At 45.2% G+C, this 71,197-nt stretch overlaps 2 protein-coding genes and 1 long non-coding RNA gene across 3 annotated transcripts; 2 read left to right on the plus strand and 1 right to left on the minus strand.

The window, feature by feature from the left end:
- Positions 1-17,148: 17,148 nt before the first annotated feature.
- Pcbp1 (poly(rC) binding protein 1) lies at positions 17,149-18,752 on the minus strand. Its single transcript, XM_027428603.2, has one exon. It carries the CDS (start codon positions 18,571-18,573, stop codon positions 17,503-17,505), a length of 1,071 nt encoding a protein of 356 aa, XP_027284404.1. The 5' UTR covers positions 18,574-18,752; the 3' UTR covers positions 17,149-17,502.
- Positions 18,572-36,888, plus strand: LOC103159269. The gene is made up of 5 exons (XM_035449039.1): positions 18,572-18,590; positions 18,655-19,246; positions 20,600-20,661; positions 24,811-24,925; positions 36,722-36,888. The coding sequence occupies exons 1-4, from the start codon at positions 18,572-18,574 to the stop codon at positions 24,897-24,899; spliced, it is 762 nt and encodes a 253-aa protein (XP_035304930.1). The 3' UTR covers positions 24,900-24,925; positions 36,722-36,888.
- A 2,058-nt stretch (positions 36,889-38,946) lies between these two features.
- Positions 38,947-50,780, plus strand: LOC118237752. Its single transcript, XR_004770993.1, has 4 exons — positions 38,947-40,141; positions 40,519-40,642; positions 49,590-49,664; positions 50,631-50,780. It is a non-coding gene; the product is annotated as an uncharacterized LOC118237752 (long non-coding RNA).
- Positions 50,781-71,197: the final 20,417 nt, after the last annotated feature.

The raw sequence follows: 71,197 nt of genomic DNA on the forward strand, positions 1-71,197 counted from the left end.
ACGGGCCAGGAGTACAAGGTACAGTGGCAAAAACAAGAAAGACTGTCTTGACAAGGCAGAGAACTGACTCCCAAAAGTCATGCATACCAACACTCACACACCACACACAGATTTCAAAGTGGATTTTCCTGTAAGGTGACAGGACTCTCTACATGGACACTTTCTTCATTTCAGATTCATGTCCCACATTCTTGCTGAGTTTTTTGTTTGTTTGCTTGCTTTTGAGACCAGGTCTTTCTATGTAGCCCTGGCTCATTTCCACATTCTTAACCACACTGGAGGTTTTTCTTTGGAAAGCAAACAAACAAACCAATCATAGGGCAGCATAGCATACTACTTTCCATTTGATGAGTGGAAGGGAAAGCAGAAATGACATGTCTCAGCAGTTTGTATTGAGACTTCAGCAAATGGCCTATGTCACTGAGAATATTTGATTTATTTATATATGTGTGTGCACTTTTGAGTGCCACACTGTGAGTGTGGAGGTCAGATGACAGCCTGTAGAAGTTGGTTGTCTTCTAGCACGTGGGTTCCAGGAATCCACCTTGGGTCACCAGGCTTGTGGCAAACATCTTTATTTGCCAAGCCATCTTGCTGGCTCCTGTTCCATTGTTTTTATTTTTTATATTGCTAATTTTGTCTTATGGAGGAACTGCAAACCCATGCCTTGTATTCAACCCCAGAACCACTATAGTAAAAGCAAAGCTCCACATTAACCTTTCATTGTATCATTGTCTGTCTCTCTCTTTTTCTTTTCCTTTTATTATTCATATGAATGTGTCCCAGGCTGACTTGGAATTTATTACGTAGCTGAGAATACAGATGTATATCCCCACACCTGCAAGATTTTCTTTGTAAGGATTTTTATCATTATTGTCTTTAAGATTTATTTCTGGAGAGAGAGAGAGAGAGTGTGTGTGTGTGTGTGTGTGTACAAACACAGATGTGCGCCAACTGGACTGAAAAGCAAAGTAGCCCTGAGTGTGGAGCTGATTTTTAACAAGGGACAATATGACTCATGCTACTGAGCTGGGAGGGCCCTGGGATGGCAACACCCACCCTCAAAGAAGGTGGGGCCCAGTGAGAGCTGGAGATGTGAAGATTTGCTGCAAGCTTCCCACCCTGCCCCAGGGCCAGCCTCCTTTTGGATCAAATACTTTCAGAAAATTAAAACAGAAAATGTAATTTTTTTCTTTACTGGAACAATTTTTAAAATGCCTGTATGTATGATATACATATAACTCCAGCCCTGTGGAGTTCAAGTCCAATCCTGAACTAAAACAGTACAGGCTAAGTGTGTGAGTATAAAAATATTATAGTGCAGTGTGTGTGTGTGTGTGTGTGTGTGTGTGTGTGTGTGTGTGCGCGCGTGCGCTAGGATACCTTTGGAGGCCAGAAGAGGGCATTGGATCCCCTGGAGCTGGAGTTACAGGCATTGTTGTGAGTCTCCTGGTTTGGCTGTTAAAAACTGAAGCCCGGTCGTCTGGTAAACACGCAAACACCCTTAACTACTGAGCCATTTCTCTAGCCTAACATATGACCTTTTAAAAAATTCAGTCATGCTGGGCGTTGGTGGCACACGCCTTAATCCCAGCACTCGGGAGGAAGAGGCAGGTGGATCTCTGTGAGTTCAAGGCCAGCCTGGTCTCCAGAGCCTGTGCCAGGACAGACTCCAAAGCTACACAGAGAAACCCTGCCTCGAAAAAAAAAAAAAATTCAGTCATAAAAAATTCATTGCACAGGGCCAGGCGGTGGTGGTGCAAGCCTTTACTCCCAGCACTCAGGAGGCAGAGGCAGGTGTATCTCTGTGAGTTCGAGACCAGCCTGGCCTACAAGAGCTAGTTCCAGGACAGCCTCCAAAGCCTGTTCAAGCTTTGGCATGTATGCTGCCAAGGACAGCACACAATTGCAATTTTCTATACATGGCTGGGTGTGTCTACAGGTGTTTTTTTTTTTTTTTTTTTTTTTTAAATAGCCTCAGGCTGGGATGAGATTGGAGCTGAGCAAAACTCAGGTGTGGCTGTGAGGAAGGGCCAGAAGAAACAGAACTAGCCAGAAGAGCACTGCACTTAAAAGAAAAGGAGAGAGAGAGAGAGAGAGAAGGAGAGAGAGAGAGAGAGAGAGAGAGAGAGAGAGAGAGAGGAGGGAGGGAGGAAGGAAGGAAGGAAGGAAGGAAGGAAGGAAGGAAGGAAGGAAGGAAGGAAAAAATAAATAAATAAATGCCGGGTGGTGGTGGCGCATGCCAGAACTCAGGAGGCAGAGACAGGTGGATCTCTGTGAGTTTGAGACCAGCCTGGTCTACAGAGTGAGTTGCATGACAGCCTTCAAAGCTACAGAGAAACCTGTCTCAAAAAAGAAAAAAAAATACATATATATGTATACACACGTATCAATAGTGTTATGGTCGTATATACCATATATTGGTTTTTAGAGACAGGGTTTCTCTGTGTAACAGCTCTGCCTGTCCTGGCACTCTATCTGTAGACCAGGCTGACCTCAAATTCCCAGAGATCTACCTGCCTCTGCCTCCTGAGTGATAGGATTAAAGGCATGTGTCACTATGCATATATATATATATATATATATATATATATATATATATATATATAGTTTTGGCATGTGGCCCAGGCTGGTCTTGAATTCCTCCTGCCCCGCTTCCAGAGACCTGGAGTTACAGGCACACACCACCACACCCAGTCAGAGGGGCACGTTTCCTGGGAACTCACATCTGAGGATGGTTACTCTAAACACTTGGACTAACCACCAACAGCTGACATAGTAGCTACTTGCCCATGTGACTACTGAAGACTTGAAATGTTATTTGCATTAAGATATAAATTACAGGGGCTGGAGAAATGACTCAGTGGTTAAGAGCACTGACCACTTCCAGAGGACCCAGATTCAATTTCCCACTTTCACATGGCAGCTCACAACTGTCTAATTCCAGTTCCAGGGGACCCAACCGTCATACATGCAGGTGTTTTACCAATGCATATAAAATTTAAAAAATAATTTTCTTTCAAAGGATATAAAAATACAGCTGAGGATGTCCCTCAGTTGGCGGTTTGCTTATGGGATGTCCCCTAGTTGGTAAGGTGTTTGGTTAGTATGCATGTAGGCTTGGGTTCCATCTCTAGCATTATATAATCTTGGTGTGCTGTTGGAGGTCAGTCTGGAATATCTGAGACCCAGCACCAAATATAAATTAATAAGTAAATAAAAGTAAAATATACACTGGGGTTTTTTTGTTTTTGTTGTTGTTGTTTTTTCTCTGTGTAGCTTTGGAGCCTATCCTGGCACTCGCTCTGGAGACCAGGCTGGCCTCAAACTCACAGAGATTCACCTGCCTCTGCCTCCCGAGTGCTGGGATTAAAGGCGTGTGCCACCAACGCCTGGCCATACACTGGGTTTTAAACACTAAGCACGGGAGGCAAAACCAGTGGAAAGCAGCTCACTAGTCTATACTGACAATATATTGAAGTAGTATAGTTATCAAGTTAAACGAGCTGTATTGTATAAATTGATTTCACCTATTTATTTGTTGTGTTCCAGGGCTTAAACCAAGACCCCGTTGTATAAAGATTCAGGCATTATGCTGGCCTGCCCCTGTCACCTGGCAGAGTGCATTTAGGCAGTACCTTGGTCAGCCCAGGGTTTCATGACTACTAGTCTGCATGCAGGTGCAAAGGACCCCTTTAAAAGCCCACTTAAGCTCTTTTTCCCGGTCTCTTTCCTGCTGTTCCTTTGGGGCAGACAGGACTTTTCCTGTCTCCCTCTTCTCTTCTGTCCCTTTTTAAAGTCTCTTTACCTCTTTTCTCTTCCCTTCCACCCCCCTCCCTTTCTAATAAAACTTCTCACTTAAGTTCTGTCTCCCTGGAACGTTTGTCCCCCACTCAGCCACCCTTGCCTGCCATCGGATCCACCAAGGTTCCCTCTTGTTTTATCGTAACACCTTGCACTGGGGGCAAGTGCTCAACATTGATCCCCTTCCTTTTAAAAATTTGGCTACCAGGAGATTTTAGGCCTTTATTCCCAGCACTTAGGAGGCAGAGGCAGGTGGGTCTCTGTGAGTTCGAGGCCAGCCTGGTCTCCAGACCGAGTGCCAGGAGAGCCAGGGCTGTTACAGAGAGAAAACCTTTCTTGAAAAACCAAACAAAAGAACTTGAAGCCTGTGAGATGATGAGATGTCTCACCTGGTAAAGGAACATGTCACCAAAACTAAACACCTAAATTCAATCCCTGGGACCCACATGGTAGACGGAGACAACTGACTCTTACAAATAGTCCTCTGAAGGCCAGGTGTGGTGGTGCATGCCTCTAATCCCAGAACTTGTGAAGCAGAGGCAGGAGAATAGTGAGTTCCAGGACAACCAGAGCTACACTGATACATTGAGAGACTCTCTCTCACTCTCTCTCTCTCTCTCTCTCTCTCTCTTTCTCTGTTTTTTTTTGAGATAGGGTTTCTCTGTGGCTTTGGAGGCTGTCCTGGAACTAGCTCTTATAGACCAGGCTGGTCTTGAGCTCACAGAATGCTGGGACTAAAGGTGTGCACCACCAACGCCCAGCAAGACCCTATCTCTTTAAAAAAAAAGGAAAAAGAAAAAACAATCGAGTTTTCCTCTGACCTCCATGTGCACATCATGCCAGGCACACACCCACACACCCATTCCATAAGCAAAAATGTAATTACTTTCTTTGCTCAAGGAAGCCTGAAGACACAACAGCCATTTATAACCCTAATGGCTGCAGTTTTTACAAGGTTTGCCACTGGTCAGGCTCTGTATGTTGATTTAGTAATTTGTCATAGGCTGGTCAGAGAGCTAGCCTGTCAATTCTAGAATCCCCATTCTTCACTGTGAAGCCAAGATGCCTTCTTGGTAGCAAAGACCTGAGTGTGGATCTGGGACGGTGACATACGACCTGACTCAGGTACGGCTAACTGACAGTATCAGGGTCCCGCACATAACAACTCAAGTTCAAAACCCAGTTCCAGGCAGGCCTGGGATATGGCTCGGTTGATAAGGTGTTTTCCTGCCATGTTCAAGGCTCTGATCCAAGCCCAGCACAGCATAGACTAGGCATGGAGGAACCCAGGTCTGTGATACCAGCACTGGGAAGGCAGAGGAGATCAGAAGTTCAAGGTGATGGTACATAGAGAGTTCCTGCTCAGCCTAGGCTGTAGGAGACCCTGTCTAAATAAATAAAACAATCAACAAACAGGAAATTACAGGGTGGGGAGACAGCACAACAGGTAACCGTGCTTGCCACAAAGCCTGAGGATATGAGTTCAATTCCTGTGATTCACAGGGTGGAAGGAGGGAACCGAATCCTCCAGAAGTCAACCTCTGACCTCCACATGCATGCTGTGTGCACATGAAGCCCCTCCTCCTGCATATACACACAAAACACAAGAATAAATGTAAAATAAATAGAGAAATAAATAAACGTGAGAAACAAAGATGCCCTCTGTTGACTTCCATCATTTCCCAGGGCAGAGGGTAAGTTGCTCATCAGTCTAGGGGACAGCTCCTGGGGCAGGGACAGGCTCCACCCCTCCATTCATAGGATCTGTTTCCTGCTAAGGAAATTAAAACCCAAAGAGCACCACAGGCCAGGACTGCAAGGGGAATGTTGTCATATCGTAGGCTTTGTCCTGATGTCCTGATTGCAGGAGTCACTGACAGCAACACTTGCTTCAGTAGATATTGTGTGATGCTTTTCTGAAAGTTTTTTTTTTGGGGGGAGGGGTGGTTTTGGGTTTTTTGAGACAGGATTTCTCTGTGTAGCCTTGGCTGTGCTAGAACTCACTCTGTAGACCAGTCTGGCCTTGAACTCACAGAGCTCCGCCAGCCTCTGCCTCCCGAGTGCTGGGATTAAAGGCATGTGCCACCAACGCCCAGCCCAGCTGTTTCTTTTGAGACAGTCTCTTGCTGTGTAGCCCACAGTAGCCTGGAACTGTTTCCTGCCTCAGCCTTTCGAGCGCTGGGATTACAGCTGGTGCCACGGCCTTGCTCAAGATGTTTTGTAAGCATCTCCACCACTGTAGTGCCTTCAAAAGGATCAAAGGCATAAATCTGAGGTCAAGAAGGTTTATGTTGTGTTCTAAGAGTTCTAACTCTACAAGAGTCTTGACTGTGTTCACCAGTGTGCTCGCACATGTACACAGGGGTGTGGGGGCCAGAAGCGTCTTCTCTCCCATTTGACACCTTATTAACCTTTTATTGACATTTTTATTTTGAGTGTGGGAGGCACACATGCAACAGGGCATGTTTGGAGGTCGGAGAACAACTTGCAGGGGTTGGTCCTCTCAGATCTCAGATTGAGTAGGGAGGGTAGCAGGTGCCCTTCCCTTGAAGAGCCATTGCACAGACACATTATTTTTTGAAATGGGGCCTCTTCACTGCAACTTACAGTTGACTAGACTGGCTGGCCAGTGAGCCCTAGGGATGAATCTGTCTTCTAGTTCCTGTGCACTGGGGTCATAAACAATTATTTCCACACCCAACCCCAGGTGGGTTTTGGGGATCCCAATTCAGGTCTTCATGCCTGCATGAGAAGGAATTTATCGACTGAACCATTGTCCCAGCCTCACACTCTAAAACTCTTAAAAGAAATCAAACTTTCATGATCTTGAATAAGCAATACTTTTGAAGATGTGGCAAGCAACAGCAAGGTACATCAGAGTTAGACCTTTTCAGTTGGGCATAGCTAGGCACACTTGTAAATCCAGCACTCGGGAGGTGGAGGGGCAAGGATCAGGAGATCAAGGTTAGCCCCTGCTGCCTTGTGAGTCTGAGGATAGTTTGAACAATACCCCAACCACATTCAGCAGCGTGAAGCTGGAGGATTGTTGAGTCTGAGGCAAGCCTGGGTTCTGGTAAAGGATAAATGCATGTAGTAAGGTCCACACTACGTGTATGTTGCATACATAACCTGACTACGTTGGGATCTAAATCCATGTACCACAAAAAGGCCAGAGGCCCTGATTCCTTCCACAGCATGGATAAGCCTCGCGATGATACACTACATGATAGGGGTCAGACGACAACAGCCAAGCATACTGTCTACAATACTGCAGGTGAGAAGTGTCCAGTCAGCAAATACCTAGATACAGGAAGTAGTCAAGTGTTTGCCAGAGAGGGCAGGCTCAGAGGGAGGGGAAGGGGAGGGAGGATTGGAACGTGTAAGAATTTTTCCATGGGGGAGACGTGAGCAAGTCTACCTTGACAAAGGTCCTATAACAACCCAGTGTTTGATTCCACCAAAGTTCACCCTAGGGAACCAATGAGTTTATTGGGCTTACTTCGAGAGCAAGGGTGAAAGGTTACAGACAGGCACAGGAGTGACCGTGAAGCAGCCACACTGGAAGGTCTTCATCCAGCATGGATGGTGGTGTGCTTCCCCACCACTGAAGATGAAACTCCCCTTCTCTGACTTTCCAAGCCTGTATACGCCAACACCTTCTCAGGCCCAGGGGAACCTGCCTACAATCAGGACAGAATGGAACACAAATGTCTGGGAGGAGTGGTTGTCCTCAGGTGAGGGTCCGGAGACCCTTGCCACTCCCTCCTCAAGTGAGCAAACATCAACCATCAACAGGCTCAGCTGGGATGATCTTTTGCAAGCAGACACAGCTGGTCTTATGAAGACGGTGGTTACTCTGTTTGGAGGACAGTGCTATGTAATGAGAGTAAAACAGGAGAGGAAAGGGAGGGTAGAGTGGAGGGGAATGGAGGAGGGGTGGGGGATGGGTTTCGAGGAGGGTGAGAATGTCTGGTATAAGCAAAGCAGATGACTTTCAGATTTGAACACTATAAACCCTCTAAACAGTACACTGTAAAGTGAGTAAAATACAAGTCAGCTCCGAGGGATCCTATCTTTCTCCTGGCCTGGGGCATTTCCCCAACCCCCCCACAGAAGCACATACACTCATACAGATACACATAGGCTAAAATAAATAAATAAATACACAGATGCACACATGCTAAAATAAAGATACAGATACACATAAGCTAAAACCAATCAATAAACATACAAATACATGCTAAGATAAATAAATAGGCCGGGCGTTGGTGGCGCATGCCTTTAATCCCAGCACTCGGGAGGCAGAGGCAGGCGGATCTCTGTGAGTTCAAGGCCAGCCTGGTTTCCAGAGCGAGTGCCAGGAAAGGCTCCAAAGCTACACAGAGAAACCTGTCTCGAAAATAAAATAAAATAAATAAAATCCTGGGGCTAAAGAGATGGCTTAGCCATTAAGAACTCTTTTTTTTTTTTTTTTTTCTCCAGACAGGGTTTCTCTGTGTAGCTTTGGAGCCTGTCCTGGAATTAACTTTGTAGACTAGGCTGGCCTGGAACTCACCGCCTTCCGAGTGCTAGGATTAAAGGCATGAAACACCACCACTGCCTGGCAACACTTACTGTTCTTGCAGAAAATTCAAGTTCAGTTCTCAGCACTCACTTCAGGCAACTCACAATTGCCTGTAACTCCAAAAGATCCAATGCCCTCTTCTGATCTCTACAGGCACCTGCATTCACATGTACACACACACACACACACACACACACACACACACACACAGCATAAATAGACACACTGGCACATGCCTTTAATGCCAGCAGTCAGTAGACAGAAGCAGAATTCAAGTTTGAGGCCAACCTGGTGTACATAGTGAGTTCCAGGGCTACATAGTGAGACCCTGCCTTGATAAAAAAAAAAATTAAATAAATTAATAAAATGCTGAATGTGGATTGTGGTAGTGATACAACTCCATGGTGAGGGTTCAATTCCTAACATCCCCCCCCCCCGAAATAAGGGGCAAATAAATAAAATGGATTTTATGGTGTATCAGTCTCAATGTGATAAAAAGAAAAAAATAGCTGCATACTTGTGTGTAAAGTAAGTAGTTGGGGTATTAGCAGGAGCAGGGGGGCTTTTCATGTGTACCCAACATTCATGTAGAGTGCTGGCCTAGCATGTATGAGACCCTGTGTTCCCTCTCCATCACCTCTCCACCCAAAAGTAGGTATAGTGACACACCACACCTTTAGTCTCAGCACTCAGGAGGCAGAAGCAGGTGAAACTCTGTGAATTTGAGAACAGCCTGGTCTACATGGTGGGTTCCAGGACAGCCAGGGTTACATAGTAAGACCTTGTCTAAAAAATTTTTTGAAAGCATTTTTTTTAAAAAAAGAGCTGGGCATTGGTAGTGCATGCCTTTAATCCCAGCCCTTGGGAGGCAGAGAGGCAGCTTGGTCTCTAGAGCGAGTGCCAGGATAGGCTCCAGAGCTACACAGAGAAACCCTGTCTCGAAAAAACAATATATATATATATATATATATATATATATATATATATATATATATATAATTTTAGAGCTTTTAAAAATCTATTTTATTTATCTATTTTTTAAATTTATGTGTGTGAGGGTATGGGTGCCCGTGTCCTCTGTCTGATGTCTCTCTCTAGCCCTTTCTGCCTTATTCTTTGAGACAAGGTCTCTCCCTGAACATTGCCCTTACTGATTAACCAGACTCCCTGGCCAGGAAGCCTTGGAATTCCTTCTGTCTCTATCCCCCTACCCAGCTAAGGTTACAGGTACACAATACAGCTTTTAAGTGGGTTCTAAACTCTGGTCCTCATGCTTGTGTGGCCATCTCCACATTTCTAATGTTTGACAAGGGCTCCTTCCGTCCAGGCTGGCTTGGGACTCTTGATGGTCATGTGCTTCATCCTCTTATATGTTGGAATGTGGGCTGGAATTACAGGCATGAGACACCGTGCCCAGCATGCCTTTTTTTTTTTTTTTTTTTTTTTCTAAATTGAAAGTTGGGCAATAAAAGTTACTAAGTATAGTCAGACATGGTGTTTCATGCTTGTAACTCCATCACTTGGGAGGCTGAGACAGAAGAATTAGCCATGGCCAGCCTGGGCTGCATAGTAAGACCCTGTTTTTGTTTGTTTGTTTTGAGACAGGTTTTCTTTAGCTTTGGAACCTGTCCTAGAACTCCATCTATAGACCAGGCTGGCCTCAAAGTCACAGAGATCTGCCCACCTCTGCCTCCTGAGTGCTGGGATCAAAGGTGTGCGCCACCATGGCCTAGCAAGACCCTGTTTTTTTAAGTTACTAAAAACAAAAGAAGACCTTGTGCCTAAAGGTAGTTTTTCCAGCCTCATGAGACAGTCCATTAGAGTGACTGAAAGCATAGGTTGGCATTGTCTCTCTGGATCTAGATATCCAACAGCTGTGGCCTGGTGGTCCCTTCAGGACTGGAGGAAGGAGCTCAGTTTTCTCACCAGTAAAATGGCATCAAAATTTTAATTGGGTTGGGATGTACACACCCATAATCTCAGTACTTGGGAAGAAGTGGATATAAGGTTCAAGAGGTCCCCAGGGAGGCAGAGACCTCTCAGAGACCTGTGGGGACAGGGGACAGAAGAAAGGAGAGGAGGGGCCTTGGATGGATATCTCTTTAGGGACCAACTTCTCCAGATAACCTGCTCTATCAAGCAGGTCCCCTCTTCTTTGTTCCATCTACTGTCCTCTGAAGTAAACAGGCATGACCAACAATGTTAGAACAAATCTCCCCTGAATCATCTTTCTTCTTCCTCTTCAACCAAGCACCCAGGAAGAGTTGCCCAAATGCCAAGCTGATTGGGCATGGTGGTGCCCACCTATAATCCCAGTGCCTTTAATCCCAGCACTGGAGAGGCAGAGGCAGAGGCAGAGGCAGAGGCAGAGGCAGAGGCAGAGGCAGAGGCAGAGGCAGAGGCAGAGGGATCTCTGTGAGTTTGAGGCCAGCCTGAAACTCATGTAACTTGTGTAGGCCAACTACACTATGTAGGCCAATAATAGTGAGTTTCAGGACAACAGCTGGAGCTACATAATAGAGGGACCCTGTCTCAAAGGAAAAAAAAGAAGAAGAAAAGAAACTGGAGGCATGAGAGTCAGGAGTTCAAGGACATTCGCAGCTCCATAATGATTTGGAGTCTACCTAGGATACACAAGATTCTGTCTCAAAAAAACAAACACAAACAGAAAAAAAAAACCCAAATACCAAGCTGAAACTGGTGAAGGACAGGTCTCTCTCTCTCTCTCTCTCTCTCTCTCTCTCTCTCTCTCTCTCTCCCACTCTTCTCCCTGGTGTTGACAGAAGGCTTATATGTCAGAAGTCAGCCCAGTGTCAGGAGGCAGAGCAGAAATTGGGGGCCACAAAGGCAGCATTATATTCCAAGGCACAGCACTTTATTCCAAGGCAGCCTGAGAATGGTGGATATTATCTCATCCTGTCTTTAAACTTGGAAGACTGAGCCCTAGGAAGCCGGAGCAACTTGTCCAAAGTCACTGTAAGCAGATGCCAGTGCCAGGAATGGAGTTGGGATTCCTCAGCAGAGCCAGGAGCCTCAGCTGAGTGCAGAGTCTTTAGCACAGTTAGCCCACAGTCCTTGCAGATGCAGAAGCTCAGAGGCAGGGGCTCTAGAAGCCCAGGCAGGTGTGGATGAAACACCCAGCCAGGGGTGCCCACATCCCTGTGCAAGGATACCCAGAAGCGTAACAGGGGGACTGAAGGGACGGCTGAAGGGACCCACAGTGACAGCCAGTTTGATAGTAAGCTGGAAAGGAGCAAGGAGGGTGGGGGACCTTCTTTTCTTCTTAGCCCAGGCTGGACTCTGTGGGTTTTCTCTTGTGTGGGTAGTGATGGGATTTACTTTAAGTAAGAGAAAGATATAACCAGATTTCAATTATTGGAAATATGGGCTAGGGTTGTAACTCAGTTGGTAGAGGGCTTGTCTAATACATAGGAAGCTCTAGGTTCCATTCTCCCTGCCCACATAAAACCAGATGTGGTGGTGAATGCCTGCAACCCCAGCACTGGGAGGTAGAAGCTGGAGAAGATTTAGGTCATCCTACATATCAAGTTTGAGACGAGCTTGGGTTACACGAGACCCTGTCCCCCAAACAAACGAATGACTTTTAGGAAGTCCATTTAGTGACCAGGCAAAGTGAGCAGAAGACTCAGTGTGGAAAACTTCTCCTGTGATAGCCCATTCCTGCCTGCCATCTTGTCATCTTGCTCATGGGAGATGCCAGCACAAAGGAGACACTAGACAGTATGTGGGGTGGCACTCCAGAGAGCGGAGAGTGTAGGGGTGAGGTGGCTTCAACTCAGAGGCCTTAGCTATCAGTACATAGTGCTGGCAGGTGTGGGGAGAGGTGGGGGGAGGGAAGGTCACAGAAGGTCAGTGGAAGGTGGTGACTCACTGTCCAAACTGGGCATGGCAAAGGCTATCCATGGGGCCGCAGCAGTAAGGGGTGAATGTGAAGGGGGACAAGTGAAGAGAGGAGACTATGCTCTGGAGGGAGATGGACCTTGTGGTACATGGTACAGCTCCTATGGACAGGACACAACAGTCATCTGCCACCCTGGAGTGGCTGTGGCCGAACAGTTGATGGCTGTAACAAGAAACACTGCAGGCTGGAGAGATGGCTCAGTGGGGAAGAGCACATACTGTTCCTGCAGAGGACCTGAGTTTGGTTCCCAGCATCCACATCAGGAAACTCACAACTGCTTCTAACTCAAGCTCAGGTGATCTGATGCACACACACACACACACACACACACACACACACACACACATTAATTGAGGTTTAAAAAAATTTAAATAGTTAAAAATAAAACTAAAAACATGTGGGTGACACACACCTTTAATCCTAACACTAGGGAGGCAGAGGCAGGTGGATCTCTGAGTTCAAGTTTAGCCTGGTCTACAGAGTAAGTTCCAGGACAGGCTCCAAAGCTACACAGAGAAACCCTGTCTCAAAAAACCAACCAACCAACCAACCAACCAACCAACCAACCAATCAAACAAAACCCCTCAAAACAAAACTCTCTCTCTCTCTGTCTCTCTCACTGTCTCTGTCTCTGTCTGTCTGTCTCTGTCTCTGTCTCTCTCTCTCTCTCTCTGTGTGTGTGTGTGTGTGTGTGTGTGTGTGTGTGTCTTTCTCGATGAGGTTTCTCTGTGTAGGCCTGGCTGTCCTGGAACTACTGTACACCAGGCTGGCCTCAGTTTCAGAGTGCCTCTGCTTTCCAAGTGCTGGGACCTCACATCACCATGCCTGGCTTTATTTTCTGTCTTAAAAAATTATTTATTTATTTATTTACTTTATGTGCATTAGTGTTTTGTCTACATATATATTTGTGTGAGGGTGCCAGACTCCCTGGAACTGAAATTACAGGCAGTTGTGAGCCAACATGTGTGTGCTGGGAGTTGAACCCAGTCCTCTGACAGAGCAGCCACTTGTTTTCTGTCTCAGTAAACTATTCCTGGCTGGGCGTTGGTGGCGCATGCCTTTAATCCCAGCACTCGGGAGGCAGAGGCAGGCAGATCTCTGTGAGTTTGAGGCCAGCCTGGTCTCCAGAGCGAGTGCCAGGATAGGCTCCAAAGCTACACAGGGAAACCCTGTCTGGAAAAAACAAACAAACAAACAAACGGACAACAACAACAACAACAACAAAAACTATTCCTGGTTTCTTTCTCAAGGAGTGACTCTCAAGATTCCCAGAAGGCATGGGTCTGGTCCTCTTGCCTCTATCTCCAGAGTGGGGGGATTACAGGTATGCTCTGTTACTGCTGGTGATGGAACCTAGGCTTTCACAGTGCCAGGCAAACACTCCACCAGCAGAGCTACATCATGTCTTCATTTTCATTGTGAGAGTGTATTTATAGGAGTATGGGCAGTTTACCAGTGACTACACCACTCAATAAAATGTCCTCTCAGCCGGGCGTTGGTGGCACATGCCTTTAATCCCAGGAATAGTAAACTATTCCTGGCTGGGCGTTGGTGGCGCATGCCTTTAATCCCAGCACTCGGGAGGCAGAGACAGGCAGATCTCTGTGAGTTTGAGGCCAGCCTGGTCTCCAGAGCGAGTGCCAGGATAGGCTCCAAAGCTACACAGAAAAACCCTGTCTTGAAAAACCAAAAAAATAAAATAAAATAAAATCCTCAGGTTGGGGTGGCCCCCCCCACCTTTTCTGAGAGAGGATCTCTTACAGCCCAAGTTGGCTTTGAACCCCGTTTGTGGCTGAGGATGACCTTGAACTGCTCCTGCTTCTGTATCCATTCGAGTGCTAGAGTTAAAAGCAAGAGCCATGTTTTGTTTTTTTGAGACAGGGTTTCTCTGTTTAGCTTTGGAGCCTATCCTGGCACCCACTCTGTGTACCAGACTGGCCCTGAACTCAAAAGATCTGCCTGCCTCTGCCTCCCTAGTGCTGGGATTAAAGGCACCACCGACTCCTGGTGGAAGTTTCTTTTTTATTATTATTTATTTTATGTGCATTGGTCTGAGGATGTCAGATCCCCTGGAACTTGAAGTTACAGACAGTTGTGAGCTGCCAAGTGAGTGCTGGGAATTGAACAAGTCCTCTGTAAGAGCAACCAGTGCTCTTAACCGCTGACCCACCTGTCCAGTTTCTTTTCTTTAGAGACAGGCTCTTCCTATGTAGCCCTAGCTGGTCTGGGAATTCAATTTGTAGATCTGGCTGACTTTGAACTCAGAGAGATCTGCCTGCTTCGGCTTCCTGAGTGCTCAGATGTGAGGACTGGCCACATGCTTGGCAGTTTTGTTTCATTTTTGTTTTTTCGAGACAGGATTTCTCTGTGTAACAGCCCTAGCTGTCGGAAGTGCTGGGATTAAAGCTAAACCACTACTGCACCTTTTTTTTTTTTTTTTTTTTTTTTTTTTTGAGATGGGGGTCTCAGTATGTAGATTGGTCTTCAAACTTATGAGCTTCCTGAGGGCTGGGCTGGCCTATACCATCACATCCCATTTTTTTGTTTTTTGTTTTTTAACTCTCTCTTCAGTTTTACTGTCCATCAGCCTAGAAACTTTGACTTTTCTCAAGGGCACTGTCTAGCAAACTATCCTGCTTTAACTATTTCTCTCACCATATTTATCTGTATGGTGCTAGGGACTGAACACAGGGCCTCGTGCATACCAGACAATTCCTCTACTACTAAACTACTTTTAAGGCTTGCTGGGTCAGGCAGTGACTGACAGGTGCAGGGAGACACCAGCACTCAAGTCCCTCATCATCAAAATGACACACTCCCACCACTCAGCTTTTGGTCCATACTTACCTGCTGGCATGTAGATGTGACTTTTCATTTCTAGTTGATGGGATACACTGTTCTCCTTGTGTCTGTCTCCAGCCTCTCCAGTGTGTATTCTGCTTGATACATCTCAGCCTCTATTAGAACCTCCTTCCGTAGACGACTTCCCAGTGGCGGTTCCTGCCTTTCATTTCTCCAAGGTGGGAGCCATCCTATGCTTTGCTGCCCAGGTTATTTTAAAACCACTAGGCATGTTGAGGAGGGCTGAGAAAGTTCAACTGCCTTCCCATGGTATATCTGAACCATTTCCCTCTTCCAGGGACGCTACTGGCTTATCTAAAGACTCTAAAGTTTGTTGTTCACTTGCCCTGATTAGGGCTCAGTTTCCAGAAGACTGTACTAGGTCCTCATCGGCCCCATGCCCCTCCTGGTCACTCAGCCAAGCTTAGTACACATTTTTGCCCTTTTCTGGCTTTTCAAGACATGGTTTCTGTGTAGCCCTGGCTGTCCTGGAACTCACTGTGTAGATCAGGCTAGCCTCAAACTTCAGCGTACTGAAGTTAAACGAGTGTGCCACCACCACCTGGCGTTTATTTTTTTCTTTTTTCCCTTTTCCCTTTTCCTGACACAGGGCCTCTATGTAGCTGGCCTGGCTGGCCTGGAACTATGTAAGGAACCCAAACTCAAGTTCTGCTTGCCTCTGCCTCCTGGGATTAAAGTTATACACCCACCTGGCTAGTATACATTGTTTTGTTCTTATCTTTTAATCAGGTTTTCTCTGCCCATGTATGCTAGGCAATCCCTACTCCCAGAAATAGGCCATCTGCCATCTAGTTTATTGTGTTCTAAAACTGTTTTTTTTGTCCCCAGCTCAGGGAGTGTGTTCTTCTAACACCTTCAACTTTCAGTGCTTTGCTCCAGGCCACAAGTGGCAGAGCCTAGTCTATTCTATAACCTGGACTCCTTCAGCATGCCCCAAAGCAGTGCATGGAAGTTTCATCTGCAGGGACCCCCCCAGGCCCATGCCACGGTGGATGACCTCCCATAGGGGTTCCTCTGCCTGGTTTTGAACTGGCCACTTAGGCACCTCAATTGTCTTACTGTTGTGTCTAGTACACACTTTTTCTTTTGCTCTGGGGTCCTTCCTAGACTCAGCCGATAGGGTCTTGGTTACTAGGCCTTTGCCACAGCTGATCTCAATTTGAAGATAAACTCCCAGAGATCTTTTTAGTGGGTGTTAAAGATGCAGTTTTCTGTGCAGTGGGACTCAGGAAGCTGCATTTTAACACCCCTGGTTGGTCTACATTCCTGGGAGGACTGTACCACTTAGGATTATTTCCTTCGATAATTAGCTAAACACTGTACACAGCTGAGGAAAATCAGAAAAATACCCTTTTGTTTCTCGGCCCCTTACTTGACAGGTGTAACATTCTGACAGGCTCCTTGCCACAGGTGCATGCTCCCCACGTGGTCCTTCTGCTGGTGCCATCCCAGACGTGACCCAAGATCCTCCAATCCCTCTGCAGCTGTGGCCCTCCTTCCCACCCTGTGTTTCCCCATTCCTCCTAGGCCCTGCCCACCCCCCACAACCCTTCCCCAGAACATTTTATTGTTCTGGCCAAGTTTCGACTGTGGATGGGGGTAGGGGAACCACTGGCTAGACGACAGGGTGCTCTCCATTCATCCTGTCCTACTGAATGGGCAGTTTTTCCACCTGAGAAAACCCCGTATTTTCTACCAGAGAAACAGGCAGAGGCCTCTCTCTGAAACTTAAGTTGGAGACATGTCACTCCCAGGAAGAGACCACGTCTAAAAACATCCCAAAGCAGGCCCAACCTGCCATTCCTTTGTTGGGGCAGAGGGAACGGAATCTTACCGATAAGGCAAGGAAAGATTGCAAAGGATAACAAGCGCGGCCCACCCTTATCCCTCCGGCCTCCACGAACCCCATACTTAAAAAAGGGGAAGGGAAGGGGAAAAGAAGAGCTCCAACGGGAGAGTTTAAGATAAGTAATTCCCAGCTTTTTCAAATACGAAGCATTTTTTAACCAATCCACTTTCTTTAATTCTTAAATTCTTGACATTACAGAACTAAACTGAAATTTATTAACATTCCACTCTTACATTGCTTATCGACAAACAGAAATAAAATCCATGAGCCAAAAAACCCAAACAAAACTAAAAACAGGGAAAAGCTTATAAAACTAAATATGGATCCCAGCAATAACAGCTGAACAGAGAATGTGATTTTCTTTTTAAATTCTTAGCAGATGATAAAGTGTAGAAACTGAACACTTACAAATTATTTAAAACCTGGAATCACTGACCAGAAATTACACAGTTGGATCATGGGAAAACAGCAGAAGGGGGTTACGAGCGAACCTACACTGTTCTAGCTGCACCCCATGCCCTTCTCAGAGGAAAGCCTGGCATTGATGAGATACTGGGCCAGGCTGATACTGGCAGCCGAGCCGGTGATAGTGACCTGCCTTCCAGAAGAGCCTTCCACTGGGTTGGCAATTTTGATCTGGGCCCCGGACATCTGGCGGATCTCATTGATGTTGGCGCCTTGGCGCCCGATTATACAGCCGATTAAGTTATTTGGAATGGTGAGTTCATGGGTGGTTTGAGTAGATGCATCCAAACTTGCCCAATAGCCTTTCACCTCTGGAGAGCTGGAGTCAATTCCGGCGAATCCCGTCCCGCCGTGCATCATGGCAAAGTGAGACTGTTGTCTTGCCACCTGGTTCAGCTTGGCCAGATCGAGCGGAGAAATGGTGTGTTGTCCTTGAATCGAGTAGGCGTCTAGAGGTGGTCCCTCCAGGTCGTGGGTGGCGTGGGGGTAGCCCGCCGCGTCGCTGCAGCGATCTTGGCCGCCCGCGCAGATGACCGGCGAGCTGGCCGGCATGGGCTGGTACGGGATGGTCATGACTCTCCCTTGCGGAGACTGGGAGAGCGTCTCCAGCATGACCAGGCAGATCTGCTTGACACACTCGGTCACCGACTGCGGCACGCCGGCGATAGTGATGGCCCGCTCGGTCGAGTTGGGCAGCATATCCCCCGCCACCTGGACCTGGGCCCCCGTGCTCTCGCGGATCTCCTTGATCTTGCAGCCGCCCTTGCCGATCAGAGAGCCGCACTGGGTGGCGGGCACCACCAGCCGGAGGGTGACCGGGGGCCTGCTGGCCGCCGTGCTGTTGGTCATGGAGCTGTTGATATCTTCCTCCAGCTTGTCGATGATCATGGCGAAGGCCTTAAAGATGGCATTGGTGGGCCCAGTCAGCGTGATGATTCTCTCCGGGCAGTTCCCCTCCGAGATGTTGATCCGCGCGCCGCTCTCCTCGCGGATCCTCTTCACCGACTCCCCTTTCTTCCCGATGATGCTGCCTACTTCCTTTCCGTGCATCAGCAGCCGAATGGTGAGAGTCACGTTGAGTCCGCTTTCAGTCACACCGGCGTCCATGGCGAGCGGCGGGCGGCGTTCGGGAGTTGGGCTCGTTACGTGGTCAAGTCCTGGGCGGCTGGCGGGGGAGGGGAGGAGTAGGCCCGAACTGCCGGCGCGAGCGAGCGGGGGCCGCGGGAGCGGGCGGGCGCGGGAGGGAGGCCGCGGCGGCGTCGCAAGGCGAGCGGCGGCGGCGGCGGGGGCGAGCGGGGCCGGGAACGGCGGACGGGCGGGTGGGCGAGGGCGCGGCGGTGGCGACTCCGGCGGCAGCCTCGGCGGTCTGGGCGGGGCGGGAAGCCCGCTTTCAACCCCGCGTACCCTCTGACCCCGGAAGTACTTGCCGCGCAGGACCCCTAGGAGAAGAGAGAGAAAAAAAAAAAGAGGACCGGCTTTTTTTTAGGTCACAAGACTGCGCCAGCGCGCGCGCGGCACTTGAGAAAAGTAGCCCGGTGGCTCGGCGGGAGGCGAGGAAACGCACAGCGAGGGCGCACCTGGGGACCCGGCAGGGTTTGAGAGGGAGCACGTGCTTTATGAACTCTGGCGGCACCGGCAGGGGGCTGCGAAACTTATTGTTTTGTGACGGAGACGGGCGCCGCTCGCCCGCCCGCCCCGCCGATGAGTTCGAGCGCGGAGCGATACAGGCATCCGCGGAAGCCACTGCAGGCGGTAGCCGGGGACGCCGCGGGTTTAAAACGTGCGCGCGAGGTGGCCCAGGCGCATGCGCAAGGGCGAGGGGGGGCCGAGCGAGGCCCACGGCGTCTTCCGGGGGGGAGGGGCGGCGAGGCGAGGCGCGGCCCGGCGGGCGGGCGGGCGAGCACGCGCTCTGGTGGGCACGTGGGGCCTCTTCGTCCCCGGCGTCCGGGCGCCTCGTCCCAACCCCCACCTTGGCCTCAGTCCGGTGGCCGCGTCCGGTGCGCAGAAAGAGTTGAGACGCGCCTACCCCGGCATGCGCCGCTCCGGCGGGCGGGCGAGCGGGCGAGCGGCAGCTGTGGGGGTTTGGGCAAGTGTTAGTTAGGCACAGGGCCGCGAGGAGAATGGCGTCCATTTACATAATGCTTTGTTTGCGTTTTGTTGGCCTGTGTCCGTGAAGCCCTCAGAAGCCCCACCTCCCGCCCTTGCGTCGCGTCTCCCGCGGCAGCCGCCGCGGACCTTAGAGCAGGAGTGCGCGCCGAGGCGGCCGGCGTGGCCCCGCACGACCACGCTCTGTGGAGGCGGCCAACCCCCGGCCCGGCCCCGGCCCGGCCCCGCCGCCGCCGCCGCCGCCGCCATCTTGGGAGGTCTCCCTGACCGAGTTCCTCACGCCGGGAAATGGCCATCGAGACGCTGCCTTGCCCTCTCCCGGCCCCAGGGGCATGGCCAGACTAGAGGAGGTCGTGCGAATGTGTTTAATGCCTCAGAGAAAGGGCTAACCCGGCGCTCCTCCGCCCCCTTTCATCCCCACAGTGGGGAAGGCCGGCAGCCATGTTTCCCAACAAAATGGCGACACGTGTCGCCAACGAGAAATTGGGGTGGGTCCGAAAGCTCTAGAACGTGGTGTCTGATCATTCTCAATCCTTCCCCACGTCCGGTCAGGAGGAAATGGCAGGCCGCTTTTGGGAGTTTGTGGGCAGAAATCTACGTCCTCCGCCTCCTTTGTTGGGCGTGTGAATAACTAGAAGGCAGGCCTAACGTTGAGTTTTTTTTTTTTTTTTTTTTTTTCCCTAAATTGGATAACGGCCGGCAGGTGTGTTTGCAGCACCTAGCCAAGTACCCAGGCATCTGTTTTTCTAGACCTTGAACAGGTTGTGGTGTTAAGTGATTAAAAATTTTATAGTTAAGCCATTAGAATGCCAGTGACTCATTCCACTGTCCAGTGACCCGCAAGTTCGCAGTTATGTCCACTTTGATAGTCAAGAGGAACCGATGGTGATTGTAGGTCAATTCAGATTCCATTCTAAACATTTCACTACATTTTTTTTTTTTTAATCACAGTCCCCTGATGTGAAGTGGGCATTTATTTCTCTTTCTCTCTCTTTTTTTTTTTTTTTTTTTTTTTACCCCCCAACAGAGTAAGACAAACGCAGAGAGATTATGGCGAATGGAATCCATATCCTTCTGATTTCCTTACTGGTGAGCACCTGTTGCAGATTTTTTATTTAAATCAGTTGTTTTTTTATTTTTTTATTTTTTTGCAGAGCTGGAGGGTCTTAAGACATAGGGTCTTAAATTTGCCAAACTCCACATTCTCAGCCCGTGTGTTTTTCAGTGCAAAGTCACTATGAAGCCCAGCTTACCCTGATCTCTGGATCCTCCTGTCTCATCCTTTTAGATACTGGAATTAATAGGCATATGCTACCTGAAAGGTTCAGGCATTATGCTGGCCTGCCCCTGTTACCTGGTGGAACTAAGTCTGTTACCATGGGAACTAAGTGCACGCAGGTGCAGAGGACCCCTTTATGCTCTCTGCTTTCTCTCTCTTCACCCCCCCCCCCCTGTCTGTCTCTCTGGCGACTGGCCATGGCGGTCAGCCATTTACCCCTGTTCCTCTTCTCTTAGTCTCCCTACTCTGCTGGGCCCCTATAATAAACTAGTCAACATGTCTTATGTCTCAGCATTTCTCTTTTCTTCGTTCTAAACAAAAGAATAACTTCCCACTGGCAGGATTATAGAATGTAAATGTTACAGGACATGATAACCTTTCAACTAGCACTGGGGAGTCAGAAACAGGTAGATTTCTGAGACCAACCGGCTACATAGCAAGACCTTGTTTCAAAAAGAAAGAATTTAAATGCTGTTTTCGGTGCCCCCCCCCCATAGGATTGTCCTGGAGCTCACTGTTTTGTTTTGTTTTGTTTTTGTTTTTTCTTTTGTTTTTCGAGACAGGGTTTCTCTGTGGCTTTGGAGGATGTCCTGGAACTAGCTCTTGTAGACCAGGCTGGCCTAGAACTTGCAGAAATCCGCCTGCCTCTGCTTCCCTGAGGGCTGGGATTAAAGGCATGCCCCACCAACACCCAGCTGGAGCTCACTCTTGTAGACCAGGCTGACCTTGAACTCAGAGATTGAACCTGTCTCTGCCTTCCAGTTCTGGGGTTAAAGGCCTGTGTCACTACTGCTGGCGAGCTAGTCATTTTATTTATATTTATTTTGGTTTTTGAAGACAGGGTTTCTTTGTGTAGGCCTGGATGTCCTGGAACTACCTCTGTAGACCAGGCTGGCCTAGAACTCATAGAGATCCTTCCTTCTACCTCTGCCTCCCAGGTTCTGGGATTAAAGGTTTGAAGGCTTGGGCCACCACTGCCAGCCAGCATGTCATTTTTAAAAGATAACCAATTGCTGAATCGATAGCCCCTACTTGTGTGTTTAGTGCCTTCCAGTTTTTTCTGGTGTTAGTTGTAAGGATTCAGACATGATGCTGGCCTGCCCCTGCCGCCTGGCAGAGTGCACTCAGACAGTACCGTGGTCAGCCCAGGGTTCCATGATTGCGTTGTGTGGTGCAAAGGTCCCCTTTAAAAGAAAGACCCCAGTCCACTTATGCTCTCTCTTTCCTCTGCCTTCCTGAAGTTCCCCTGGGGCAGACAGGACATTTCCTGTGTCCCTCTTCTCTTCTGTCCTCTCTGTGTGTCTTAACTCTTTTCTCTTTCTTCCCCGAAATTCCCTTTCTAATAAAACTACTCACTAAGCTCTTTCTGTCTGGCATGTTTGTCCTGTCCCAGATGTCGTGTCTCCCCCCCCCCCCCCCTGTTATCCTCGTCTGCATGGACCCCCACTCAAGCTTTATTCTAACATTAGTGACGTTTAGGCTCAAATATTATTTAAGAAGCCTCTGGATGAGGACTGGAAATGGAAGTGATTGAGTCTTGTCCAAAAGTTCAAGTATCTGCTAACCTGGCCTCCTCTGGCATATCTTTATCTACGTGGCTTCAGGGGAGCAAGCATTTTCTGTATGGCTCACTTTCCTCAGTTACTCTTGTGGTGGTTTTCTGGCTTCCCCATCCCAATACCTTAGCAGATAAAATAAGTGATTTTGCCTGGCTCCAATCCTTCATAATCTGTGGACTCCTCAATGTAACTGGTAGTGTGCCAAGCAACAAACATGCACCTAAGTGCCTTTGACTGTGGGCATCAGGGAGAGAAGAGCTTTGTGTTTGGATTTACAGTGAGATGATGTGTCAAACATTCCAGATTAACATTATTTTACTTAATTGTGCAAACAGCTTTATAGGTACACAATATCAGCAATGACAATAATAGATAGCATGAAGTGTGTGCTAGGCACTTACAAGCATTATTGGGTGCTTTAATTCAATGCTTATCACATTTTGAAAAGGGAAGCATTGAAAAAAATTTCTTTTTGGTTTTTTGACTCAGGGTTTCTCTGTGTAGCTCTGACTGTCTTGGGATTTACTCTGTAGACCAGGCTGGCCTTGAGCTCCACCTGCCTCTGCCCCCCTGAGGCACTGGGATTAAACGTGTGTGCCACTACCGCCTGTCAAAGAAATAAGTTTATATCACTCACATAGGCACACACATATATAACAAAACTATTATAAAATATCATTACTACTTGGAATATTCTGGAAATTTCTGCCTGTTTCTTTATATTCAAAGAAAATAAGAGCCATTATAACTAAAGTAATTAAAGCCCATAAGTAGGTTATGACAGATGCACATGTTTAATCTCTCAGAACTTGAAGAGAGTGGTAATATTTCCATTTTACAGAGGTAAAGGACTTCAGTCTAGGCCATTTGAGTTGAGAAGCTATATGTTGAACCTCTAAACTACAGATGGATTTTGCTGGGTGTCTCTTCTTGAATGGTGACAGAGTAGATTAAAGGAATTTAAAATATTAATAAGCACTAAAAAGTCAGGCAATAGAGGGAGGCTTGGTGGTCTAAACCTTTAATCTCAGCACTCTGGAGGCAGAGGCAGGAGGATCTTTGAGTTTGAGGCCTTCCTGGCTTACATAGTGAGCACCAGGACAGTTATGGATCTGTCTCAAAACAAACCAAAAACCAAAATTAGGTAATAAAAGAATGAAATTAAATATAATGAGGAAGTGTCCTAATTGAGAAAATTCTGGTTCTGAATTTTCCACTTTTAAAGCTATTAGCTCAGGCTGGAGACCTGGCTTAACAGTTAAGAGTACCTCTTCCAGGGTACCTGTGTTCAATTCTCTGAACCCATGTGGTGGCTCACAATTTGTTAGCTCTAATTCTAGGGGATCTGACACCCCTTTTCTGGTGTCTGGAGGAACCAGGCATGTAAGTGACACACAGACATACATTCAGTCAAAAATACCCATACACATAAAATAAAATTTATAAAAAGAGCTGGGCAGTGGTGGTGCACGCCTTTAGTCCCAGCACCGGGGAGGCAGAGGCAGTTAGATCTGTGAGTTTGAGGCCAGCCTGGTATAGAGAGTGAATTCCAGAACGGCCAGGGCTACACAGAGAAACCCTGTCTTGAAAAAAACAAAACAAACTCAATATATAATAAGACTACTGAGGCAGGAAAGACTTAAAATAGGCAGATTCAGGATGAAAAGCCTGATGTGGTTAAAATTTCTACTTGTATATTTATATGTATTTTATAATAATCATGAATTAATTGTATATATTTATAAATATATTTCCTCTGTTTGTTTGGTTTTTATTTTTGGTTTGTTTGTTTTTGTATTTTTCCACACCGGGTTTCCCTCCTGGAACTAACTCTGTAGACCAGGCTGGCTTCAAACTCACAGAGATCCGCCTGCTCCTGCCTCCCAAGTGCTGGGATTAAAGGTGTGCACCACTACTATCAACACCAGACTAATTTCATCTTTTTTTTGTTTTTGTTTTTTTTGAGACAGGGTGTCTCTGTGGCTTTGGAGGCTGTCCTGGAACTAGCTCTTGTAGACCAGGCTGGTCTGGAACTCATAAAGATCCTCCTGCCTCTGACTCCAGTGCTAGGATTAAAGTGTTCGCCACCACCGCCCGGCTCATCATTTTTTTGAAAGTTATTTTTAATATTTTCATTTTATGTGTGTTTTTGCATACATGTGTGTATATGCACCCAGTTTGTGAAGTGCCTGATGAGGCCAGAAGAGGATGTTAATTACCCAGATCTGTGTCCTTCCTGGGTTTAAGTGCTCCCATCTATAAAACAAAAGGCCAACTAATCTCCAAGCTCTTTTCTGATTTTTGTCCTGGTGTGGTACTGTTTGATGACCTTGCTTGTTTAACCTTTTGGGGAAGGGGGAATTTTTACCTAACATTCAGCAAATTCTTTATTCCCTTTAGACCCACATTCCATGTTCGGAGGAGCCACCCATGAAGCTACTGAGATAATGGAAAAATGGAACGGAGAGTCCCCTATATCTCACCCATGATTCTTCCCAAATTCAAGTGACTACAGGTTGGTTAAGGGGCTTAATGAGTCTGGGAAGGTGAGTCAGGCCTAGACTTTGTAAATTAACCCACAGGATTTATGCTCCATTCAGAGGATGAATTTTTTTTCCCTCTTAGCTTATCTTGACACGGTACATAAACCCATTCACAGTGATTCTACATTATTTAATATCACAGACAACCTTGCCCTCAACTGTTATTAAATGTGCTTTTCACAGAAGAGCTATCTGTAGGTGGGAAAAGACTTGCTAAAGGTTAGACAGCTTGTTAGAACTTGAGGAAAGTCTTTTGGCTCCTGTTGTAGATTGTTCCTTTTGTTTATGTCTGTGGCTATGACTTTGACACAGTAGAAAAGTAACACTGTAAACTCAGAAGACCCCCCCCCATCTACTTGAATTACCTCAGGCCTCTGTGTGTGTGTGTGTGTGTGTGTGTGTGTGTGTGTGTGTGTGTGTGTGTGTGTGTGTGTGTGTGTGTGGCTTTTATGAGCCTTTCAAAGTGGGTGCTAGGATCTAAGCTCTGGTCCTCAGATAGAGCAAAAGTGTTTTTAACCATGGAGCCATTTCTCTATCCTGTATTTTACTTTAAAAAAAAAAAATAACATTCATGTATACATACCTGCCCACACACACTTAAAATAAAATTACCCCTAAAAAGACCTTTTGTTTTGTTTTGTTTTGATTATGTATATCTGTGTTAGTTTGTACACATGAGTGTAGTGCTCACAGAGGCCAGAATAAGTTACTGGATCCCCAGAAGCTAAAGTTATAGGCAGTTATCTACTGACTGATAATGGATGCTGGGCTTGAATTCAGGTACTCTGGAAGAATAATATATACTATTAACCACTGAGCCATTTCTGTAGTCCCTAAAATTAAAAAAAAAATTATTATTTTTGTGTGTATATGAATGCCTGCTTGCTGTATGCACACCACACTTGTTCAGTGCCTGCCAAGCCAGAAGGTGTTGGGCCGGTCTCCTGGAACTGGATTTATGAGAGGCTGTGAGCTGTGCATTGTGGGTGCTGGGAATTGAACTTGGGTCCTCTGTAAGAGCAGAAAGTGCTCTTAATCCCTGAGCCATTTCTCTAGCTTCCTTTTTGTATTTTTTCAGACAGGGTCTTGGCTTTGCAGATCAGGCTGCCCTTGAACTCAGAGATCTGCCTACCTCTCTGCCTGTGGAGTGCTGGAATTAAAGATGTGTGCTACCACATCTGGCCGAAAAATAAAATAAAAATTATTAAGGTCTGAAGAAATGGCTCAGCAGTTAATTGTGCCTACCGACTGTCCTATCTCCCACGGGCATCTTACAACTGCCTGTAATTACACCTCTTGGGGATCTGATGCCCATTTCTGGCCTCCTCAGGCAACTGAGCACTTAAATACATGTGGTATTCGCATATATACATAACATTAATAAAATAATTATAGTAGGGCTGGGGCATGTAGCTCAGTGGTGGAGTCCCTGCCTGAAGTGCCGTGGTCCTGGGTTTGATCCTTTCAATGCCCCACCCAAACCCCAAATAAAGAAAATAAACTGAGAAAATACAGCCTAGAAACATGTCCTGTAGTAATTAGTTTGTCCTGGTGACCCTGTTTTCTCTTAGGACATCACTTGCTGATTCCCTGATAGACACAAGAAAGATATTATTGTCATGCAGAAGTTAGCAGGAATTATAGTAATGTTCTTGGCCTAAGTTCTCCCTATTGGATAAAATGATGCTCACAGATAACCCAAATGGTAAGGTATGTGGATGGGTGTGTGAGGGAACTTAAGGGAAAGATTCGGACACAATGTAGGTACAAAAGATAAAAATTAAGGAAGGGAAGGGAAGGAAAATGCTCAAATAAGGCAGAAAGAAGAAAACATGGTTGTCCATGTGTTTTCTGTTAACAAACAGTATAATATATATACACTATTAACCACTGAACCATCTCTGTAATCCCTAAAAAACTTAAATTTTATTATTACTACTACTTTTTGTGTGTATATATGTATGCCTGCTTTTTGTTGTATGCATACCACATGTGTACAGTGCAGAAGCCAGAAGGTGTTGGATCATCTTTCTTTTTTTTTCCCTTTTTCTTTTCTTTTTTTTTTTTTTAAGATTTTATTTATTATGTATACAACATTCTGCTTCCATGTATATCTGCACACCAGAAGAGGGCACCAGATCTCATAACGGATGGTTGTGAGCCACCATGTGGTTGCTGGGAATTGAACTCAGGACCTCTGGAAGAGCAGTCAGTGCTCTTAACCTCTGAGCCATCTCTCCAGCCCCTTTCTTTCTTTCTTTCTTTCTTTCTTTCTTTCTTTTTTTTTTTTTTTTTGAGACAGGGTTTCTCTGTGGCTTTGGAGGCTGTCCTGGAACAAGCTCTTGTAGACAAGGCTGGCCTCAAACTCACAGATATCCGGCTGCCTCTGCTGCCCAAGTGCTGGGACTAAAGTTGTGTGCCACCACTTCCCGGCTGGAACATCTTTTATAATAATGTATATTAGTATATGGGAGTCTGTCTGTCAGACCTCCAGTCAATAAGTATGGGGACCAACTGGCATGACAACTCCTGGGTTGATGTTGGAATTTTTTTTTTTTTTTTTTTTATTATTAGTATTAGGGCTGGCTTGTGGCTGTGATAGTGCATACCTTTAATTCTGGCACTCAGGAAGCAGAGGTAGGCAGATCTCTGAGTTTATGTTTAGCCAGGTGTATGGAGTTAGTTCCAGGACAGCAGGGCTACAAAAGAGAAATCTGTTTCAAAAGATTAAAAAAATTAATTTTTATATGTTTGGATGTTTTTGCCTGCATGTATGTCTATGTACTACACATGTGTCTGTTACTGGTGGAGGCCAGAAGAGGGCACCAGTCACCTGAATTGCAGTTACAGATGGTTGTGAGCTACCATATGGATGCTAGGAACCTGGGCCCTCTGAAAGAGCAGCCAATGCTCCTAACTACTGAGCCACCTCTCCAGCCGCCAATTCTCTATTCCCTTTAACAAGTGGGGGATGTTTTTTTTTTTTTTTTTTTTAATTTTTGCTATCATCTGGAGATAGGTTTCCATGCCAATAATTTTAATACTGTTCTAAATTCATTTTGTTTATTAGGGAAAATACATTACAAAAGTCACAAAAGGGAGCTGGGAATGGGAGTTTATACCTGTATTCCCAGTACTGGGGAAAGAGAGGCAGGAAGATAAAGAGTTTGAGGCTAGTCTGGGTATAGTGTGAAATCCTGTCTCAGAAAAACAAGGGGAAAAAGTCATAGTAAAGTCAAGATATTTTACCATGAAAGTCATCATATCCACTCAGTAAATAATCACTAAGAGCTTGATGTATCCTACACACTGGAATCTGAGAAGTGAAGCCAGGTGGCGATGGTGCACCCTATAATTTCACTGGGAAGGTGAGGTGAGGAGCATTGCATGGTGCTGCTGTAAGACTTTTTCTCAGACCAACCACTCCCTATCCTCTCTCTGTCTCACACACACACACAAACACCCTCAAAAAAAAAAAAAAAAAAAGTGAGATTTTTGTCTTTGCTTTCTGAATTATATGGTTCAGGGAAGGAAACAGACAAGCAATCCAGGACAGTATACTAAGTCTTAGAATGTAAAGTAATAGTGGGTGCAGTAGGAATGCAAAGAAGGTCTTTTAATTTAGATTTGGAATGAGTCTAAGAAGGATAAGGATGATATTTGGAGTCTCAAAGGTAAAGTGGGTAACAGGGAAGGAGATTCTGTTTAGAGAGAGCACAAAGGCATAGACAACACAGTCAATCTAAAGCCAGCCATTTCAGGAAGGAATGGAGGGTGTTTGTCTTACCAATTCTTTTTCTTTTGAATATAGGGTTTCTCTGTTTGATGACCCTGGCTGTCCTTGAACTCACTCTGTAGAGTAGGCTGACCTTGAATTCACAGAGATCCACCTGTCTCTGCCTCCCTAATGCTAGGAGTAGGTGTGCTCCACAATTGCCTGGCTGTGTTACTTTTTTTTTTTTTTTTTTTTTTTTTTTTTGGTTTTTTGAGACAGGGTTTCTCTGTGGCTTTGGAGGCTGTCGTGGAACTAGCTATTGTAGATCAGGCTGGCTCGAACTCACAGAGTGCTTGCCTCTGCCTCCCGAGTGCTGGGACTAAAGATGTGAGCCACCACCACCTGGCTCCGTGTTACCTAATTTTTAATGATTATTTTTGTGCTGTTTCAGAAGCATGGCTTATTTTACTTATTTATTTGGAGCCAGGCATGGCCAATCTTATTTATTTGTCTATTTATTTATTTAAAGCCAGGATCTTCAGCCCAAAACTGGGCTTCAGACTATATAATGAAGGATTACCTTGAACTCCTGATTCTCCTTTACTTCCTGAGTGCTAGGATTACATGCGTATGCCACCACACTTCATTTATGTGTTTCTGGGATGCAATTCAGGGCTTTGTGCATTCTAGTAAGCACTTTGACCACTAAGCCATATCCCTAGCCTTGGGTTATTGGCACTTGAACTACCCTTGCCAGAATGCAGAAAGAGAAAGTGTTTATTTTGGAGCAGTACTTAGTAAGAAGACAAAGACATCTGAATTTGTTTTTTTGAAGCAGGGTTTCTCTGTAGCTCTGGATGACCTTGAGCTCACAGAGATCTACCTGGCTTTGTCTCCGGAGTGCTGGAATTGAAGGTGTGTTCTACCATGCTGGGCTTGCTTTATGAAATTTTGAGACATGGTCTCACTGTATAGTGCAGGCTCACCTCACTGTGTGGTTCAGACTGTAATCATTGTGTTGTACTATAGTAGGCTTTCTTAAACCATTAGCTCCCAAATCATGACACAGAGACTTATTAGTTATGTATGAATGCTTGGCCTTATGTTATGCTTGTCCCACTGCCTCTTATTACTTAATTTAACCTGTTTCTCTTCATCTATGTTTTGCTTTGGAGCTTTTTACCTTTCATTCATTCAGTGTGTCCTACTTTCCTGCCTCTTCCCCGTCGGGCTGCTCCTTGGCTGGCTGGCTGACTGGATGTTGTCTTGTTCCCCTTTTCTCTCTACTTGCCAGCCCTGCCTATTCCTTCTCTGCCTAGATATTGGCTGTTCAGCTCTTTATTAGACCAATTAGGTGCCTTAAGTAGGCAAGGTGAAACAACAACACATCTTTATCTAGTTTAAAAAAAAAAAAGCAGCATAAACAAAAGTAACACATCTTTACATAATTAAACAAATGTAGCATAAAAAAATGAAACGGCTTTACATAGTTAAGCAATTATTCTGCAACACAAACAAATATAATACATCTTAGTTAAACAAATATTCTATTCCACAACATTTATAGATTGGTCTCACTGTGTAGTGCATACTGGCCTGGGACATGCTACATAGCCTATAATAATCTTGAATTCTTAGTCCTTCTACCTTAGTCTTTTGAGTGCTGGGATGTCTGTGTTCTCCACCATGTCTGGTTGTTGGTCTGAGTTTTGGTTTGTTCCTTGTTTTCTAAGTAAATGAGTCATTGCCTGCATGTAAGGATGTGTACCACATGCAGTAGAAGAGGGATTTTCTTCTAGAACTGGAATTACAGAAGGTTGTAAACTACCATATGGGTTGGAACCAGAGTCCTTTGCAAAAGCAAGTGCTGTTAATCACTGAGTCATCTGTCAGGTTTTGTTTTGAAGGAAGAATGTATGTGTAAACTTAGGGCTTTGTACAGTTGGTGAGGACATTTGAGTTAGAAAGGAGGGAAAAGAATTCAAGAGAAATTGCTACTTTATTCAGAACAACATAAATGTTTCACTAGGTCATTTCTATGATCCCACCTGCTGAGCACACAAAGTGATTTGCTGTCAGAGACTTGTTTTCAGAGATAGTTACTTCAACCAGACAAAGCTTTTGTTCAACATTATTGATTTGTTAAAATGTGTTGTCTCCAGGGCTAGAGAGATGGCTCACTAGTTAAGGGCACTGACTATTTACCCAGAAGACCTGGGTTGGTTTCCTAACAGCCACATGGCAGCTAATGGTCTGTAACTCCAGTTCTAAGAGCTTTAAGGCCCTTTTCTGGCTTTGCATAAGTGAGGTGTATAGACATGCATGCAGGCAAAACACTCATATATGTAAAAAAGTAAAATAAATGTAAGGAGAATTTCATAGACTATATCAGCAGAACAAGGGATGTCTCCTGCCAGGCAATGGTGGCGTACATCTTTAATCCCAACACTTGGGAGGCAGAGGCAGGCAAATCTCTGTGAGTTCAAGGCCGGCCTGGTCTACAGAGTGAGTACCAGGACAGGCTCTAAAGCTACACAGAGAAACCCTGTCTTGAAAAAAAAAGTATGTGTGTGTCTCCTATAGGTGGTGAGGACACAAGGAAAGACTGGTAAAACAATTGTTGAGTTTCCAGCATGCTGTGGAGCAGAGGTGTACAGTGGAACCCCAGTCTGAATGTGAGGTTTACATTTGTTATATAATGTACATAAAGCTTGCTTTGAAGGACATTTTCACAGTATCTATAGAGTACTTGCTTTGGACTGTCCAACCACATGATATCAGATGTGAACTTCTCATTTGGGCCATCATGCCAACTTTTAGTCTTGTTTTTTGAGATAGGCTTTCACTGTAACACAGGCTGATTTTGTACTCACTGTACTCACTATGCTCTTTCTGTCCCAATTCCTTTATTAATCACCTTCATTCCTTCTTTTCATTCATTCATTTACTTATTCTGAGACAGGGACTGGCTATATATGTAAACGAGGCTGGCCTCAAATTGTATCTTTTTGCTTCTGTTTTCTAGTGCTGGGATTATAGGTGAGAAGTTAGTTTTCTGTTGCCTAATCTCCCAGGACTTCCTAAGTAATCCTTATCTCCTTTTATGTCACTTATATTGTTAATCCTCTCATTCCCCCTATTATGACCTTTTTAAGAGTTTCTTTAAAATTCTATTATTAGGCCAGTCAGTGGTGGTGTATGCCTTTAATCCCAGTATTAAGAAGGCAGAGGCAGCAGTTCTCTGTGAGTTCAAGGCCAGCCTGGTTGATAGAGTGAGTCTCAGGACAGCCAGGGCTGTTACATAGAGAACCCTTTCTTAAAAACAAAACAAAACAAAAACAAAAACAAAAAAAACAAAACAAAACAATCCCCCCTCCCCTCCAAAAAAAAAAAGAAAGAATCCTATTATTAGGACTGAGTAGACAGCTCAGAAAGCAGAGGCGTGGGATTTGGAGCTCTAGAACTGCATAAACTACAGATGAAGGGGTTATGGTGGCTTTTCTGTAATCCAAGGGCAAGGGAGGTAGAGGGATCCCTGGAGCAAGCTGGCTAGATAGACTAGCTGAATTGGTGACAACAAGAAACCATGTTCAATAAATAATGAGTGAGGAAGATTTTTTTTTTTTTTTTTTTTTTTTGAGATATGATCTAAGTGTGTAGCAGGCTGGCCTCAAACTCACAGAGATTTGTGTACCTCTGTCTCTTGAGTGCTGGGATTAAAAGTATGTACCACTATGCCTGTTGAAGAAGATGCTTGATGTCACCGTTTGGCCTCCACATTCAAGAGCACTCACACATTCAAATATACACACTCCTGTTATTAGGTGTCAGGTCCCTGGATTCTGCCTCCAGTGTGGGAAAAAAAAAAAAACATTTCAATATGCCTGCTATTGGTCTGCCTTTCTCATCCTTCCTCTTTCTTTCTTTCTTTCTTTCTTTCTTTCTTTCTTTCTTCCTTCCTTCCTTCCTTCCTTCCTTCCTTCCTTCCTCCCCTTCCCCCCCCCCCCCTTTTTAAGACAAGGTCTCTTTACATAGGCCTGGCTGTGGTGGAACTCACTCTGTAGACCAGACTAGCCTTGAACTCAGAGAGATCCACCTGTCCCTGCCTCCCAAGTGTTGGGATTAAAGGTATGCCACCCTCTTTTTTTTCTTTTGGATTCAGGGTTTTACTGTATTGTCTAGGTAGGTCTCAAACTGATGAATGTAAAGTGATGTTCTGTCTCAGCCTTGAATGTAACTAGAGATGTTGGCACATAGCTGTTCTCTAGACCAGAGTTTGTCTTAGGCAGCTGAACCTCAGAGCTTTTGCTGCTAACCATTCTGCTGCATCACTTTTGATGGTGAGAGACCCTGGATCAGAGATGTCTCTTGCTGAATTTGAAGTAGGTTTTAGTTTCTTGGGTGTGCTTGGGTTCTATCCTCCTGACCCTCCTTTGTGATTTTTAAGTATCTTACTGCCTGTGCAGTAAGTTATTCCCTAGATGCAGAGAAATAAAGAATGCTTGGTTGCTGAAGGGCTGGGTGTTCCCTGGGCCAGAAATAGGAGCTGAATAAAGATGTATGCCTTAGGATTCTGATGTTCTTTGGACTAGAAGTACAATCTTGTCTCTTGTTATGTTTATCATTATTGTTCTTTTGGTGTGTGTGTGTGTGTGTGTGTGTGTGTGTGTGTGTGTGTGTGTATGTATGTATGTATGTATGTATGTATGTATGTATGTGGAGACCATGAGAGGTTGTTGGGTCCTTCTAGAGATGGCGTTATAGGCAGTTGGGAGCCACCTGATGTGGATGCTAGAAACTGAACTCAGGTCCTCTGCAAGAGCACAGTAAGTGCTCTTAACCACTGAGCCATCTCTCCAGCTCCTAGTCTGTGCACAAGCAGTTAGTGATGAGAAGCAGAGCAATCATTGTGCACCCAGAGAACTCTGATGTAGTCTTTACATGGAATTATCCCCTTTAGTCCTTAAACCTTGTTTTTTATTTTTGAAGAGGTTTAGGAAGCTCACTTAGAACCATTCTGTTAGTGGTAGAGCTGGGATTTGCACACAGTGTTCTGGCTCCAGATCCCCGCACCTTGAGGCCTGCCCCCATGGAAAGTGTATAGTGCTGTTTGAACACCCCATATCTGAAATGCTAATAAGTAAATATATTTTTGATTTTTTTTTTCTTTTTTTTGTTTTTTGTTTTTAGAGACAGGGCTTCTCTGTGTAGCTTTGGAGCCTGACACTTGTTCTGTAGATTAGGCTGGCCTCAAACTCTCAGAGATCCACCTGCCTCTGCCTCCCAAGTGCTGGGATTAAAGGCATTCACCACCACCACCGTCCAGCTTTATTATTATTATTATTATTATTATTATTATTATTATTATTATTATTTATTTAATTTATTTTTATCCGGCTTATTTTTGATTTCTTTCTCCCTTTCATTTTTTTTAACCGGTTGAACATCCCCTAGTTCACTCCCTCCCCCCCAAAAAAATCTAAAATTCAAAAAGTATGTTCTATGACTGTGATTTAAGAGGTAGTAAAGAGTGGAGAGATGGCTCAGCAGGTTAAAGCCACCATTTTTCTTTTTCTGAAAAATGGGAAGATTTTGGCCACCAGGAGTAAGTGCTTATGACTGTGCTTGACTTTGCCCCAATTTATCCCTAGGACTTCACTTTCTTTTAGCTTTTATACCCTCATGTATTGAGCAAAATGTGGGCCTAGAGGGTCTCTGAAGTGCTTTTGAATGCTGACTGGCCATGAGAAGGAGGGTAGCACTGCTTGCTATCTGAATTTGGAGTGAGGCACTTGTAAAGTCAAAGGTGGCCTGTTTGAATGCACAGAAGATGCCAACTTTAAGGGCAAGGGATGAGTACTCCATGAACACAGCAGCTCTGGCTCTTTCTTGAAGATGGTTGCCAAGGGAACTCAGCCTCTGGTCAGTAACAGCCAGGGACATTTTCGTTGAGGCTTGAATAAGGTTAGCTAAAGCAAGCAGGTCATTCCCTGCCCCTCTTCTCCCCTCCCCTCTCGTCTCCTTTCCTTGTCTTTTCAAAATGTTGGTTTTGTACCTTTTCATGTGTGGAGTGCTGTTTTAAGTACTTACCTAGTATCCTATAACTTATCTTCATAGTAATCTTATGAGAGATAACAAAGCTGAGGAAAACAGTTCAGTAATGTGTTCACATTTGCTCAGATTGTAGTGTCAGGTCTGTGCCTCTAGCCACTGGGTTATATTGCCTGGGGTATCTGAAAAAACAAGCAGAAGAGAGTCTTTAGTGTTGTCAGTGACTTTTTAGTTCAAGATGATGATAGTTTAGAGCTTGGAAGAACCTCTGAAGTATTTCAAATATTCTCCTGTCCCTGATCTTCCATGTGCTACAGGCATGCTTTCTACCCTCCCCTGGCAGACGCCCACCCCCATTCTGTTCAAACACTGATAGGGAAAGGCATCACTTTACTATGTCTCCTAATTTTTATTTTTGAGATGGTTTTATTTCAGGCTGGCCTGAAATTCTTACTCTTCCTGCCTCCTCCTCCATAGTTAGGAATATAGGCATGTATCACCATGTCTGACTTCCTGGTGATACTGTTGAATAGTTTTCACTAACAAAACATTATTTCTTTTCTTTTCTTTCTTTCTTTCTTTTTTTTTTTTTTTTTTTTTTTTTTTTTTTTGAGACATGGTTGATCCTGCTGACCAGCCTTTATAGTCTTGCCTCAGTCTCCTCGGTACATGGGGTCACTGTGATGCCAGGCTTTATATTTTGTTTGAGTTGAAATTTAAATGAGACATCTTACGAAATTTAGGCTAATCTGGAACCCTACAGGATTAGTTTATTTTCCACAGGCAGCCTTAGCTTGCTTGTCTCTAGGCACACTTTAGTCTTCCCATATCCTTTTGTTTTGTTTGCTTTCACTTGAGTCAACCTGCACAAAAACCCTTTTACCTGTAAGTACTTTGCAGATGCAGCCTAGCAAATGTGTATAATTTCTTGTCATTATATACTCCAAGGTGCAAAGCCTTTTTCACCTTAGAGAATGAGTTGGGAATATGTGCAGTCCTTTTTAGCTTGGAGAATAGAAGGAGGTGAAGTCTTTAAGTTTCACAGAAGCTGGGGAATTGTATTGAAGGCTCTCCTGTGAATCTGGAGAAAATCACAAAATGGCTGGAAGTTATTTGGGCTCTTGGCAAACTGCATTTACTTCACTAGGCCACTAGGTGCTGAGCAACTCACAGACCTGAGCAGGAGGGACTGCATTGTCAGTGGCTGTCTGAAGACACAGGTTACCTCACTGAAAGGTATTTTAGGTTCTGTGAAGAGATATGTTCCTCATATGCTTTCTCTTTCTTTGCCTTGTTCTAGTTTTAAATATTAGTTTGAAAAAGTTATTGGAGTAGTTTTCTTAAAAGAGGGGAATAAGTATGTGTGACTTAATTTAAATGGAAGCCAGAAAGCTGGCTCAGAATGGGATCCCTGGGACTCACATGGTGGCAGGGGAACTGGCTCCCATAGGCTGACCTTTGACCTTCATACACATTACATAGCACCCCCAATAAATAATAAAATTTTAAATTTAAATTAATTTTTAAACTGAAAAACAGAAATCAGATATATTTCTTAGGGGCAGTGTGATGTTTTCACATGTATGTACATTGTGGATTGTTTAAATTAGGTTAGACAGCACCTATCCCATCAAACATGAATCCTTCCTTTGTGGTTTAAAAAAAACTAAAAAACAAAACAAAACAAAAAACAAACCCCCAGCTCGGCAGTGGTGATACACGCCTTAAATCTCAACACACAGGAAGCAGAGGCAGGCGGTTCTCTGTGAGTTTGAGGCCATCCTGGTTTACAAAACTACACAGAGAAACCCTGTTTCAAAAAAACAACCAAACAAAAACCCCAAAACAAAACAAAACCTCAAAAAACATTAAAAATCCATCTTTTAGCTTCTGGAATATATAACACATTATCACTGTTTGTAGTCCTACTCTTTGACATAGCATGGCCCAACTGCATATTCCTAATTGTAACCTCTCCACCCCTCTTCCTCCTTCTCTCCAGCCTCTGACCACGACCACATTCTTGGCTGTCATGAGATCGACGTTCCTTATTTCCATGTATGAGGAGATTGTGCTTGCTTCTGTGCCTAGCTTGAATCACTTAACATGATGATCCCCTGCTTCAGTCCATGTTGTTGCAAACTTATAAAAAAATTTACTTTTATTGGCTGAATAGTATTCTGTAGTATGATTTATATTTTCTCCCCCTTTCCCTCCTTCTCACTATCCTACTTCCTCCCCCCCCTTTTTTTTTCTTCTTTAACTTTTAAAATTTTGTTTCTCTTTGAGCTGAGGATGGGACCCAGGTCCTCATGAATGGTAGGTTAGTATTCTACCAGGGAGCCCTAGCTTGCATTATGTAGTTATTGTCAGTAGTGCTGTAGTGAATACAGAGGTGTTGATGTCCTTTTTTTTTTTTTTTTTTTTTTTGGAGGGGGCAGGTTTGAGACAGGGTTTCTCTGTGGCCTTGGAGGCTGTCCTGGAACTAGCTCTTGTAGACCAGGCTGGTCTTGAACTCACAGAGATCCGCCTGCCTCTGCCTCCCAAGTGCATACACCACCACCATCCAGCTTTTTTTTTTTTTAAGATTTATTTATTTATGTATACAGTGTTCTGCCTGCATGCATGCCTGCATGTGGGAATTGAACTCAGGCCCTCTGAAAGAGCAGCCAGTGCTCTTAACCTTTGAACGTCTCTCCAGCCCTTGATGTCTTTTTTTGTATTGATTTTTTGTTTTCAACAGGGTTTCACTTAAGTAGACTGGTCTCAGGGCTTACATCTTCCTACATGTCTCACCATACTTGGCCCTGTGTGAATGGTGTCTTCACAGCAGTCAGTATTCTTGACTTCTCATCACAGTCAGCAGCTTTCTGGCATCGTGGGTTTCTAGAGATGCAGATGAAGCATCCAGTACCAGTAGCATGTGCCTGTAAACTGTGTTGGTCCTTCCTTAGTCCTTTGTAAGCAGTAACGTGTTAACACCAGACCATGTGCATTTTATCTACACCTTGAGTTTTACCATAGAGGGCTGAGGTGTGCCTTTTAAAAGTAAACCTAATTTAAGAATGTAAGCCTTTTCTTGGTGCGGGTGCTTTCCAGCAGTCTCCTTATGTTTATCAGTAAAGAGACTGAAACTGAACCCAGAAAAGTAAAGTGATGTGCCTTGAGTCACAGCTAGCCACGATGAACCTCAGGCACATAATTTCTGCTGAGCTGTGCTCCAGTGTTCCAGTCACTCCACAGCAAGGGGTCATTAGTACTAAATTGAAACATTTTTACTGAGACAGGAATTTTGCCAGCAGTTCATGAGGAATCAAGAAGAGGTAACTCAACTTTTTTAATTCAAGGTGTGGCCCATGTAAAAGATGGAGGATCCCTGTGTGCTGGTGTCCCAGCTAATGGATCTACTTCATAATTCTCAAACTCAATAAAACCACAAAATTGCTTCAGCTTTGGAGAATAGAGATTTTGAGTAGCCTGGAGCTGGATAAGTGTGATCATGTCCTGTTGTAAATACAGGACAACCTAATCAGCTGCCAACGCTTGGAGACAGACACCATAAACTGTGTCTTATCAGCGGTCTGGTTTCTGTTTGCGTTCCAGCCTGGGACTCTTCTGATGGGAACCACCTGTTCCTGGTCTGTTGAGCTTTGGATTTCCCCAGTCCTTCAGTCCTTTCAGTTTTGAAATGAAACCTGCTCTACAGGGTGAAGTTAATTTCAAGAGGACTTTGACAGCTCACACCAGCTTGTTTTTTTTTCTAGAGCCAGCTGGTATGTGAGCTTGTGATGAGAGAGGTGATGAATCAGCTGTTGAGTAAGATCTGGGCAGTGTCATTTCTTTGGGTAACCAGGAAAACACAACCAAATACATTATGTTTGATGCTCAGGAATCTGAAAGTTAAGAGCGCAGTCGCCAGAGGGCTGCACAACCTCACCCTTGCTTTCCTGAAGAGAACATCTCTCACCCCTAGGACCTTATACCAGATTTCTGTGTAGCTAGCCCAGACTAGCCTTGAACTCTGAATTCTTTTTTTTTTAAATACATACATACATATATATATATATATATATATATATATATATATATGTACTCTGTCATTATGCACACCAGAAGAGAGAATCAGGTCCCATTACAGATGGTTGTGAGCCACCATATGATTGCTGGGAATTGAACTCAGGACCTCTGGATGGGCAGCCAGTGCCCTAAACCGCTGAGCCATCTCTTCAGCCCCCATTGAACTCCTAATTCTCCCATCTCAGCTTTTTGTGTTAGGATTACAGGTGTACACCACCATGCTTTGCTATAAAGGTTTTATTTCAACTTCTTGTCTCATCCTCAGGACCTCCTCACCTCCTTTCTATCCAAGTCTCTGACCTCTCTCTGCTACTCTGCTGTCCCTGCCCTTCACCATAAACATTCCACCAGAGCATAGCATTTCACTTCATTCCTTTTAATAAGACTGGGTCACCACATGACCTCACTGGGTACCCCTGCATCAATTTCTAGCATTCCAGAACCGCTTTTAGTCCATAGAACCTCTCTTCCCTTTGGATTTCTGCTGGAACAATGCCAGCTGCTCCTTGTTCTGGATGCTGCATGTCTTCCCTTGTCTTCCACATTCTATGGCCCAGTGGAAGATTTTTAGTCAAGACTAGCCTGGGCCCAGAGGTTCAGGAAAGAATATGGCATTGGGAGGCTATGTTAATATGTTCATATGTGAACTCATATGCAACCATGAATGCCATGTTGGGTGGGAGGGACAGGAAATGCAGTATTTGAAGCATGTGTCTTTTGTAGCCTCCTCCTGCCTATTCTCCTTGGGGATGAAGTACAGCTCAGTGCTGGAGCACTTTATCCCCAGCACCACAGATATCAGCATGCTTGGAATTCAGTAATTTACATGGAATACAGCAATCCTCCTTCTCCCGTTTTAAGCATAAAAAATTATCTTTAAATCTCATCTTCACAAATGATATAGATGCTATGTATCATTCTGATATTTCCCTCTTTGTCTCAAGAATGACCCTTCAGATACTGTGGTGGAGCACATCTTTAATCCAAGCACTCAGTGAGTTAGAGGCAGCTGGATCTCTGTAAGTTCAAGACCAATCTGATCTACATAGCAAGCTCTGGGGCAGGCAAGGCTACATAGTGAGACCTCTGTGTCTTTCTCAAAAGCAAAATAAAACAACAAAGAATGGGCCTTAGTCCATGTTAGTAAGTAGTGGCTTCATTCTTTTTGGATGCTATATGGTATTTCATAAAATGGATAATGCTTTGTTTTATTTAACCACTTTCCTATTGAGAGACATGGAGGTTTTTGTCTGTTCTAGATGATGCTTACTGTGACTTAAGTGTGGGTGTTCTGTTCCTAGGCATTGATCTCAGTCTTCCAGTTGTTCATAGGGAATACTTAATGGTGAGTGTATATGTGTTTCTGTTTGTTCAGTGCTGGGGATTGAACCCATGGCATCATGTATACTAGGCAAGTGGTCTACCATTGAGCTACATCACCAGCCCAGATACCTTGCATTCATGATGAGCTCCTCTGGTGCACCATCCTTTGAAAACCAAACCCTGCTGCTCCTAGACATCCTTTCTTCAAATTCCTGGTCTGATCACTATCAAACACCAGAATGGGATCTCAGTATTCTTGGACCTAGACCTTGCCTTCTTTTTTGCCATTGCCCTATGCTTTGGTTTTCTAATTTATCAGGTTAAACACTGTGTAAAGTGCTTACAGTGATGTGTAGCAGTGATGCAGTCACCTATGGTCAGCTTTATCTTTGATTCCAGGATTGACTTTCTGTTGCGTTGAGACTGTTCTGAGTCCTGGTGAGGTTCGAAGGCCCTCCTGGAGGAAACCTGGAGTCTGAGAGAACTGGAAGGAAAGGGTGCAGGCTAATTTTACTTGTGTCAGGTGTGGGCTAAATTTACTTTATGTATTTTGCATTGTCAAACTTTTTGAACTTATTTTGCATTTGAAGTTTTAAAAATGAGTGTCCTTAAAAGAATATTGTATTTACAAGCAGGGCAGTGGTGGCACACATCTTTAATCCCAGCACTCAGGAGGCAGAGGCAGGTGGATCTACAGAGCAGGTTCCAGGACAGCCAAGGCTTTACAGAGAAACCCTGTCTCAGGAAAATATATATTGTATCTGGAACTGTAACAAAGGAGCTAGACATATGGCTCAGTATTAAGTGTTTGCTGATTGTTTTTGCAGAGGACATGAGTTTGGTTCCTAGCATCTATTCTGGCTTCCCACACTAACTTGTGACTACACAGATGATGTAGCATGAGTTCTAATTGGTCTTAATCATAAAAACCCAGAGTCAGGTATTAGGGGGTGAAAGCTGAAAAGAACAGAGAAGCAGAGCAGCCAGCCACTGGAGGTCTTACCTCTATGAAATCTCTAGACCTAAAAGAGGCTGAGCTCTGTCTCCTCCCGCCTTATATTCCTATCTCTGCCCAGCCATATCACTTTCTGTCTGTCTGTACAGACCTCTAGACCTCTGTGGTTAACTAGTGGCTATCTCTGCCCTCTGATCTTCAGGCAAGCTTTATTTGTTAGAGTAAAAACAAATTATCACCACAACAGACATATCCACAGCATTAAAAATAAAACAAACCTTTAGAAATTGTAATAAATTCTACTGGTGAACAGAAAGGGAGGAGTGACTATCAGATCTTGGTTGCAATAGAGATGGCTTCATATTTCATCAGTTAAAGACCATATGTCTCAGTCATACAGAGTGGCATGTGGAAAAGCTGCAGTGTCTCAGTCTGGGCTATATGGAGAATGTAAATGATATAGGATTCCAGAGAGACAGACCCAAGGTATCATTTATGAATTGAGCAGTTTTTATTAAAGAGGTTTTTTGGTACCCCAAGAAGAGTAAATGTTTGAGAAATACAAAGTTCACTTAGTGTACACATTTAAAACTATTCTAACCACAAAGGACTCACAGAGTGGAGGAGACTGAACTAACCCCATACCAAGTGCTTATATAAACATAAAATAGTATGAAAATAAAAGAGCACTAGCTGCTTTTGCATATGACCTGGGTTCTGTTCCCAGCACCCACATGGTAGCTCACAACCACCTGTAACTCCAGTTCTGGGGAATCTGATGTCCTTTTCTGGCCACTGTGGCCACTGCATGCACATGGTGCGAGGACATCATTAACATAAAATAAGGGGTGGATTAAAGGCGCACGCCTTTAATCCCAGCATTCAGGAGGCAGAGGCAGAGATAGGATCTCTGTGAGTTTGAGGCCAGCCTGGTCTACAAAGAGTTCCATGATGTCCAGGACCATTACACAGAGAAACCCTATCTTGAAAAACCTAAAATAAAAGGATATCAGTGGTATTTCCATTGGGCATTTACAGTGTTTGTTACCTAAAAAGCTTTCTCTTTGGTCTGTCTTCTTCCATTAAGAGCCCAGTTTTTAAATCGTCTCCTTAAAGAGACCTTCCTGACTACCTAAGGATTCCAAGAGTCACCCATGCACTTGTCTGTCCCATTACCTTATTTGTCCTTTTTAAACTTTGATTTAATAAGTTTATTTTTTTCACATTTATCCATCGTGTGTGTGTGTGTGTGTGTGTGTGTGTGTGTGTGTGTGTGTGTGTGTGTGTGCGCGTGCGCGCGCGCGCGCGCGCGCGCACCATTGTGGCAGTATGTGTGGAGGTCAGAGGACAGCTTTCAGGATTTCTCCTTCCACCATTTGAGACCTAGGGAATGAACTCAGGTCATTTTGCTTGGAGGCAAGTGCCTTTACCAGCTGTGCCATTTTGTTGGCTCCTCCTCCTCTTTTTTAAAATTTATTTTTATTTATGTGTATGAGTGTTTTACTTATAAGTATGTTATAGCACCATGTGCATGCAGTGTGTTAGAAGAGAGTAGTGGATCCCCTGGAACTGGAGTTATAGTGAGTGGTTATGTGAGTGCTGGGAACCAAACCTGGGTCCTCAGCAAGAACAGCAAATGCTTTTAACTGCTGAGTCATTTCTCTGCCCCATAGTACCTTATTCTTTGCATAGCACTTGTCATTACAAAGTATTTTTCTGACTTATTTGCATATTTGCTTATAGTCTTTAATTAGAATTGGCCTAAGCTTATTGTCAATGTTATTTGATCACCTTTGGTAATTATGCTTGCCGGATGAGCCACCTAACTTGCTTATCTAGAGTCACTGAATCATTTCCTGAAACCAGAGAAGGGTGGCAGGGGCTTGTCCTGAGGTGACATGCATTCAAGCTAGAGTGCTAGATGGGAGGGAAAGTGCACACCTCTGATCCCAGTACTTCAGCATTAGGGTGGGGGAGATGGCTTGGCAGTTAAGAGTACTGGCTGCTCTTCCAGAGGACCTAGGTTTGTGGCTTGCAATTGTCTGTAACTCCAGTCCCAGGGGTCCAATTGCCCCCCCCCTTTTTCCTCCTTAGGCACTGCATGCCCATGATGTACAGGCATGCATGCAAGCAAAACATCTGTACACATAAAATAAACAAAACACAAAATCAGATAGCATGGCCCAACTCACTCAGGGACCATCATATAAGAGGGCGTGGGAAGATTGTAAGAGTCAGAGGTTGGGAGGGATCAAAGCAAAAAGTGTCTTTTTTTTTTTTTTTTAAAGACACAGTCTATGTAGCCCTGGCTATCCTGGGACACTCTATGGAGACCAGGCAGGCCTCAAACTCTCACAGAGATATGCCTGCCTTTGCCTCACGAGTGCTGGGATTAAGAGTGTACACCACCAGGGCTGGAGAGATGGCTCAGTGGTTAAGAGCACTGACTGCTCTTCCAGAGAATTCAGGTTCAATTCCTAGCACCCACATGGCAGCTCACAATTGTCTGTAACTCCAGTTCCAGGGGATCCGATACCCTCACACAGAATAAATACAGGCAAAACACCAGTGCACATTAAATTAATAAATAACTGTTAAAAAGTGTGCACCAGGATACCTGGCATTATTGGAAAGAATTTTTTAAATGCTCCTCACAATATTTATTTATTATGTATATGGTGTTCTGCCTACATGTCTGCCTGAGGCCAGAAGAGAGCACCAGATCTCATTACAGATGGTTGTGAGCCACCGTGTAGTCGCTGGGAATTGAACTCAGGACCTCTGTAAGAGCAGACAGTGCTCTTAACTGCTTGGCCATCTCTCTAGCCTAGAAAGAATTTTTGAAGAAAGGAAGCTTCTCATGATTTTATCCTATAATAATGAGCATGATATCTCCTTAGTGTGTACATTTTCAACAATGACAGAAGAGGGGAGAGAAATACTCTGCCAAAGAAGTGAATTGTGCCTGGTTTTTATCTGACATACTTTAGTGTAACTCATGTCCTATCTCAGTAACTGCTTTCTTCCAACTGACTGTGTTGGAAGCCTGGTGTGTGCATTGTTGTTGTTTGTTCCTACTGAAAGCCCACAGAAGGGAGCGAAGTCAGACAGGGCCTGAGGCCCCGGTCTGGAGCTACATAGAGACTTCTGTGTCACAGTCTAGGAGAATCTGGTCTCTTTCTCCCTGGATCAAGCCTGTGTAAATAATGGTCAGCAGAGTAGTTGGACCCTGATGAACCTTATCTCTTAAGTTCAGTAAGTAGCCTAGAGTAGAAAATGACAAAAACTGATTTTTGTCATTTTCCCCAATAGGTTTTTTATTGTTTGTTTTCTTTTCTCTTTTCATTTCTTTTCTTTTTGGAGGCAGAGCCTTAGATAGCTCAGGCTGGCCTAAGACTCTTTGTGTACTTTTTGTAGCTGAGGATAACCCCGAACTTCTGATCTTGTCTCCATTTTCCAAGTGCTGGAATTAACAAGTGGCTGCTATCATGCCCACTTTTATGTGGTACTGCAGAGTGAATTCAAGGTTTCATGTATGCTAGGCAAGTACTCTACTAACTGAGCTATATCCTTTTTCTTTTCTTTTTTTTGGGGGGGCGTTTCGAGACAGGGTTTCTCTGTGGCTTTGGAGGCTGTCCTGGAACTAGCTCTGTAGACCAGGCTGGTCTTGAACTCACAGAGATCCGTCTGCCTCTGCCTCCTGAGTGCTAGAACTAAAGGCGTACACCACCACCACCTGGCACTGAGCTATATCCTTAATCTCATTTTTTAAATCAGAAATTATTGTGCGTGCGTGCGTGCGTGCGTGCGTGCGTGCGTGCGTGCGTGCGTGTGTGTGTATGTGAACATGTACGTACATGTATGTGTGAGTACCACAGCATGTGTGTAGAGGTCAGAGGACAACTTGTTTCTGTAGGTTCTCTCTTTTCATCATGTGGGTTCCAGTGATTGAAATTGAACTCAGGTTGACAGGCTTGGTGATGTCTCACTAATCCCCATTAAATTTTTTTTCACAACAGTCTCTATCTCTCTCTCTCTCTCTCTCTCTCTCTCTCTCTCTCTCTCTCTCTCTCTCTCTCTCTCTAGCTTAGATTGCTCTGGAGCTCACCAAAGCTAGCCTCAAATTTATGTTAATCCTCCTGTCTCAGCCTCTCAATTGCTGCTGGTGTAAGTCACCAGACTTGGTTCCAAGCTGTTTCCTGGACAGCCCTAGTGAGGAAGTCCTGTGTCTCGGGCTGCTGTGGCAAGGCAGTAGGTATAGGGATCAAGCAGGAGTTAACTTTACCAAAGTAGCTCATGGCTTGTATGGAGGAGGGGAAGATAGGAGCAGTTATACTAGGTCTGATACTTGTGCTCACCACAACAGAGTTAGATACTTGTGTGCTAGGGGAGGGACTCTGGTCTGCTGTGGCCTGTTACCTCCCTGTGATGTGTCAGTCTCGTTTCCTGTAGGCATCTGGAGCTCAGGAGGAGAAGAAGGCACTAAGTGGCCTGGCTTCAGACCCCAGGGATCTTCTGGGAGTTGTGCTTCCTGGGACCTGTCTTCCTTATCCTGTCCAGATTGCTTGATGGTTGCCTTCACCTTCCTCAGACTCCTATTTCAACCTTGAGTAGCCAGGCTTCTGGCCAAGAGGAGGGAGTGTGGGGACTGTGAAATGACTGGCCTTTGCTGTCCTTAAGTCCCCTCTGGAACATCTTGGAGGTGGAGTGAGTGGGTGGGAGGGCCACTGGTCTGGCATTCTGCCTAGACCTCTGTTAATATTTCTGCCTTTCTATGGATTGTTCTTCTTTCCCAGCTATTAGTAGATTATGAGCACAGACCCTTCTGTGATTTTGCTTGTTTTGAGACCAGGTCGTGCTATGTAGCTCAGGCTGTCCTCAAACTTGAGATCCTCCTGCTTGGGCTACCTGATGGCTAGGATCACAGACAGATATCACCACTTCTAAATGATTTTTATTTTATTTATTTTTGTTTTTTGAGACAGGGTTTCTTTGTATAGTCCTGGCTGTCCTGGAATTCCTTTTGTAGACGAGGCTGGCCTAAAACTCTCTAAGATCTGCCTTCCTCTGTTCCCCAAGTGGTGCAATTAAAGGTGTGTGCCACTGCCACCCAGCTGTTTTATTTTTTTAGTTGAATTTTTTTTTTTCCCCCACAGGCTGTGGTGGCACACACCTTTAATCCTAGCACTTGGGAGGCAGAGGCAGGTGGATCTCTGAGTTTGAGGACAGCCAGGGCTACACAGAAAAACCCTGTCTTGGGAACAAAAAAATAACAGTGCTGGAGAGGTGGTATAGTGGTTACAAGCATTGGCTGCTCTTTCAGAGGACCTGACTTCAATTCCCAGTACCTACATGACAGTTTACAACTGTTTGTATAGCTCCAGTTCCAGGGTATTTGACACCCTAACAACACATTCAGGTGAGCCAACAGTGCACATAAAAATAAATCTTTTTTTAAATATATTTTTTATTTTAGTCATTTTTTTTTAGATTTTATTTATTTATTATGTATACAATATTCTGCTTCCATGTATATCTGAACACCAGAAGAGGGCACCAGATCTCATAACGGATGGTTGTGAGCCACCATGTAGTTGCTGGGAATTGGACTCGGGACCTCTGGAAGAGCAGTTGGTGCTCTTAACCTCTGAGCATCTCTCCAGCCCTAAAGATAAATCTTTTTTTTTTTTTTTAAGATTTTATTTATTTATTATGTATACAACATTCTGCTTCCATGTATATCTGCACACCAGCAGAGGGCACCAGATCTCATAACGGATGGTTTTAAGCCACCATGTGGTTGCTGGGAATTGAACTCAGGACCTCTGGAAGAGCAGTTGGTGCTCTTAACCTCTGAGTCATTTCTCCAGCCCCCAAGATAAATCTTAAAAAAATTTATACATTATATTTTGATCATGATTTTCCCTCCCCCAACTACTCCCAGGTCCTCCCCACACCCAATGACAACAACAAACAACAGCCCAAACAAAGCAGTATGAAATGAAGTCTAAAAAGTACTGAGTTTGTTTTGTTTGCCATCTACTGCTGGGCATGAAGGCTCTCCTGAAGTGTGGTCAATATACTCAGAAGACTCATTGGCGAAAACTAATTTTTCCTTTGCAAGCAGGTATTGCAGGTAGCTTATTGGTTAGGTGTGAAAGCCTATGTACACTTCCCTTTCTTGGCACTGGAACCCATATAGTTTGACAGCTGATTTTATTTAACTTGACTGTTAAAGATATCTGTTGGGGCTGGAGAGATGGCTCAGCCCTTAAGAGCACTGGTTGCTCTTCCTAAAGACGGGAGTTTATTTCCCAGTACTTATAAGGTAGTTCAGAACTGGCTGCAGCTCCAGAAGATCTAGATGTCCTCTTCTGGCCTTCTGGTGCACTGCACCATGTGGTACACAGACATGCATGCAGGCAAAATACCTGTATACATAAAACAACAACAAAAATAGTTTAAACAACAAATACACATTTTCATGCCTGGCATCATGGCACATGCCTTGAATACCAACACTCCTGAGGCAGAGGCAAGAGGATCTCTGTGAGTTTCAAGACCAGCCTGGCCTATATAGCCAGTTTTAGGACAGAGTCATGCTACATAGAGAGAACCTGTCTTACAAATGATGAATAAATATAAAAAAAAAACAAATAAAGACCCGTTTTCATGTAGACAAGTACAGAATAGATCATAAAGAGCCAGTGAAGTCCTGAGTGAATGTTTATTGCTGACATGGGCAAGGACCAAAGCCTTGAACCCATGGGAAATTGGTAAAGCCTTTCCTCATATGGTTCAGACTCAGCATGGGCTAAGCCTTCCTCCTCTGGACCAAGTACTAGAATGTTTACTAATGATCAATGTGGGCAAAAACTAGCAACTGCAGCTTCTTCCTCCTTGCTGTTTACAGCTAAGACTGAGTCCTGTAGACTCCTCCACCAAGATTAGCTTCTTCCCTCCTGTGCTATCCCAAATAAAGGCTCTGGAGTTTCAGGGCACCTCTATCAGAGAATGTGCAGCTTGCCTCACCCCATATTTTCGGTACATATATGTCCTTTCTTCATTCCTTCAGTGCCCCTGGTAAGAGTTCTAAGACCAAGCTTTGTGGGATGCAGCAGTAGATGGCTGAATTATTTCACTTGAGTGGTTGCATCATGGTGCTTTTATTTCATAATATTTAATTGATTCATTTCATGTTGTCAACAGCACATGGCTCTGACACTTTACTTGATATGTTGAAAGTCCCTGTATTTCTTCCCTCTTGCTTTTATCAATAACATTTCATACTGTTTGATTCATTGCATACTTTTCTCATTTTTTATTACCTACCTCTTTCCAATAGAATCCAAGCTCCAGGCAAATAGTTTTTTTTTTTTTTTTTTTTTTTTTTTTTTTTTTTGGTTTTTTGAGACAGGCTTTGAAGGCTGACCTGGAACTAGCTCTTGTAGACCAGGCTGGTCTTGAACTCACAGAGATCCGCCTGCCTCTGCCTCTTGAGTGCTGGGACTAAAGGTGTGCGCCACCACCGTCTGGCTCAGGCAAATAGTTTTTCTTCCCCATTTTAGGTATTTCTCAGCACCTGCTTGGAACAGTTCCTCGTATACACGTGATGCTTAAGCATTGAGTGGTTGAATGTGACTTTTATTATTTTATTGGGTATTATGTACACAGTGTGCATATATATATATGTATATCATTGTCTACTGTAGTCACCTTAGAAGAAATTCTAAGAAATGGCACAGCAGAGTTAAAGTGTATGCCCATTTACCACACTAGTTCATGAAGCCAGCTTTCCTCAAGAATGTAACTTTCAAGTGGCACATAGTTATAATCCTAGTAGTCAGGGCATGGAGATAGGAAGATCAAGAATTCTAGGTTAGCCTCTGCACATAGTAGGTTCAAAGCCTTCCTGGGCTACATGAGGTGATGTCTCAAAGATAGTAGGTTCAAGGCCTTCCTGGGCTACATGAGGTGATGTCTCAAAGACTGAAACAGAACCAAAAAAACCCCAAACAAAAGAATGTCAAGCTGGGTTAGCCTGGGCTGTACAGTGCCATTGAAGCCACTCTTTTCTCTAATTAATCAGTCTCCGACACACAAAACCATGCTGTGCTTTCTTTCATGTGTGGTTTCTAGGTTTATTTAGATAAATAAAATCATATATGTATGTATGACATGTAAGGCTCTAATGAGAGTGGGGTAAGACATTGGAGGGTAGAGGTGGGGAGTGTGTACAGTATACAGTGTACTTGTGTGAAAATGCCATGTATAACACAGTATCGTGTGTGATGAATATGTGCACTCAAAGTTGTTGATTGTGAGGCAGGGTCTCACTGTATAGCCTTCCTAGCCTGGAACTCACTAGATAGATCAGGCTGGCCTTCAACTCCTAGAGACCCACTTGCTTCTGTCTCCTGAGTGCTTGAATTAAAGGTGTTCTGGTACCACCATGCCTGGTGGTTTCCCTGTGGTTCTAAGAGCACTGAATCTTGTGTTTGCATGTGTTCCCCAGGTGACAGGTAGGAGACATGGTCTGGTAACACCATGCTTCAGAATGTGACTGTGGAGCTAGCCTGCTTGACCTTGGGTAAGTCATTTACCTTCCTGTGTCCTTCAGTTCTTCTTGGTAGGGGAGGGTAATAATGGTACCTATTTGAAGGGGTTTTATTAAGGATCATCAGTTAGGCTAAGGAAAATGCTTAGAAACTATTAACTGAAACAGTCACTCCAGTAGGACTGACTTACTTTTGTAGTAAGCATCTACCCAGGGCTTCACATGTATTGGTTTTCACTTCTTTGACAATAAAAAGTTGAATGGGGGTCTCATGTTGTCTGAGCTCATGTTGTCTCAAACTAAAAGTTGAGGCTACTTTGAACTGATCCTTTTGTATCCATCTCACAAGTGCTAGGATTGCAGGCCTGCCCCACCATTTCTGTCTTAAGGTTAATCATCTTTATGTATGCAAGCTGGACGAGCATGCTACCACTGAGCCACACCTCCAGCCTTCTGATTGTTTTGTCTTGTTACTTTTTTTTTTAAGATTTTATTTATTTATTACGTATACAACATTCTGCTTCCATATATATCTGCACACCAGAAGAGGGCTCCAGATCTCATAACGGATGGTTGTGAGCCACTATGTGGTTGCTGGGAATTGAACTCAGGACCTCTAGAAGAGCAGTCGGTGCTCTTAACCTCTGAGCCACACCCCCAGCCCCCTTCTGATTGTTTTGCTTACTGACACACACGAACTATAACTTATCCCATTTGTTTTTCAGCATTGTTTATGCAGTTATCTTCTGCCTTTAGATTTTACATTTTTTGACATTCAGATGTTTTTCCCTAACAGTCTTTTCTGCCATGAGACCAGTGTTTAGAAAAAAGTATACTTTTGTATCTTGAAATTATAAAAAATGACTTCTTGTTCTTTTGAGTACTATATGTATTTATTAATTTGAATATTTAAATTTCAACAACTTTTCAATCTAGAATTTAGATGTCAAGAGTGGTTAAGTCTTGAGTTTGATCCCCCCCCCCCCTTTCTTTCTTTAGGACTGGAGAACAGAGGAACAGAATTCAATTTCCAGCATCCATAACTAGTGGCTCCATGGAATTCAATGCCTTTTCTTAGCCTCCTCAAGTACCTACACATATTTGGTTTACACACACACACACACACACACACACACACACACACACAGAGTAAAAGAAGTCTTAAAACCAGTTGTTTTGGGGCTGGAGAGATGGCTCAGAGGTTAAGAGCATTGACTGCTCTTTCAGAGGTCCTGAGTTCAATTCCCAGCAACCACATGGTGGCTCACAACCATCTATAATGAGATCCGGTGCCCCCTTCTGTTGTGCAGGCATGCATGCAGACAGAACACTGTATACATAATAAATAAATAAATGAATCTTTAAAAAACAGTTGTTTATATTTTTGTTTAGTGTTTGTGTTTGTATGCAGTTTTGTTCAGCCTGTACTCACTTGTGCCACTAGCATGTGTGTCTGTCATGAGGCTTGTGGCAGGCACCTTGACCTGCTGAGCTATCTCTCCACCTTCCACCTCTTTCATTTGGGTAGGTGTTTAAGTCTTCACTGAAGGAGAAGCAAAAGCAGGGTCCTTTTTTGATTGTTTTGAGACAGAGTTTTCCTGTAAAGTCCTGGCTGGTTCCACACCCCTCACTCTATATCCCTTCCTCCAGCTGTCCAGGGCTGGGTTAGAGGCATATGCAGATGTTCTCTTTGAACAGCACATCCTCATAGATAACAGATCTCCATTGCAAAGAGTGACTTTAATGTCTGAATGTGGTCAGGAATATTATAATTGCTGGCATGTAATAAGTTGTCTTGTGGACTGAGGTGAGGAGACTGCTGTCCTTGGCTGCAGCCTTTGCATGGCTCTGTAAACTTCCCATGCAGACCCTCATGAAGTACTGCTTTAGAGGGCTCACCCACTCCTGTGAATACAATATTCTGCTTTGTTCATAAACAAATGACAGGCTCGGGGACATAGCTTAGCAGAAAGCACTACTCTAGCATGTCAAGACCCTGGGCTTCATCCCAACATCACAGAAGCAGCCCGGTGACTATAGCAGACATTTTCTCCAGCCTGTGGTGAAAGGGTATTGAATGGTAATAACCCCACTGGACTCTAATTCTGTCCTTAACATCTGGAATTCTAGTTCCAGGAAGTTTCTTGCCTAGACTTAAAATGGAAGAAAAACCTAGATACAATTGTGTAATGTCTGTACAGCTGCTGCTGGCCAGAAACAATGAAGGGGAGCTGCCCTTCATGTGAAACACTGTATGCAAGGTCCTGCGCACCAGATATGTTCGCTCCTCTTGAAGAAGTGCTCTGTCTGGGTTGAGTAGCACCCCGAAGACAACATGCCTGTTGATCAGAACCTGTGAATGCTAGTAGTAGATTTTAAAGGGTTTTTTTTTTTTCTTTTTTAAGATTATGTGGTGTGTGTGTTCACATGAGGGCAGTGCCAGCAGAGTCCAGATAGAATGTTGGATCCCCTGGAGTTGGAGTTACAGGTGGTTGCAGGCTAGAATTGAACTCTAGTCCTTGGCAAGGGCAATAAGTGCTCTTAACCACTGAGTCTCCTCTCCAACTAGGAAATATAGTTTTTGCAGATGTAACTAAGTTAAGATGAATATTGTGAGCTCTGCAGTGGTGGAGCATGCCTTTAATCACGGCACTCTGGAGGCAGAGGGAGAGGCAAGTGGATCTCTGAGTTCAAGACCAGCCTGGTCTACAAGAGCTAGTTCTAGGACAGCCTCCAAAGCCACAGAGAAACCCTGTCTCAAAGCCTATCCCTTCCCCCCCCCCAAAAAAAAAAGATGAATATGGTGGCAGCTCCTGATCCAGTGATGATGTTCTGTAAGACTTCCATGGGGATGGAAGCAGGGATTGGGGTTCTCTCTACTTCCATTCGCTACTCCAAGGACAACTAGCTATCACCAGGAACAAATTCTTCCCCTGCCTTTTTTTTTTTTTTTTGGTTTTTCGAGACAGGGTTTCTCTGTGGCTTTGGAGGCTGTCCTGGAACTAGCTCTTGTAGACCAGGCTGGTCTCGAACTCACAGAGAACCACCTGCTTCTGCCTCCCGAGTGCTGGGATTAAAGGTGTGCGCCACCAATGCCCGGCTTCCCTTGCCTTTTCAAGTGTGGCCTTGCTGACACCTGATTGTACTCTTTAGTTTTCAGGCTGTGGGATCAGCTTCTGCTGTTTGAAGCCTGACAGTCTGTTAGAGTATCTCTAGAGACTAATGCACACACCACCACCTCTGCACTCTGATAAGGAAAACGGAGGCCCAAAGCCACCAAACATTGGCGATCTCTGTAGCCAGTGCCCTGCCCTCTGCCTCCTGTTCTCGCTTTTGCTGGCTGTGCACCTTTACCATGTACACTGAGCTATTGAAATGACTAGTGTCAGGCCACTTCACCCTGTTAAGTAGACTCCCTTTTTATTTTTATGTATATGAGTGTTTTGTCTGTTTGTGTGATTGTGCACCATGTGGATCCCTAGTCCCTTTGGAGGTCAGGAGATGCCAATGTATCCTCTGGAACTGGAGTTAAGGATGGGTATGAGCATATGGGTCCTGGGAAATGAACACAGGTACTCTGCAAGGACAGCAAGTACTCTTATCACTGAACCATCTCTTTAGTCCCCATAGCTCTGTCTTTAACTTTTCCTTCCCATTCACTATCAGAGAAATGTGACAAGGTGATCCCACTACCCCTTTCCCCTCTTTCTGGAAGTGTGTGTGTGTGTGTGTGTGTTTTTAATGCTACCCATTTTGGGCTACTATGTCTTCTAGACTCCTGTCCCCACAGCACATGCCATGCATTCTCTAGAGCTTTCAGGATGGTGCAGGTAGCCTACGGCTCACAGCTATAAGTAGAGAAGGAACTGCTTTCTGGAAGCACTGTGTGTACAGAGGTGGGAGAGTTAGGGTACAGAGGCTCTGCTGCTGAAGGGTGCCAGCCCCTGCTCAGCTCCTCACTTGCTAGTGGCTCTTCTGGGAACTATGGTTGGTAGTGACATCAAGGCTGTTCTTGGTCTAGACTGCTGGCTTTGGATCCTGCTTTCATCACAATGGGAATTCTAGAAATCCTACATTGGTTTTGTTTCTTCCCACAACCTGGGTCTAAGCAAAGCCCTGGAACTTACCAACACCCTTCAGAAATGTTTATTGTGGAGCTAGAGTAATGGCTCAGCAGTTAGGAGTGTTGGCTGCTCTTCGAGAGGACCCAGGTTTGGTTCCTAGTGCCCACATGGCAGTTCACAACCATCTACTTCAGTCCTAGAGATGGACACCCTCTTCTGACCCTCACAGGTTCTGCATGCATATGGTGTGCAGACATGGCATGCAAGCAAAATACCCATACACCTAAAATTTAAAACTGGAAAACAAAACAAAACAATACCTTCTGCTGGGTAACCTGGCCCTGGCCCTCTGCTGCTTAGACTTTTCCTGTTCTTTGTACCACTTGCTGAACTGTTAGCCAGCCCTTTCCACTTCAAGATGCATCCATCTCCTGAGACTTCAGGCTGGGTCAATAACTCTGGCTCTCTGGGGGACATGCCAGCAAGGTGACACAGAACACAGGTGTGGCTGCAGGATACCTCTTGCTGTGTCCCATGTGAGTTGTGGTTTGTAGTCAGTATGATATTATTCAGCTGATTATGTCCAGGACAGTTTTGGCCATAATGACTTGCTTTCTACAATCCTGTATATGGAAAGCCTAGAAACTCCCCTGAGATGGCCCTTCCTGGATCACTTTGAGTGTCAAGATGGAGGACCATTCTGCTTCCTACATACTGGGCCTCACTGTGATCATTTTATGAAAGAATGGTTTGATACTGGGAGTGGGGCCTAGGCCTCCCAAGGACTTGTGGAAGACTCTGACTGTAGCCACGTCCTGTTAGAGCTTTGGATTGAAAAACTCCCAGGAAAACAGTATTGCAGTACTCCTGGCTAGAGCAGGAGGGGCCAGCCGCCTCCTGAGTTCACTCTGGACCTGTTGCTGAGTTGTGACAGCTAGCAGTCTGAGTTGATGTTCTATGACTTTATTTCTTTTCATGGAAACTTGGCTTGCAAAGAAGGTGACACTCATGTCTTCACCCTCTGGGAGAGCCTCACCAGTATAAATCCTTTCTTTTGTTCAAAATTTCAAACTCTTTTTAGAACTGTTTCTACTTTTTAGAACTGTTTTTACATAGGCCAACCTGGCCTTGAGCTTGCTATGTAGGTAAGGATGGCTTTGAATTTCTGACACTTCTACCTCTGTCTCCCAAATACTGGGATTACAGCCATGTGCCACCATGCCCTGTTTTGGCAGTGCTGGGGATAGATTTTGTGTATCCTAGACAAGTGCCTACCAGCTGAGCTCCCGCCTTTGTTAAATACTGGAACTTCTTCACTGAGTTAATATTGGAACCAAAGTGGTGTTCACTCCTGCAAGGGATAGGAAGAAACTTTGATAGGGGTTGCAAAAAGGACAAGAAAGTTTGTAGGGTACACAACTTGGCTTGTAGAATAGAGAGGTTGGGGTGCTAAGGCCTCTTGTGTCCTGTCACTTGACACCCTCAAGCTGTCCCCTCTGCTAGCCCAAGGCAAGGACCTGAAAGACCCCCGGAGGCTCAGGCCCCCAGGATCTCAGCCCAGGACCTCGGTCACCCCAATCACCATGCGTAGGCGAAAGCTTGATGTAAACAGCACGAGGCTTTATTGTAATTGTTTAACGAGCTAACCCCATGTTAGCTCGGGTCTTTCATCCACCCGCCATGGCAGATGGCTAGAAATGATGCTGCGAAGCCACAGCATAGAGATCTTATAGGGCAGCGTAAGGGGAGTGTCTAGGGGTACTCACAGGCTCAGGATTGATGTGCCTCCAGGCTTGGAGGGCTTGCCCTGTGTTGATTGGTCAACTGGTTTTTATGGCCCATAGGCCCTCCCAGGGTGGTTGCTATGCTCTGTGTGTCATTGCTGTGTGCTTGTCCATAAAGCACACCCAGAGCCATAAAGCATAGCACCACCAGCTAACTTCTGATTGGTTCCTTGCCAGGAGTCAGGCATCTGACCTAGTGACCAAGGCAAGGTCAGGCAAGCATGTGCTAGGCTGTTATGGCTGCTGAAATGGGGAGCTGGTCCCTTTAGACCCTCTAGACAAGGAAGATCAAATGGGAAGAAGAAACTCATGCTCTCGTTGGCAAGACTGTCTACATTACCTTTCATATACTATTGAGTTGTAATTAAAGCCATAGAGCAGTGGTTCTCAAACTTCCTAATGCTCAGCCCTTTAATACAGTTCCCTCATGTTGTGATCCCCAACAAACTTATTTTGTTGCTACTTCCTAACTAAGTTTTCTACTATTATGAATTATAATGTAAAATATCTGTGTTTTCTGATGGTCTTAGGCAACCCCTGTGAAAGGGTTGTTTGATCTCCAAAGAGGTCTCGACCCACAAGTTGAGAACCACTGCCTTAGATTGCCCTGCTGTATTGAGTGGGCTGAAAAAAAAGAATTGTGTGCCTTGCTTAAGGTCACACAGCTAGCAAAGGCTAAAGTAGGACTCATTTCTTCTGGTTTGGCCAGCTCCAAAGCCCGAGCTGTGGCCCAGACCTTTGTCTCTGGTGAAATTCAAGAAAGGAGGCTGGGGAGCCATGGGAAGACGCCATCTTTCTCTACCTCACAGTTTTGCCGGGAGCAACCTGTTTAACCAGTGCATCTCCTTTTTACACTGCGTAGCCCACAAGTGTTGAAATCCAACGGCTGACTGGCTTATGGCTTAATGGCCTTGTTACGTCTCACTTGAAGTCAGTTGTGTCCCAGTGAGTAAGCTATGATGCAGCAGAGAGGGTGTGGTGTGCCACACTGTCTGGGCTGGAGCCAGCCACACCTGTCCTGTGACTGTTACAGTGAATTGTTCCTGAGTAAACAAGGCTGGCGCTCTTTTGCTTTTCTGAGGAAGACCAGATGGTTGTGGGTGATGGCACAGATCCAAGGGGTCCTGGCCCTGGGCCTGCAGAGGAGACAGCTAGAGGGTGCCAGGTGATAGGATAAAAAGAGGGCTGGTGTGACTTCAGAGGGATCAAGAATGTCCTGTTTCTGAAGACTTTACTGGCTTTCCCTAGCCTTTTGTTTGTGCTTGGAATTCCACGGCTGAAAACTCTCGATTGAATTTGTGTTCACGTGTGTGTATGTATATGTGTGTACATGTGCACGTGTACTTGGGTCCCTGTGTGTGTAGGAGTATTAGAGATTGAACCTAAGGTCACACCTGCTAGTCAAGCACTCCATCACTAAGCTACATGCTCAGTCCTCTTTTTACTTTTTGTTTTGATATAGAGGCTCATAAAGTTGCCCAGGCTGTCCTTGAACTTGTGACCCTCCTTCCTCAGCTCTCCAAGTAACTAGGTGTATGCCTTCAGGCCTGGCTCTTAATTTAAATCTTTGGGACTCAACTGAAAATTAAAGCTGAGGAGAGAGAAAAGGAAGGAGAGAGAGGGAGGGTGGGAGCGAGGTAGTACCTCTTGGGCATGGACTTGGAAATGAACAGATGAGATTTATCTCAGAACTAGACCTTGGAAGTGATAGAGAGGGGAGCAGAATGCTGTGCCTTAGTGGTCGAGACAGGAGAGAGACTCCAGAGAGTATGAGGTAAATCTCTACAAAGAGAAGCTGGGCCCTAAAGGAACACTTTAGGAACACTTTGCATTCTTCAGTTTTGCCTACAGAGAGAAAAGTGTTAAGGACTGCTGAGGATGAAGGTTCTTGAGTGAATGCTGACCGGGGAGGTTTCCATAGGATGCTGGGATGCAGAGGTCTGGAGTGGCTGATGTCTAGACTACACCCAGGAGTGCAAAATCTTTAGGCCTGTGGTTTGCTGTGACATCTTTACATTGTCACAGATCTCAGGAAGGGGAGGCTCAGCTTCCCAGAAATGATGCACAATGATGGCGCAAAAGAGACTTCTAGTGACAGCAAGGGCAGGGCACTTCCTCCATGCTGCTGTCACAGACTTTCCCAGTGAGCTGTGCTGAGAGAAGGGGCTTTGCAGGAAAGCAAATAAACATGTGAGAAGCAACTCAGGTACCTACACACAGCTCCTTTGTCCGCGCCTTGATCTTTTGAACGGCCCTGAGAGTCAGACCCAAATCAGCCTGCCCTCCTCCAGAGAGTCTTTCTGGTGCTTAGACTACCTCGATGGTTTGCATTCTCCTAGTTTTCTTTCCCTAGGAAATCTTGGGCAGTGCCAGCTCCGGTCTTGTTCCCCTGCCTATAGCATTTTCTTTTGGACTCAGACTTTGACTTCACTCAGGCCTTGTTGGTTCTAACATTCTAACTCCTGCTCTTGCTACCCCCCAGGTTTGACAAGATGTGGACCTCTCTTAACAGTAGCAAGACTCTGAAAGTTTCTAGAATACCATCCTTTCAACACCTGCAACCCTATATGCAGACCCGAATGTCAGCTATGTCTGCTGTTGATTGAAGATTCTAGGGCTAGCAGCCCCAGGAGGGATGGACCCCTGGCATGTGTTCTGTGCCCTAAATGACAATGCTGCCTCCTGGCTCTGCTTTCCTCCATCTTTCTTTCAGTGTGCTTTTTATAGTACCAAGCGCTGCTCACCACCCACCTTCCCTCTTGGACTCCTTACTCTTTGTCTAGAGCCCACTTGTAAGTCCCTCATCAGGAGTTGTGGCCAAACCTCACTGGGAGAAAGTCTTGCCTGCTGTGCTGGCCACTTTGGACAGCCTGTTGCTTTGGGGGCTGACTGGATGTCGTGTTGGTCTGTCTGCTCTTTTGGAGGAAGGTTTATGGCTTAACTGGGTTCTTGTCTAGGATTTCATGCTGTCCATGCCCTTGTCTCAGGAGAGGTCAAAGAGCATCCTGGATCCTCAGAAAGGAAACAGAGAAGGCATGTTCTAAGCCATTTGTTTTTCTGAAGGAAGTTATTTTTATATTTATTTAATTTTTCTGTGTATTGAGTGTTTGCTTACATGTATATATGTGCACTACATGCATGTCTGGTGCCCATGAAGGTTATATGCCCTGAGCTGGAGTGATGGATGATTGTGGATTCTGGGAAGCAAACCCTGGTCCTCTGCAAGAGCAACCAGTGCTCCTACAACTGAGCCAGTCCCAGAATAGTTATGAAATCTACTAGAACACGGTATTGATGCAAAGGCTTATCACAAAAGGACAGGCAGATGAAGTCATGCCAGGAAACAGTAATGCCCTGACTCCCTGCTGAGAGAGAAGCTCCTGAGCTAGAGTGAAGCTCCAGAAATCAGCTTTCTTCCCATTTGAGACAGAGAGTGGTGATGGGACTGCACCTTCTTGTCTCTAGGTGTCACCAGCTCCTGCTCTAAGGACGGATGCGTCTCCTGTACCCTTTCCCCCCTGACCTCTCAGGATTTATGGGTATATTCTGCCTTCTTGTTGGGGACTGTTTATCCCAACATCAGCTCAGGACTTCACTGTACAGGCTCATCAGTGTCAGGTAGTTCATTTTTATGGAGCATATATAACATTATAAAATTCCCACTTTCCCTATTAAATCTCCCTCCTTCTATAGTCTCCCTTCATTCCTTAGAGATAAGCAGTGAACTATGGGCAGAGCCATGTAAATCTGCAAGACATAGCTAGTGCCCAGAGGAAGCCAGTCATAACCTTTGATCAGGGCCATTTTCTAAGAGCCCATCCCTTCTCTGTGGTATCTCTAGTGATGCCTCCTGCTTATGTCTTCAACTGACACAAACACATCATTTTATTTATTTTTTATTTATTTTTATTTTTTGGTTTTTCGAAACAGGGTTTCTCTGTGTAGCTTTGGAGCCTTTCCTGGCTCTCGCTCTGGAGACCAGGATGGCCTTGAACTCTCAGAGATCCCCCTGCCTCTGCCTCCTGAGTGCTGGGATTAAAGGCATGTGCCACCAACGCCCGGCACAAACACATCATTTTATTTTATTTTATTTTATTTTTCTGAAGCAGTGTCCTTCCTCTATGTCTCTGCTGGTCTAGAATTTGCTATGTAGACCAGGCTGCTCTTGAATTTGTGGTAGTCTCCAGCTTCTGCCTCCTAACCAAGTGCTGGAATTACAGGTGTGCACCACCACATTTGGCTTTTCAAGTGCTCTTGAATCTGTGTCTCCAGCCTGGATTTCTTTTCTGGGTTTGTCGCTCACAATAGCCACACACTGTTGGCATGGTAACCTTGATGGCAGTTAGGTATCTTAAACTCAGCATGTTCCATCCACATTCCCTGTTTCCTCTCAACCCATCTTCCTCCTCCAGACTGCTTTCTCTTCACTTAGGAACGTCATCATCAGGGCCGTTTGCAAACTGTTTCCATTGTTATAGTCCACTGTTCCCACTACAAACAGAACTTTAAAAACTAACTCTCTCTCTCTCTCTCTCTCTCTCTCTCTCTCTCTCTCTCTCTCTGTGTGTGTGTGTGTGTGTGTGTGTGTGTGTGTGTGTCTGTCTGTTTCTCTCTCTGTGTGTGTGTGTGTGTGTGTGTATTCATACAGGCCATGGTGTGCTTGTGGGGATCAGAGGACAACTTTTAGAGTTGGTTCTCTCCTTCTACCACATTGAACTCAGGTGCTCAGAAGTCCCTTTATTGAGCTCGCTCTCCAGCCCTCCCAGAAATTTAATAGCTCTTTCCTCTTCTTCCTTTTCTAGAGGTCTGCAAGGAATCTGTTGATGAATTCCTTAGAAAAACTAACATTAAAAGAGAAAAAGAAATGGAGCAACAGGAAAGGTGCTCAGGTACCTGTGGACAGTTGAACCAGGACAACTGGAAAGTAGGTTCTTGTTGGAGAATGGAGGTCAGAAAAAAGTCCAGCACAGTGTCAGGATACATGAAACAGGACTGGAAACTTGCTAACTCTTAAAAAGAGACCATTGAGAGCCAGGTGGTGGTGGCACATGCCTTTGATCCCAGCACTCGGGAGGCAGAGGCCAGCCTGGTCTACAGAGTGAGTTTCAGGACAGGTTCCAAAGCAATACAGAAAAACCCTGTCTCAAAAAATAAAAACAACAAACAAAAGAGACCATTGACTTGGGCACAGTGGTGCACACCTGTAGTCTCAGCACTGAGGGGTTAGGGCAGGAGGACCATGGTTACAAGGCCAGCTTGGGTTCATATTGAGGTTCTATTTTGAAAAACCGTCTACTGTATAAAAGGAGCAAGATGACTGAAAGACTTTCACACCAAGACTATAAAGCTGGGCATGGGAGATTACACTTGTAATCCCAGCAGCACTGAGGGGGCTGAGGCAAGAGGATTGCCACGAGTTCAAGGCCAATTTGGATTACCTATGAGTTCTAGGGCAACCTGGGATTCAGAGTGAGACCTTGTCTCAAAACAAGAGCAAAAATAACAAAGTAATGAATGTAGTTTGTTTTTTGAGACAGGGGCTCACTGTAAACTTCTTACTAGCCTGGAACTCAGAGGTCGGCCTGAGTCTGCCTCCTGTGACACTACACCTGGTGATGATTAGGTTTTTAAAGAGCAGATCTCTAACACACACACAGCTCTCACAATCAGTAGGGAAAAGCCAATACCTCTGAAGAAATTTGCCAAAGTCATTGAACAAATACAAATGAAGTACAAGAAAAAGGCTGTCTTACTCTCAATCTAGAAAACACAAACAAAAAATGGAATGTTGGATTTCAATGTAGATCGACCACAAACATTGAAGAAGGACTGGGGTGCAGCTTGGGGGAGTGCAGCTGGAAGGGGGTTGCAGAAGAGCTGGCAATATAACTCAATGGGTAAAAGCACTCACTGTGCAAGCCACTCAGGGATGCAGCTCAGGGAGAGTAGCTGGGGGGCTGGGGTATACATGACTGGGAATGTGAATTAGCACGGTTTCTCTGAAGGTCAGCTTGACAATACCTAAGAATGTCTAAAGCACAATGCCTTTAGACATAGACTATGAGAACTTTTGCCAAGGGCACATCTGCAGATCTATGTCTATTCTATTCTATTCTATTCTATTCTATTCTATTCTATTCTATTCTATTCTATTCTATTCTATTCTATTCTTTCTATCTATCTATCTATCTATCTATCTATCTATCTATCTATCTATCTATAATCTAGACATATATTTGTTACATAGAGTTCAGAACGTAACCAAAATGGACATGAATGACCAGATCAAGCATGTCTATGCATTGATGAGTGAGGTAGATCCATACTTACATGCAAGTATCTCTACAACATTATATATACATTATGTAGCTCAGGAATCTCTTTTGCTTGAAATAAATATAGCCATACTTGGGTATGCATTTTCAAAATCAGAACCAGCAACATAACTCAGTGGGAACTTACTGTGCAAGCCTGATCTAAGTTCAATCTCTGGAACCTGCAGAGGAAGGAGAGCACTGACTCCCAACTCCACATGTGCACGGTGGCCTGCGCTCTTTCTCTCTCTCTCTCTCACTCTCTCTCTCTCCTTCTCCCTCTCCAACTCCCTCTTTATCTCGCTCTACTTCCCTCCCTCACACACACTAATAAGAATAAAAATTAGCCAGTTGGTAGTGGCTTTAATCCCAGCACTTGGGAGGCAGAGGCAGGCAGATCTCTGTGAGTTTGAGGCCACCTCCACCTACAGAGCAAGTTCCAGGACAACCAGGCTGTTAAACAGAGAAACCCTGTCTCAAAAAACAAAACAAAAACAAAAACAAAACAAAACAAAAGAATAAAAATTAAAAATTGCACAACACAAATTTTCCGAATTGGAAAAAATGCTTCTAAAAAGTGGGTGTAGTGGTGTGTGCCTACAAGCCCAGTGCATAGAAGACAGAGGCAAGAGAGTCAGGAGTTTAAGGCCATATGAGCTATTTGACACTATATGAGACTCTTGTCTCAAAAAAAGCAAGCCAACAAAAAAATGGGATTCTGACTTGAGAGTAGCCTGACCAAATGTTTTACTCAGTGGGGTGAGGCAATGAAGAGCCAGTACAGGCTCTTGAGCAGATGGCAGAGACAGAAGCAGGAACCACGGAAGACTTCATGGTGTGGCATGTGAGTGCATGAGGCGGAAAATGAGCCGCAGTAGAGGCTCAGGTCTGGAATGATAAGGCATCAATTAGGCCAGGCAGTGGGATTAAGATTGAGGATTGGTCCAAGGATGGCATGGAAGAGAAAGAACAAAGAGTAAGAAGCCATAGAAATAACCTGGTGTGTGTCCACCCTGTAAAAAACAAGTTACCACCCATGGCAGCAAGAAAGGTGGACACTCTTCTAGGAGGAGGTGAGTTGTTTTGTGACTGCAGATTTCCACTGGGAGAAGTTTGTCTAAAGCAGAGACAGTTCTCCTAGGAATCTGGCAGCCTTGGCAGGCACGGCAGCTGTGACATCTCCGTTCCTGCTGTAGGTGGTGAGTGATGCTGAGGAGGAAGGGAGCCTCAGTCAGAACCCTTGAGTGGGAGTCTGAGGAGAAGTGCAGCTCCAGCATGCTCAAGTTGCTTCAACCCTGAAGAGCCCCACTGTGGGCGGGCACAACCTTGACGGAAGGAAGCCTGTGTGCATCCAGCATCTCTTTCCTTTTATATGAGCTGAAACTCAGAATAGAATTAGGGGCACTAGGAGTGTGATTCATGTCTGTAATTCCAGCATTCTGGAGGCTGAGGCAGGAGGGTTGCCATGAGTTCAAGTCTTCACAATGAGACCCTGTCTCAGAAAACAAATCAAAAAAAACAGCTGTAAGTGTTTAAGACACACAGTATTTCCCTTTTCCATTTTACTGTTTGTTGGAATGGATTTGCCAAGGAGAGGGGGAGATTAAAACAAAAAAATGCAGCCGGAGTTAAGGGTGGCAAGGGCAACAGGGCAAGGCTGCATGCTCATCGCTGTCCCCGTTAGACATCCCTAAACTGGAGAATATTGGATGATCCCTTGGATTCAAGTTGACCTCACCTGTCCTTAAATAACCACAAGGTGTTTGGAAGTGAGGCTGCCCAGTGTGGTTGCAGCAGTTAGTGGTGGCTTAGTGGGCTATTTCAGTTTATTCTGGCTTCATTCTTTGAAAATAATACGGTAAAAGTATATTGACTTAGACCAGTGAAGAAAAGACCTGTCTGAGTTAGAGGGAAGAAAACGTGAGAAGTCGTGAGGCGTGTTTGATTCTACAATTCCATGCTATGTCTACTTGTATATTCACAAGCTGGTACACACAGATCCAAGATAAATCTTCTCTAAAAGGTAGATGAGGTCTCTGAAGTCACTTTGCTTGCCCAACAGTGACCACCGTTATGGTACTAAATCGCCCAGGAGGCTCTTCCATCCTCACGTCATTCTGAGCTCACAGGCGCAGCTTTAAGTAGCTTTTCCCCATCGCTGCACTGCTGTCTCAGCCTGCTATGTAAGACATCCTTGCTGCCCATTCTCTCCAGTTCGGGGCAGTGAGAGATGAAGACCAAATGAGCTGCAGTGAGCACCTGAGGTGTGGGACAACTTCCCATGCTTCGTGCTGCAGCTTGAGGGTTGTTTTAGGACAAATCTCTCTCAGCTTTTACAGTGGAGGGGGAAAAAACCCACAAACCCCAGGGAAGTGTCTGTTCTGGGAGCTGGTGGCTCCTTAGACTTTTCCAAATTGGCTCACTGGTGTCATTGGTCCCTCAGCAAAAGAGCAGTCCTCCTGGAAGATCTGGCTACTAAGAGTCATCAGAACAAATGAGGAGGCCCAAGGGGATCAGCTGTCCACAGGCACCCTAGACTTTAGACAAGGTGGGTAGCTGTTACCCAGCCTGTGCAGGAGGCTCTACTTCTCCTGCTTGGTACTAAGCCAGGCCTTCTGCTTTGTCCCTGGCTCCTGCTTACCTGGTCTGGCTGTTTTCTGGATGTGTGCCAGTGGTGATTTTTAGGTTGGCTAGAAATGATACTACTCTCTACCAGGGTAAAGCAAACTTGGGAGGTGCTGGCTCTGGCTCCAGAGGGACTGGGGCCTGTCACCTGGCCCTGCCCTGTGTTTTCTGGCATGTATCCCTGGCCAGCCTTTTACCCTTGGCACACTTCCTCTAAGGCCGTATGTTTGCAATGGGGAGGGAGTCACACTGGACATGGAGTGTGTTCACAATTGGGAGGGATTCACACTGGACATAGAGTATGTTTGCAATGGGGAGGGGGGTCACACTGGACATGGAATGTGTTCACAATGGGGAAGGATTTACACTGCCTTTGCTTCATGAGCTCTCTCTTCTTTATTTATTTATTTTTTTTTTATTTTTGAGATAGGAGTTCACCACGTAACCCAGACTGATCTAGAACTTACTGTGGAACTTAGGCTGATCCGAAATATATGATATTACAGCCTCAGCTTCTTGAGAGCTGGGATCATAGGCATGTTCATTCCTCCATTGTGAATTGGAGGCCAGTCTGGTCTATCTACCGAGTTCCAGCCCAGCTAGAGCTATGTAGTGAAACTTGTCTCAAAAACAAAACAAACAAGCAAAATCCCTAAAGCTGGATTTTTGCCTCCCTCTTTTGCAATCTAAAACTTACCTTCCATCCTTACCTTCCTCTTTTTCATTGCTTTAATTGGGCAGGATTTAGCACCTGAGAAGAATTTAGGGCCCTATCACCAACCCATTCTTCTCAGAATGGGAAGGATTGCTGTCTGGCCATGAGGCCAGCACGCCACATTCTGGTGTGTTCATGGCCTGTGGTATAGAGCCTGTCTGACACCTGCCTTCCAGAAAGGGAAGGGAGCTGGGGTAATCTGAGCACTTGGCATGACTGTGAAGCCATTTGAGGCTTGTTACATCTTTTTATTTAAAAAGAGAGGGGGAAGGGAGGGAGAAAGAGAAAGGAAAGGGAGAAATGGGAGGGGGAAGGAGAAAAGGAAAAAGAAAAGGGAAACTTGGTTGCTCAGGAAGGCAAGGTTCAGAGCTGCTTTGTGGGGAGTGGGGGTGGAGCTTTCTCTCTCCCTGCCTCCCTCTCTGGAGAGGCTTCCTAGTAGGCCTTTTCCTTCTTTTTTAGACAGGATCCTACTATGTAGCCCTGGCTGACCTGGAACTGCTACATAGACTAGGCTGACCTTGAACTCACAAAGATCCACCTGTCAGCACTTCCTGAGTGCTGGAATGAGAGGTGTGCTAGCTATGGGGGAGGGCACAGTGAAGAAACCACCAAAGTGGCTGCTCCACAATTAGGTAGAAGGTTTTTATTGTAGGAGAGAAAGCGACAGAGGCACCTGGAAGAGTCCAGGGCAGATGGAAAAAGAACCAGACTGGCTGTGGCCAGGGATATCTGCAAGAGAAGTGAGAAGGGGGGCAGGGATATTAAGACTATTTGTTGACCATCAGATAATTTCACCTGAAAGAAAGAACCCAAAGAGACAGGACATAATTACGTTATTATGAAACGATGGAGACCAGTAGGCTGAGAAGAGGTAGACCAAAGAATAGCCTTGGAGTCCATCCCTGGAGGCTGAAGTTTGCAAGCCAGTCCTCTTTCATTTGGCTGAACTGGTTCACAATTGCTTTTAGCAAAGTCCAGGGCTTGCTGGTTCTGCAGTACTACCCAGGCTGGGGAGATGAACCCGTTTTGGAGCAGTTACAGGCCATTCCTGAATGGTCTCTGTCAGTTGAGTGGAAATCTGCTGGGACAGAAGGTATTAGCATGACTGCTGTCTGTAATCTGCCCTGGAATCCTCCTTGCAGAAAAAGCAGTTAAGTGTCTGTGGACAGCTGGAGTACACTCAGGCCTCTGACATAGCAAGAACAAAGCCCGAGGAGTTGTCAGTGTGAGGAGACATGAGCATTCATCTGTGGTGAGACAAATGTCCTGGAAAAAAAGAGATCAGAAGAGAAGTTTGGGGGCCCACAAGGTTGTTCTGGGTGGAGGCAAGCACACTCTTTCCTCTGACCAGGCTGGAGAGATGGAGACTGAAGGGAAATGTTGCCAACACAGTGAGAAGCACTTTTAAGTCTATATTAGAAAACAACCAAAGGAAATTTAAAAATTGAGCCTGTTACTATAATTTTGACTGTGACTATGATTTTGTTTTGTTTTGTTTTTTTGTTTTTGTTTTTCGAGACAGGGTTTCTCTGTATTGTTTTGGAGCCTGTCCTGGAACTCGCTTGATAGACCAGGCTGGCCTCGAACTCACAGAGGTCCACCTGTCTCTGCCTTCCAAATGCTGGGATTAAAAGCGTGCGCCACTAACGCCGAGCGACTATGATAATTTTTAAAAAAGATTTTTGTAGCCAGTGATAATTATAATCGTTATCAAGGCTAGACCAATAACTTATCAGACTCTATGTTCAACTATGAACTCTTTTGTTGTTGTTGTTGTTGTTGTTTTGTTTTGTTTTATGACAGGGTTTCTCTGAGTAGCTCTGACTGTCCTGGAAGTCTCTCTGTAGACTAGGCTGGCCTCGAACTCACAGAGATCTGCCTGCTTCTGCCTGGGTTTAAAGGCATGTGCCACCACTTCCTGGCCAAGTTTTGAAGTCTTAACATCAAGTATAATCTTTAAGTCTCATTTTTCTCAATGCCTTAAATAATTTCTTCAGACCTTTACAAAGAGCGTAAGTTTTAAACTTTTATTTTTTTCATCATTTACCATGAGACTAGGGTGCTTGATCATTGAGAGCAGTCACTGAAAAGCAAGGCTTTTATTAAATAAAGGAATAGTAAGAAGTAACCTTGAGTCAGTGACACATGGTTGGTTTTTACATTGGAACCTGTTTTGTGAGTTTCTTTTTCATCAGGAAAACAAAGCCTGAGTTTTTACCCATGAAACCATTTCAGTCTGGCAGGTAACTGAGTTTCAGTTTTAAAGCCTTTTTTTTATTAAAGAGACTCAGGTAACTAAACTAACTTTGTTTTTCAAGACAGGGTTTCTCTTTGTAGCCCCAGCTGTTCTGGAACACTGGAATGAAAGGTGTGTGCCAACACTACAGCAGATTTTTTTTCCCCCTCCTTATGACAGTTTGATTTGATTTGGATTTTCATCAGCCAGAAATGTTAATGTCTAAATTGTACAGAGTCCTTGCTTGAGTGTGATGCAGCCTTCATGGCAGATCCTGTTGTCTTAAAGTACTATCAAATGAGACCCTGCTTATAAAGTGGCTAACAGTCTGTATAGTGAAAACCCAGGAAATATTAAGTTCAGGAACCAAGGAAGCAGGAGGTAGGAGGATGCTGAATGCCTGAAAGTGACCTCTGACCCATCAGCGCTGCCTGCCCTTGCTATATGTCCTCAGCACCTCTGTCTTCCCTTGTTACTAATGGTATTCCACCGGGCAGTGATTTACCCTGTCCACTCCAATACTCCACAGATGTTAAATGAGTTGTTACAGTTTGGATTGGCTGCCTTGATTCATGAGGTTAGGAACTGGGGCCAGACGGGCAAACCCAGGGAAAAAGGCTGTCCCCTCTGCACCTCCTGCAGTACCACACTGCCAGCACGCACTACACAGCACTTCCTCTTTAGTGGGCTAAAATGCTTAACCAACTGAATGGTGTTCCAGACTGGCGTCTGCAGAGCTTTGTAAAGAGGCTCTTCCTGGCTCCGTGTTCATGCTCCTGCTCCTGCAGGGATGTTTCAGAGGCTAGTGGGAGGCCAGGGAGAGAGACGCCACTCCCTAGAAAGAAAATCTCAAGCAGTAAGTAAGAGGTGCCTGGTGACCTGGGCACACTTCAGCACCATTGGTTAGAGTATGAGCCCATCTTACAAGGCCACCTCCCTCCAGCCAGGATGCGGGTTCCCTTCCCCCAAAGCTGGCTCTCCCTGCTTCTGCTCTCCCTCCCCACCCCAGGGTGGGATTTCCCAGGGCCCATGTGACTCTCCTGGCAATTGACAGTCAGTGTAGCTGCCAGAGGCTTTTGTGCTGGATAGCCCTTTCCTGTCAAGAACTCCAGGGATTTTCTACTGTTGCCAGTTGTGTTTCAAGTCAGCAATTATGGGGTAGATTATGTAATGGCTGGGTGTTAAAAATAGAAAAGACCAAGGTTTGCATCTATTTTAACCAAATCAAAACAGTCAAGGGAGGGAAGGGAGGTGGGGAAGGGAAAGATCACGTGACAGGAGGCTGTGGATTGTGTCACATGACTGACTAACAGGACAGGATGGCTTTGCCTCTATTTTGGCTTTTCTGCCTGCTTCAGCATCTGCCACAAATTCCTTCTGAGGACCTGTGTGGTCCCCTGCGGGTAACCCCTAGCCCTGACGAGCAGAATGTCTTGAGTTGGAAGATCTCCCATTAACAGCAAGTCTCTGTGTTTGGTTTCTGTCATCTTTTTAGTCAGCCGGTTTGTCTTATTGCAGTAGAGCCAAGAGTTGGGTGATGGGGTCTTTGGTCCTCCACATCTCTACCTGTCCTGCCTCAACCACCCCCACCCCAAATAACTCTTCGATGTAATTTTAAAATGTGCTCTCTGTGAGAACACAGCTTCAAGACTGACCCCATAGTCCTCCTTTATCCTCACTCTGCTCCCTACCCTTGGGGCTGCTACCGCAAAGCCCCAACACAGGAGTCCTGGGGCCACTCCTGGTTTGTTCTTATGTAAGCGCACCAGTCTGTCTGTCTTTCTTGCTGCACATTAAGGGACATTCATGTTTTAATCTTAGGCACTGTGGACTCGTGGATCACTGGACTAGGCTCAATGTAGGTTAATATAATTTTGTTTGGGGAGAAGGCACATACACAAGAAAGAGATGACCACCGAAAGTTCCTGCTCCAAGAAAGAGATGACCACCGAAAGTTCCTGCTCCAAGGATCCATCCAGGCTGCTCTCTGCGACTGGACTGGAACCAAGAGCTAGAGCACAGTCCCGACCCCATATTGGAAATTACCAATACCCCAGACCTAATCTTTCTGTCACGGGAGTGGTCAGCGCTACAGGTGTGGGGCGGTGTGTGTGTGTGTGTGTGTGTGTGTGTGTGTGTGTGTGTGTGTGTGTGTGTGTGAGTGAATATCTCACTACAAGGAACACATTACATAGATGTAACAGGGCGATCCTTTCAGAAGGAGGCCTTTGGAGGGCTTGCCGCAGCATCTCAAACACCCCAGGCCTCTTACTGTGCCACAGTAGAAGCTCCCAAGGAGGGGAGATTTGAGCTCATTAGATGATCGTGGTCCTTGAGTCTACCTAGAGTCCACACAGAAAGCTCCCTACCGTGGGGAGTGAACTTACTTTGAAGAAGATCCCAAACAGGTTTGCTGGTGTTAGAGACTGAATGCTCTGGCTACTCCTGCATTTGTGCCATCAAAACCATGCTCAGAGTCCTTCTCCTGCGCATCATTGCACGTGGCTTTGGGAACTGCTTAGGCACCCTAGTCTGGGAAGCTGCCTTTGTTATCCTTGTAGGCGTTTCCTTCTTTCACACCTGACTCCTAGCCATGCACTTACCAAAGGCTGACTCTGTTAAGACCCAGCAAACATCTGGTGAGTTGCAGATTTTTTGATTCTTGGGGTTGTTTTGAGACAGAGTCTCACTATGTACCTGAGGCTGGCTTCAGACTCTTGGATTCTGCACTCCCCTGTCTAGCTTCATGATTGAATTTTAATCCTTCCAATTAACCATGCCCACCATGGCCTCAGGTGTGGCAAATCTTATTGCATCACTCTTTCTGTATCAGGACTGGATGGCCACTCTAGACCACCCATAGCAACAGATGCTGGAAATCACAGTTTATCTGCCTTCTACACCCTATCCCATCTTCCAGTTTTTAAGCAAGGTAAGGTGTCCATCACTGAAGCACCTATCATAGGGGCTGCTAAGGGATAGCTAGTGTCAGCTCAGGTCTAATCATTGGAACACCCCCAAAGGAACGCTTCCTATCTGAACTAGGCTCTGCTGCGGTCTCTCCCCCATTATCCAGTGACAGAACCATGAAGAGACACCAGAACTTGATTACAAAGTGCCAGGAAGCTGGTTATTGCCAATGTTTACTTCACCTGGAGCTCAACTTGCTGGTCAGCCCCAGGGGTCCTCCTGTCTTCCTCCCAAGTGCTAGGATCACAGGCACACACTGCTGTGCCTGACTCTTTACACAGGTGCTGGGGATCTGAACTCAGGTCCTCATGCCTTTACAGCAAGCACGTTACTGACTAAGATATCCCTCTAGTCCCTATATTCTGTTGTTTTTTTTCCTCATCCACTCGCATTGTTGAAACTGAGACACAGCTGTGTTTGCATATGTAGGATGTTTGTATAGGCTGCAAACAGCAAGGCACAAATGATGGAGCTTCTGTGTTAGCAGCAGTGCTGAGCTCAGAGTTAGACCACTGCCAGCCATTCCTGCATATCTGTGCCCTCCCAGGGTTCCTTCACTGTCCCTACACTACACTGAGAGAGATGAGTCTGGGGAATGGCCAATGTATGCTATAGGTTAGCCGTCAGGACTCCACTTACTGGCTACAATTCCTCTGACTGAAGTACCAGGAGGGAGTGGGGGAGGGCAGGACTCAAGGAGATGGAGCTACTCTGTCTTCAGATGGAAGGTGGGGCTACAAAGGAGGGGTGCGGAGGGGACAAGGAGGAAAGGAGGGAAGGAAGAAGGGGGCTAGTGAGGAAGACACGGCACCGGGGAGGTGGCAGTGCCCTTTTTACTTCTCTCCAGCCCTGTCTGTT

The sequence above is a fragment of the Cricetulus griseus genome, chromosome 8, assembly GCF_003668045.3.
Source record: "Cricetulus griseus strain 17A/GY chromosome 8, alternate assembly CriGri-PICRH-1.0, whole genome shotgun sequence".
In the NCBI taxonomy this organism is placed as follows: Eukaryota; Metazoa; Chordata; class Mammalia; order Rodentia; family Cricetidae; genus Cricetulus; species Cricetulus griseus.

Coding starts and splice junctions, on each gene's coding strand:
- LOC103159269 (XM_035449039.1), top strand. Junction 19,247..20,599: donor GGACGCCGCGGGTTTAAAAC/GTGCGCGCGAGG, acceptor ACCCCCCAACAG/AGTAAGACAAACGCAGAGAG. Junction 20,662..24,810: donor TCCTTCTGATTTCCTTACTG/GTGAGCACCTGT, acceptor TATTCCCTTTAG/ACCCACATTCCATGTTCGGA.
- Pcbp1 (XM_027428603.2), bottom strand. CDS start 18,573: ATGGACGCCGGTGTGACTGAAAGCGGACTCAACGTGACTCTCACCATT.